Raw genomic sequence first — 72089 nt, 5'->3', positions numbered from 1 at the left:
GTGTTTTCACCTGGCGCCACCTGTGCCGCTCCGCAATGACGCCGACGCAGAGCAGATGCAACTTCTCACCGGCGCCATTATTGAAGCGTCGCACCGGCCGAGAGAGCCGCCCACGCCGCATCCCCGATCTTCATGTGGTTGTTCAATGTCCGAGCGGTATTTGCTGTACGAGACGGGACGGATTTCTATGACGCCCGTTTAATGTCCGATCGTCCGTATGTCGCCATTAAGCAGGCTCATCGGCTTAGGAACCAACTCTGGCGCCGCTCATTGACGAACCCGGGCGCTTGGCTTCACCGGAATCCGCTATTTAAAGGTGGCCACACCCGGCTAACTCTATAGTACAACACATCTGCTCCACATCTTCTTTCTTTGCTCCACATCCGCCATGACCGCGAGCGGGAATGCTCTGGGGGATAGTTTGTCCTCGGAGATGAAGCACGAGGTTGCTGCTCTTGCAGCCAGCTCGACCGAGGTCTCCGACAATGACCCTACGGGCTTCGACGACGATATGGCGCCTGGCCATGGAGCAGGCACAAGCGCACTACGACGACGTCATAGCGGAGGAGGAGCCGGCGCATATGTCGGTGTTCCGACAGACGCAGGAGGAACAGAGGTAGAACATGTTCCTCCTCAAGCAACACCGGCTTGCGGAGGGCCAAATATACGACAAGCGCGCAAGCAAGGCGGTCGTGGCCGCCATGGCCGCAGCGAACCTGAACTTAGTTGCAGAGCAGCAGGCGCTGTACGAGGCCACGCACGCTCAACGCATTGCTCGCAACACAGAGCCGACACAGCAGGACACGGACACGGCCGCCGGCTATGCGTCCTGCGCGCTGCCGTCCAACTTTCAAGGGCGGACGTGGTAGGTGAACAGCGACAGACCGCCCATGTTCATCATTGACCTCACGTCCACCGGCACAGGCGATATACAGGTCGCGGACCCTTTGAGGATGAGTAGGGCATAGGAGGTGGCAGGGCCTTGTGTCCCAAATGGGCCGGTCCGTCTCCCATGTTCTACTCTTCCTCGCCGGAGACTGCAACTTCACTTCTCTGGTGTTAAATCCCCGCCACTGTTATCATGGAGATGGCAGATGAAGGACGTGGTCGCTGATGCGAAATACAAAGGAAGTGGACGATAGCCGCCGCCGTAGGATAGTTTAGGGTTAGTTTTTCCCCTAAATGTTTGAAATGTGAAAATCCACTATTTGCATGAAGCTCATCCGGTTTATATGAAAATTCGCTGTGTTTGCATAGATTTCATCCGGTTAGTTGAAACGGTATTTCACAGCATTGGATGGCCGGTTTCCGCATCCGTGACGTACCGATCTCCCTGTTTGTGAATGGATGCCGAAGCAAATATGTGGGTCAACATTGTAGATGATAGCACTAACACGTCCATGACGTCCTAGCTAGAATCACTCCAGAACTTGACCGGCCACTACCAATAAACTTGTGTATGGATGTTGCATGCAACTAATAATTTTCTATCTACATGCACGGCTGCACGCCTATGTCTAGCACTAACAAACTAACTGACTTACCGATTTTTCTCTACTAATTTGTCCAGCCGCTTGATCCATCATGCGCTTGCTTGCCGTCGGCAGTGCTGCATCGCACAACACCACGACATCACACCTTGCACCGTTGCACGCCACATCATACGGCAGTTAACATCTCGCCCGGCCTACCTCCTTATGCTCTTGGAAACTTTAGAAGGAGAGGAACGCTAGGGTCTTTCGAAACGTCTCTGCGCCTTGGATGATTCTCATGGAAAAAATCATGATGAGGCGACGTTGTGGGCTTTGGCGGGTGCCAAAGGGCTGGGAGTAATTTTACATCGCGACTAATTGTTTTCTTCGCATTTGTACGGCCATTGATTGGCTGTGGTCCTCGGACCTTGTTACAACTCTCTCTTAATTAATGAAATGCCAAATTTTTTACCTTGTTTCAAAAAACAAACAAATATGCAAATACAAGTAGTAATCAAGATAAAGCTAACAGATATATAGTTCATCCAACAAATGGATCATGAACGAAGGTTACCGCCTAAGCTGCGTATCTGCCATGCGACGTTTCCTTTTAGTCTGCATATATAAGTTGTCCAAAGTCAAACTTTGTAAAGAAAATAAATTTTATACATGGAGTGAAAAAAGAAGGAAGGGAGTATCTCAAACAAGGCAAGGCAAATGGCCCGGCCAGTACGTGTTACGTACGTTTGGGACCTCCAGCAGATAATATATAAACTCACCCCAAGTGCCTGTCTGGCTGTCTCAACATTCATTCCACCCTCCATCACCTGGATCGTACCCTCCACGAACTAGCTCGAGATAGACCCCAGATTTTCCTTATCAAAAAGGAAAAACTCAGAAGCTCAGAAACCTAGCTAAAAGCTATGGCCATGGTTATCTCCTCCGGTGTTCAAGCTCCTTGCTCTCTCCTCATGGCAACCTTGATGCTGCTCATTGTCCAGGCGCAAAGCTTCACCAGGCACTACAATTTCAATGTATGTGTGCCACAGATTTACGCATGCGTTTCCGGCCGTAAGCTATCTTGCTTTCTCACGTCATGCTCATGCGTCTTCTTCCAAACCTTAACCCCGGTATATGCAGGTGCAAATGGCCAACGTGACGAGGCTGTGCGCCACCAAGAGCATCGTAACGGTGAACGGGGAGTACCCCGGCCCGGCGCTCGTGGCGAGGGAAGGCGGCCGCGTCGTTGTCCGCGTCACCAACCATGTCGCGCGCGCACAACATGACGCTGCACTGGCACGGCGTCCGGCAGCTGCGAAACGGCTGGGCCGACGGGCCGGCGTACATCACCTAGTGCCCGATCCGGACGGGCCAGACCTACGTCTACAACTTCACCTTCTCCGGGCAGCGTGGCACGCTGTGGTGGCACGCGCACATTTCGTGCCACCGTCTATGGCGTCATCGTCGTCCTTCCCAAGCACGGCGTGCCTTACCCGTTCGCCGCGCCGCACATGGAGGTTCCGGTCATCTTCGGTGAATGGTGGAGGGCGGACACGGAGGCGGTGCTCAGCCAGGCGCTCCAGACGGGCGGACCCCCGAATGTCTCCGACGCTTTTACGATAAATGGGCTTCCTGGGCCACTGTACAACTGCTCCGCCAAAGATACATGCTTTGTGGTTGGTTAATCAAGTGCCTCAAAATAGGAGGAAAAAGTGTTACCTTTTTGTTACTAAAATAATATAGTGCATATAGATTTGGGTAATACCATTTGGTTCCTGGGTGTATATACACCACATATGTGGGAAAAATAATAAATAAAATAAAAGTCAAAAAAGTTAGAACTTATTTTTAGAATAAACTTGACTTTCCTTCGCACCAGTGTGTAAACTTTCACGAACAAACAAACGTTGACTTCAGGGGAAAAATATCAAAAATTATTGCTATTGTAGGGTCACCATTCACACTATTTTGCTCAATTTTTTTGTTTTTTTCTAAAAGAAGTCAACGGGGGGTTTTACTTTTTGTGGAAAACTTTTTTACAAGTACAATTGAAGGTCAATTTTATTTAAAAATATTTTCAGAATTTTTGACTTTTTATTTAATTACTAAATATGTTTGCCATATAGGGTGTATATACACCCATAGACCAAAAGTCCACCTACATATAGAATTTTCCTAGGTCAAGTTTTATTAAGTTTGTAGAAAAAATATAAATATTTAAAATACCAAATAGACATGACATAAAAATGTATTTCATGATGAATCTAATGGTCTTGATTTGGCATTGTAGATGTTGACAGATTTTTCCACAAACTTGATCAAATTTTGACTTGAAACAAAACTGCCATGCACGCTCTCTTTCAGTTTTTAAATGCAATGACATGACATATGGTAATAAGAAGTAATCTACTAGTAGATCTTAATGACCCTACACCTTAACTGGGCTAGATTAAGCATGCTTTCTATTCTGCCTAGCCAATGTCATGGATTTGTAAAACGTGCAAACTAATATAGAGATGGCGTACATGATGACACACGCAGACACTTTCAGACTGAAGGTGGAACCCGGGAAACGTACATGCTGCGCCTCATCAATGCCGCGCTCGACGACGAGTTCTTCTTCTCCGTCCCCAATCACACACTAACCATCGTCGAGGTCGATGCCGTTTATGTCAAGCCTTTCACAGTCAAGACTCTGATCATCTCACCGGGCCAGACCGCCAATGTCCTCCTCACCACCAAGCCGTTGTACCCTAAGGCCAACTTCTACATGTTGGCCGCCTTCTACCTAGGGTACCAAAATCCTAGGGACCCCCTAAGGCCTAGCACCATCAACAACACCACCGCTGCTGGTATTCTCGAGTACCAGAATCCGGGCTCCCCCTCCGCGCCAAGCTCTGACGAAGACTTGCCACTGTTCAAGCCGACGCTTCCGCGGTTCAACGACACCGGCTTTGTCGCCAACTTCGCCTCCAAGCTCCGCAGCCTTGTCACGCCGCAGTACCCGGCGGCCGTGCAATGGTCGGTTGACAAGAAGTTCTTCTTCACGGTCGGCATGGGCACGTTCCCGTGCCCCATGGACACGGCGTGCCAAGGGCCCATCAATGGAACGCGGTTCGTGGCAGCCGTGAACAACGTCTCCTTTGTGCTCCCTTCCATGGCGCTCCTTCTTTTTTTTTGAGCATCAGTACAGACACAAGCGCTCATATACACGCGCATACACTCACCCCTATGAACGCATACACGCACATCCTACCCCTATGAGCACCTCCGAGAGACTGAGCCGGCATATCATCTTGAGATTTACGAAGTCACCGTAGGCGCCTCGTCGTCAACAGAAACGTCTCCTCCCACTGAAAGCGCATCGCCGGAAATCCTGAAATAAATCCAGGAATAATGCGAGCACCAGGATTTGAACCCTGGTGGGTTGGGGATACCACTGTCCACCTAACCACCAGGAATAATGGCGCTCCTTCAGTCGCACTACTTTGTCGGTATGTTGCAGGGCGTCTATGGGCCCGACTTTCCGGCCATTCGACGATCGACGCTCGCGATGCGCTCTTCTTCTCCCCCTCCAAAGCCCCGCGCGCGCCGGCGCCGGCGACCCGCACCCATGGACGCACGCGTCGGCACCCCGCTCACCCCATCCTATAGCCGCAACCCCCCGCCCCCGCCGCCGCCGCCACAAACCCTAGCCCAGGTGGCGTTGGCCTCGCCTCCGCCGGAGCTCCTCCGACCAGCGGCCTCGCGCGCGGCCTCTTCATGTCGTCGCGGATGACCTCGGCGGCGGGTGGCGTCGCGCTGGCGCCGGCCCGAGCCGCCGCCCCCTCCTCCTCAAAGCTCCCCAATGCGGCGCGGCCAAAGAAGGGCAAGACATTGGCGAAGAAAAATAAGGCGGCGGACGGCTCCGTCACCTCCAAGGCGAGGAGGAAGAAGCTTACGGGGCGTGCGACGGGCGCGGCGGCTGCCGAAGCACCGGCAAGCTCACTCGTTGAGCCGGCGGCCGGCGCGCACAACATGTTCGACGAAATGCCTCCAAGGTAAAAAAATTCTAACTTTTCATTTTTTGTTATTTTTTGAATGCATTCGTCACATATAGATAGCTTATTTGCATTGTGCGAAAAAATTTGTAGTCTCAATGATGATGCATACATGTTAACGATGGGTGTTGGCTCCAACAATTCGCATTGGTCTCAAACCAATGACATGCATTTTGAAGACCATGAGTTCGAGGTGGACGAGGAGGGTGAGGGCATTGTCGACGCACCGAAAGGAAGAGCGGGCAATTACACCAACGCCGATGACATCTTACTATGCAATACTTGGTTGCAAGTGTCGAGGGATCCATCCGTTGGAGGTGATCAAAGTAGAGATGCTTATTGGAACTGGATGAAGGAACACTTTGATGCTCGCAACGTGAGTGGAATTGACCGCTCCAACCGATCACTTAGGTCCCGGTGGTCGACAATCAACTCGGATTGTCAAAGGTGGGCGGCCTGTCAAAAGGCGGTTGACAAGTTGAACCCAAGTGGCACAAATGAGGACGATAGAGTAAGTGCCATTTCATCTTACATGTTGGTGCTAACTTGCTTTGTTTTGCTTGTTGTTGGTGCTAACTTGCTTTGTTTTTATGTAGTACAACATTGCACAAAACTTGTTCAAAGAAGAGGAGAGGAAAACCAAGAAGGGGAAGATCAAGAAAGGAAGGGTATTTACTTTGCCTCATTGCTATGAAGTGTTGAAGGATGATGAGAAATGGAAGAAGCGTGAAGATTTGGATGATTTGCATTTGAGCGACAAACAGAAGCGAATAATTAAGTTGGATGATGATGAGGAGGAGGATGATGCATCAAGTGATGACGGCAAGAGAAGCCCCACACCCAACTCGGTTTCATAATCGAAGCCAAAGCGACCGGATGGGTGCAAGAAAGACAAAACCGAAAAGAAGAAGAGTGTAAGTGCATCTAGTGCCACCCCTAGTTGGTTTTGGAGTATTGACGACAAACCTAGTTGAGGGACTAATGTGTTTGTGAGAATTGCAGGATAACACAGGTAGAAGTCCCTCATTGATTCGGTTTTCCTACCAGAGATGACCCCTAAAAATGTAAGAAGACATTGAAGTCAAAGGTGGTATATGAAGACATTCACATTGAAGACTATGACAAGATAAGACATCGCATGAAGACTATGGAGCGCGAAGACTTAGTTCTTTCGTCGTTCTTTTTCTTTTTTGTTGAGTCATAGGAACCACCATACTGTTAAGTGGGGTCCAAGTGAACCAGTCAGAATGACTGAAGTGATGCTTAACCAAAATCCTATGTCTTCGAGTGAAGACTATGAGAGCAAATCTTGTCCAGAGTTGGATAAGTCAGCTTTGCTTGTAGCTCAAGTAAAGTTGCCGTGTGTGTTTGAAATTTGACCGTTGGAACACGTGTCAGTTCCTTAGTGACCCAGGGTCATTTCAGACAAATCAGGTCGGGTTGCCTAGTGGCTATAAATAGCCCACCCCCTACAACCATAAACGGTTGGCTGCTCGGAGTTAGTACACGGCTTTTGTCGTTTGAGAGCAACCCACCTCGAAGCCTTTGAGAGAGAATTCCTTGCGAGGATAAATCCCTAAACACCCAGAGCCAAAGAGTGTTAGGCATCACTTAAGTCTTCCTGTTTGTGTGATCTGAAGACTTATTACACTTGAGGACTGTGAATCCTCCAGCCGGTTAGGCGTCGCGTTCTGAGCATCCAAGAGTAATTGTGGATCGCCGGTGAACAAAGTCTGTGAAGGTTTGGAAGTCTACCTTGAAGACTTACCAGAGTGATTGGGCGAGGACTGGGTGTCCTTAGCTCAAGGGGAATAAGGTGAAGACGAGGTCTTCTGAGTTGAATCTCAGCCTCCCTAACCAGACGTACAGTTGTCACAGCAACTGAAAGTGGTCCAACAAATCATTGTCTTCAATGAGTCACTGGTTTCATCCTTTCCTTCCCTTTACTTACTGTTGGTCCTTGTGAAGTCATTGTATGATTGCTTTATCTTTTGTCTTCACTGAGTGACTGCTTGTTCTGATTGGCTTCACAATATCTTCCTACCTGATCTTTACTGCCTAGCTGCTATTAGTCATTGTGCTTTCACTCCATTGAATACTTGACTCTGGTTTGCCTAGTGTAGTCTACCTTCCGCTGCATGGTAATAGGTTTATTTCTATCATTTGTCTTCGAAACTTCCATGTTTTGAAGACTTTTATAAAAAGTCGCCTATTCACTCCCCTCTAGTCGATCACTAGCACTTTCAATTGGTATCAGAGCTAGGTACTCCCTTGTTCTGTGTGATTCGGTTTAACCACATGGAGTTTTAGCTATATTGACTGCAGGGATAATCAAAGTCTCCGCTGCGTGCCCAGTCTTCAATGGAACTGAATATCCCTACTGGAAGAATAAGATGCGCATGCATCTTGAAGCCATTGATGTCGACCTATGGTATGTCGTCAAGAATGGCGTTCCCAAGGCTGGTGAAGGTGTCACCGCTGCTGATGTCAAGAAGTTCATTCAACTGGACTCCACTGCCAAGAACATCATCTGTGGTCATCTGACCAAAGGACAGTATGGCCGTGTGAGTGCTTTGGAAACATCTAAGCTAGTCTGGGACTGACTCTCCAAGGTCAACGAAGGCGTCTCAACCCAGAGAGATCAGAGAATCAGTGTCCTTCGCAACCTCTTCAACCGCTTCAAGAGAAATGACAATGAGAATGTTCAGCTCACGTTTGATCGACTCACTGACATCACAAATGAGCTTCAAGCCCTCGGCGCCACTGAGATCACCAAGCATGAAGTTGTCAAGACACTCTTGAGATCACTTGACAGCTCGTTTGACACCCTAGCCCTGATGATTCAAGAACGTCCTGACTTCAAAACACTCGATCCGTCTGACATACTTGAGAGGCTCAACACACACGAGTTTCAGCTTTCTAAGAAAAGAGACATCTACGGTCTCAACTATGGGCGAACTCGTGCCTTGAAGGCAAAAGCTGTCTCCTCATCTGAAGAAGAGTCTGACAGCAGTTCTGATGATCCTGAAGACATTGGAAAGGAGCTTGCTATGCTTGTGAAGAAGTTCCAGAAATTCACCAAGAAGAAAGGCTTCAGAAAGTCCGATGAAGTTTCTGCTCATGACTACAAGAAGAGAACATGCCACAAGTGCAAGAAACCTGGCCACTACATCTCTGAGTGTCCGCAGTGGGACAATGAGAACAAGAAGAAAAAGAAGAGCAAGGAGTATGATTCTGACGACAAGAATAAGAAGAAATACTCAAAGTCTTCTTTCAAGTCCTCCTCAAAGTCTTCATCACACAAGAAGAGCTCATCTGGCAAGGCACGTGCGTTTGTTGGCAAGGAAATGGATTCAGAGGAGGAGTCCGCTTCTGAGGAGGTGGAGGTGGAGTCTGAGGAGGAGTCCGATTCTGGCGTTGCGAGTCTGGCTACAGCATACGTTGCCAAGTCCATCTTCAACACTGAAGACAATGACTCCGTCACTGACACCGATGCAAATGACAAGGACTACTCCGCTCCTACCTACTGCTTCATGGCACGCGGTGCCAAGGTAAACACACGCACTACTCACTATCAAACTTCCAGTGAAGATGACTCTGATTGTGGTTCCAAACCCAGCTACAAAACACTTGCTAAAATTGCAACTAAACAACAGAAAGCTATGGAACATATTCAAAAACTGTTAGAAAAAGCGATGACCTGTTAGACGCTGAAATGACTCGATCTCAGTCCTTAATTGAAGACATAAAAAATCTTCACGTTAAGTATGAGGAACTTGAAAGTCGTCATGAAACGCTCTCAACAACTCATGAAAAGCTTTCCTATGATTATCTTCAAAGGAAGCAAGATCTTGAGAAATTGAGAGCGGCTCATGAAGATCTTCAAAAGAAAAATGAGTCACTTCGCGCCAAACAGATCAGTTCAGCTCAGGAAGGATTTGAACCACCATGTATTAAATGTATTGAGCATGACAACGCTACTTCTGTTGCTGGTTGTTCTACTGCTGCTACTATTGCAATATCTTCAACTGCTGATGTGCCAACTAACCCCTCTGCTGAGGATGCCACTGCTATTGCTGATGAGAATGCTAGGTTGAAGACATTGCTTGAAACAGGGATGTTCAAAAGCCTCAAAGGGCATCAGACACTATGTGATGTCCTCAAAAGGCAGATCCTGAACCGAAACCCTAGGGAAGAGGGTGTTGGGTTCGAAAGGAAAATGAATGCTGATGGATCTTACTGGAAACCTGAGCAGTACCCCAAAACCACATGGGTTGCTGCAAAGGGACCTTCAGTGGATCCATCCACCCTATCTGGCTTCACTTGTGCTAATCCCATTGTTATTGATGAATCCTTTGATGCAAACTATAAACTGTTTAAGAATCAGAAGGGTGAAGTGTTTGCTAGGTATATTGGTACTAACTGCAGGAATGGGCCGCCTATGAAGAAGGTCTGGGTGCCGAAAAGGTGTTTGGAGAATCTTTCTGTGAATGTCATCATGACACCACAGGTGAAGAAGACAAACCCCAGACCACAGATTTCATATGGTCCAAAGGCTTCATATAGACAGAGGACTCACCTGAGTCGCACTAACGCAAATGTTTTGCAGGGAAGCCATACTCAGGCCTGTGAATATGAGCGTGTTTCATCAAACCGCCATGTTCATAAGACCAAGACCTATTCTGCTTATTCTTATGAGTACTATTGTCCACCTGCAAGACTTTTTGCTAGGGCTCCAAAGCCAAAGTTCTCAGATGCTGCACTTAAACTCATTGCTTCGAAGCCACCCTTGAAGATGTGGGTGGCTAAGAAAGCTTAACTCTCTTTTGGAGGGAAAGGTCTCCAGCCGAAAACCAAAATCGTCTGAAGCTATTGTTGGGACCTTAAACATCTTGTAGGGCGCAAGATCAAATTCCCAAATGGTCTTATTATGTACTTTGTTCCTGAGTCGCTTGCGACTTGCCCTATCAGTCCTAATCTCGATCTAAGCTTTCATAATCCACTGGCTCGTCAAATGTTTTTGCTTCACAATTCTCTTCGTGAAGCCTATCCCCCTAACTGCACTGTAGGGTACGACACCAGCTGCTTCAGAATGGATTATTGATAGTGGGTGTACCAATCACATAACTGGCAAGCGAAGCCTTCTTATGGACTCAACCTTACGTCCGTCTGACAAAAGTCACATCACATTTGCTGACACTGGTAAAAGTAAGGTATTGGGTCTAGGTATAGTTGCAATCTCAAAGGATCAACACATGGATAAAGTCATGCTTGTTGAATCCCTTGGTTTCAACTTAATGTCTGTCTCAATGCTTTACGATTTAAACATGATTGTGATGTTTGGAAAATATCGTTGCTTTGTTCTAATGGAATCTGACAAGTCTCTAGTGTTTGAAGGGTATCGGAAAGATGATTTGTACGTGGTAGATTTCTCAGCAGGACCACAGCTTGCCGTATGTCTTCTAGCAAAAGCTTCAGAATGCTGGCTCTGGCATCGGAGGCTAGGGCATGCTGGCATGAGGAACTTGCACACTCTTGCAAGAAAGAAGTATGTCATAGGCATCGAGGGCGTCAAGTTCAAGAAGGATCACTTATGCGGTACCTGTGAAGCAGGAAAGATGACGAGGGCCAAGCATCTCTCGAAGACAATCATGACAACGACTCAACCCTTCGAACTGCTCCACATGGATCTTTTCGGTCTCACTCATTACTCAACTCTTACTACTACTGCTTGTCTCTATGGCTTTGTCACTGTTGATGATTATTCAAGATATACTTGGGTGCATATAATCCTCTACAAGACTGAAGTGCAGGATGTCTTCAGACGCTTCGCCAATCGAGCAATGAACAACTATGGCGTCAAGATAAAGCACATCAGAAGTGACAATGGCACTGAATTCAAGAACACTGACCTAGATACATATCTTGATACTTTGGGCATCACACATGAATTCTTAGCTCCGTACACGCCACAGCAGAATGGCGTCGTCGAATGCAAGAACAGAACACTTATTGAGATGGCTCGGACGATGCTTGATGAATACAAGACTCCAAGAAAATTCTGGCCTGAAGCCATTGATACTGCATGCCATATCATCAACCGTGTTTATCTTCACAAGCTTCTGAACAAGACTTCCTATGATCTCCTTACTGGCAAGAAGCCAAATGTCAGTTACTTCAGAGTATTTGGTGCCAGGTGCTGGATCAAGGATCCACATCACACTTCAAAATTTGCACCAAAAGCACATGAAGGTTTTATGCTTGGATATGGAAAGGATTCGCACTCCTACAGAGTCTTCAACCTCTTTCACTATAAAGTGGTTAAAACTGTGGACGTGCGGCTCGATGAGACTAACGGCTCGCAAAGAGAGCACCTGCCAAATGTGCTAGATGAAGTTTCATCCAGTGAATCAATCAAACTTATGGGAACTGGAGAAATCATACCTTCTGAAGCTCAGCCTGAAGAGGAACTTATCATCTCCGCACCTGATCAACCTGAAGACAATGATCAACCTGAAGACAATGCTCAGCCTGAAGACAATCCTTCTAATGATGACAATGATCAGCAAGAGCAAAATCTTCGTCCTGTACATCCTCGTGTTGCAAATGAAGTACAGATTGAGAGAATAATTGATAGCATCAATGCACCAGGTCCACTCACTCGTTCAAGAGCAACACAGCTAGCAAATTTCTGTGGGCACTTCGCATTTTTCTCAATATCTGAACCCAAGAAAGTTGATGAAGCCTTCATGGAACCTGAATGGATTCAAGCTATGCAAGAAGAGCTTCAACAGTTTGAGCTGAATAATGTATGGGAACTGGTTAAGCGTCCTGGTCCTCGCAAGCACAATATAATAGGCACCAAATGGATATATCGCAACAAGCAAGATGAGCATGGTCAAGTTGTCAGAAACAAAGCTCGTCTCGTTGCTCAAGGATATACTCAAATTGAAGGGATTGACTTCGATGAGACATTTGCTCCTGTGGCTAGACTTGAAGCCATACGCATACTGCTGGCCTATGCAAATTATCATAACATTTTTCTGCATCAAATGGATGTGAAGAGCACTTTTCTCAATGGCAAGATTGACGAAGAAGTGTATGTTGCACAACCGCCTGGCTTTGAAGATCCAAAACATCCTGATATGGTGTACAAACTCAACAAGGCACTGTATGGCCTCAAACAAGCCCCTAGGGCTTGGTATGACACACTCAAAGACTTCCTGAAGAGCAAAGGCTTCAAACCTGGTTCCCTCGACCCCACTCTCTTCACAAAGACATATGATGGTGAACTGTTTATGTGCCAAATATATGTGGATGACATTATCTTCGGCTGCACCAATTAGAAATACACTGACGAGTTTGGATATATGATGCAAGAGCAATACCAGATGTCCATGATGGGTGAGTTGAAGTTCTTCCTTGGTCTTCAAATACGTCAGCAACGCAACGACATCTTTATATCTCAAGAGAAATACCTCAAAGATTGCCTGAAGAAATTTGGAATGCAAGATTGCAAAGGCTACACGACGCCAATGCGAGCCAAACATCATCTGGGTCCCGACGACAATGGTAAAGAGTTCGATCAAAAGGTATACCGCTCCATGATTGGTTCCTTACTTTATTTATGTGCATCTAGGCCAGATATCATGCTTAGTGTTTGCATGTGTGCCCGGTTCCAAGCGGCACCAAAGGAATCGCATCACTTAGCTGTGAAGCGAATTCTCAGATATTTGGCTCACACCCCAACACTAGGATTATGGTATCCAAAGGGCTCAGAGTTTGATCTAGTTGGATTCTCGGATGCTGATTATGCTGGTGACAAGGTGGATCGCAAGTCTACATCAGGCACATGTCATTTTCTGGGACGATCACTTGTATGTTGGTCTTCAAAGAAGCAGAACTGTGTATCTCTCTCCACTGCTGAATCTGAATACATTGCTGTGCTCAGCTTCTATGGATGAAGCAAACACTCAAAGACTATGGCATTCACCTGAAGCAAGTACCACTCTACTGCGACAACGAAAGCGCCATCAAGATTGCCAACAACCCAGTTCAGCACTCGAAGACAAAGCACATTGAAATTCATCATCATTTTCTCAGAGATCATGTTGTGAAGGAAGATATTGATATCATACACGTCAACACTGAAGAGAAATTGGCAGATATCTTCACCAAGCCCTTGGATGAGAAGAGGTTTTGCAAGTTACGGTGTGAGCTAAATATCTTGGAATCCTCAAATGTCCTGTGATCAGGCACACATCCTAACACTTATGCACGTTGATGACTTAGATGTGCAACACACGAAGTAAAGTATATCTTCAATCAATGAAGACTTACATTCTGAGTGTGAATACATTAACGTGGAATTTGACTTTGGAGCGCCACGATAATTGTGCGCCGTGTCTGGGTCTAATACTTCTTATACGGTGGGTAACGCCACCACCAAATTCTTCTGTTTGAAGTGTTTTACCCATGGCGTTACATGTGCTATGTCTTCACATTTTGTTTGTCTTCATTTTCAACATGTCTTCACGATTATCTTCACTATATTGACTTGATTGTCTTCTGATATATATATACTAGTGTTCTGTCCTCTACAGCATTCACTTATAGCTACGTCTTCCTTGTTGAATCTTTTGAACTAAGTGAATGTGATCGGACCCTAATCTTTCTATGCTTTCTATCTCAAACTCTATCTGTCCAAATCATATGCATTCTATTGAAACTGTCGAATGTCTTCTCTGCGTCCTAGTCAGCAGAAGATACAGAGACAAATATTAAGTTTGTTTTCAATGCTAATTCCTTCACCTGAAACCCGGAGAAGTGGGAACGACCACCCGACAATCCAGGCGTGCGTGTGAACATGGAACAACCTCCGATATGTTGCATGATGGCCACGTGTCCTTCAGATGTGAATCGCCAGGGGCACCTGTGTAATAACACTGTGCCGTCCCTGTCCCTATAAATACACGCCTCACCACAGTCATTATCCTTTCTTCCACTCTCGCACAAACCCTAGCGCCACCGCTAGCCCTCGACGACGCCGGCGACGAAGCACTTAGCTGCCGCGACCTCACCGACGCCGTCTTCACGCCGGCCGCGGACATCGTCTTCTCCGCCGTCGCCGTAGGTGTCCTCTGTCGCCAAGTTAGGGCACGGACGATCGAACTGCTCGGCCTCCTCTCCCACTCCATCTAGCAGTTCTTCGTGTGGTAAATAAAACTTCCTTTTTACGGCCCCTTTGATCCTATAGATTCATCACTTTCTACCACAAGCAGTTTCTGTTCACACAAGTTGGATCTATTTCATATTGCATCTCATAATATGCCTAGTATGTTCACTTATGCTTCACAAAGTAGTTAGATTCCTCACTTGTACTTATTCGTGGATTCGTACAAATCTGGAACCAACTCTCTATCTATGAGTGAATGTCTTCGCACTATGAGGTCAATGTCTTCTAAACTGATTTATCTTCAAAATCTTCTGAGAATGCATATGACCTCTTCCCCTTCCCTCGCACCTTAATGCTGTCACAGGTACATGTCCGTGGGAGAATCTCTTGGTTCTCATAGTCTGCATTCGTTTGCAGAATTCTTACAGCATCACATTAACTCTCCCGAAGCCAGTTCCTGTTTGAGCAGAAAGCGGAAGCCTTTGAAGCCTCTAAACGTGTTGAAGCCCTTCAGTTTAAGCTTCATGGCACCAGAGAAACCTACAAGAAAGGGTGGCAGACAGCGTCATGGCAACACCTCAAGAGATTTGCCTCCTGACCTCTATGAGCTGTACAAGACATATCCAGAGGAGGACTACAATCAGCGAAAAACTCGAATCCAATGGATTCGAAGATATTGGGCAGAACAGTGGTTCAAGTACAGGTTTGTGACCCAGGAGTATGCTGAGAAGAATGCCATCAAACGACCATGGGGAGACATTCTATACAGAAATCTTCAATCCAAGTCCAGAGCTGAAGCCATTGAACAAGGCTTCTATCCTTGCATGGTCCGTGGACCGCAGCCTGCGGTTGCAGACTCATCTTCATTACTGTGGTGCCGCGATGATAATCTGTTCAAGCGCAACCTTCAGTTTGCCAGGAACTCGGCCAAAGAGAACAAGAAGTCACGAGGCTTAGACTTCAATCCAGACCCCTCTGCTCCTCGTGCTGATGGCACACGCGAAGCTGAACCCAATCTTGTTGGGCCCTTCTACAACCTGGAAGGTCTCATCATTCATATCATGGTTCAAGGGACAGCCATGGATGAGCCTGCAGATGACGCTGAATCTGATGAAGCACCTGCACCGCCGAAGCCAAAGAAACTAAAGAAGCCTAAAACTTCAAAGCCTGCTCCTGCACCAAAGGTCTTATAGGCGAAGCCTCTGTCCACTGCACCTCCTGAACACAGTGTGCAGTCTGAAGATTTGTCACGCATCTCCAAGCCCTCGAGAGTAAAGATGCCCTTGCAACCCACCAGCCAAGAACTGACTGATGCTGCTATTCTGCGCAACGACGCCATTGATCTGTCCAGCGATGAAGATTTTGCAGATGACGCTCTTAAGCAACTGATCAAGAGCAAAGAAGAAGCAGAAATTTTCAATGATTTGCCTCTCTTTGACGTAGCAATCCTTCACAACTTCATTGATTAGTGGTTTGAAACCCCCAATCTCAGCTTTGATGATCTGCAACTTCCAATTGGCCTCAGCGTCGCTTTCACTGGCGCCATTGCTTCTGAGCTAGCTCTAGCTCAGGGCATCGTTGAACTGAAGCAAAAGATCGACTATGAGAAAGCTTAGTTCAAGCAGCACATGGCAAAGCTCAGCATGCAAGATGTCAAGAACTTCAAGACTATGTTGCACGAGCTCAAGGAAGCCTTTCTCAAGAAACGCGAAGAAGCTAAAGGTTCTCGTGAGCGCATGAAGAGTCTGGCTGACAAGTGCGTGCAAGCCTACAATGAAGCTGAAAAACGCAAGGCTCTTGGGCGTCCTGGCATCGATCCCAGGATGGCTGCAAAGAAGAAGAAGAAGCCAGCTGTGGCCGAACCCGAAGCAACAAGGCAGGAAGCACATCCCATTGTCTTCCCAGCCAGTATGACAGGCTCGAAGCCTAAGGTCCCCATAGTGGCTTTAGAATTAAAGAAGACAAGGGTTGCCGAGGCTGAAGCCAGAAAGAGGAAACATCCTGAAGCTTCTGATGTCGCTCCCTCCAAGAAGAAGCGCAAAACCAAGAAAGATCGGGCTGCTCCCACAGAGCCCCTTATTGTTGAGCCCATCTCGGTTGCTCATCCTGCCTCTTCGCATTAAGAACGACGGATGGTAATTCATGAGCCTGCTTCCACAGAGGCTCCTGAAGCTGAAGACATTCCAGCAGCTGACCCCACCGCTGCTGAATACATTGGTCACCATGACAATGTTGAAGATGATGAAGTCCTTCCTCAGATCGAGCACCAATTGGTATCATCGCCTGTGCTTACACACAGCGAACTCATCAGCATTGGTCGTCCTCTGACGCCAACTGCTCAGGATGCATCGTGGGCTGATCACCCACAGAGACAAGACACTCCAAGCTCTCCCCAACCGCAAGCAACCCCATCAGTGCAAGAAGAGGATGACTTTGAGGCCCAACCAACTCCATCTTCACAGGCGTCGCCAGCGTTACGCAGGCTTCGCAAAGGACCAAGGCCCCAAGTCCCTCTTTCAAGCGTTTCAGAAGGAGAAGTGCACCACCAATCTGTTGCACGTCAGGTATTCCCCGAAGCCACTCCTACTATGAACATTTCCGAGTCTGAAGCTAAAGTTGCTGAAGACAATCCTGATGCATCAGCCGAAGAAAAACAAGCAGAAGAACGTGTCCCTACTTCCCCCATCACTGAAGAAGCTGTTCCTGAAGTGAACGTGTCAGTGCCCGACCCTCTAGCTCCTCAAGTGGAGGTTGAGAATCCTGAGGCTGCCACCACTAACACCACTGAAGCCAATGACGTGGTCATGGCTGAAGACACTGTGGAGCCTGCACCTAACACTGTGCCAGAGGCCAATGAAGCCAATGATGCACCTACAACAGATGTGCAGCCTGACGCCTCTGTTGATGCCACTGCTCCTGTTCCACCACCAAGGCCACATAATATTGAGCAAGCATACAACTATGGTCAGCTCATCACTGTCAAATGGCCTCTTCTTGTTCCTCCTCCTGCTGCTGGTCCCCAATTTGACTATCACGTCGAGCGCAGGCCTCAGGTTCATAAGCCAATGCCAAGGCTGCCTAGGTTTCCAGGCACTGCATCTACACCCGGATCATTCAATATCAATGGCTTCAAAGCACACAACACCTTCTTCAATAGCGCCAAGAACCCCTACTCAAAGGCAAGAATATCTTTTGATCGGTTCTGGAGCTATCAGCAGCGCAGTTATTACTCATGCATCTTGTACAATCAAGGTCGCATTTTCCCCATATGCGTCTTGACACTGAAGCCATAACTGGTCTGCCCTGTTTGGAAGAAGCGCTGGATTGCTTCAGAGAATCTGGTTTGTTGCAGTTCGTCACTGACAAGGAGCACTGGAACAAAGAATTGTTGCTCCAATTCTATGCCACTCTTCATATTCGTGGCTACAACAGGGATCCGAAGACTTGGGTTCTTGAGTGGATGACAGGCAATGTTCATCACGAAGCCAAAGCCTTTGATATCATTGAGCTCACTGGCCTGCCCACTCTAGGAGATCTTTATGAACCTGGTTGTCAGCTTCACAGTGCTGCTATGGAAAGCATTTTTCACAAGCTTGAACCCAACATGAGTCAGATGCTCAGCATGATGAAGCCTTTGCCTCCAGATGCTAAATATCCTAAGGAGTTCTTTGTTGAAGACCTCGAGTATCTGCCATGCACTATCTATCACATCATAAGGCGAACTCTCTGGCCCCAGGGGCGGACCCAGGAAAAAACTTGAGAGGGGACAAGAATATATGGCCATATACCAACAAAATAAACATCCGTATAAACTAAAACCATGGTATAATCACTTCATTAACCACATGGTTGCGAATTTCATTGAAAAGTGAAACAAAACTAAATATTTGAGACAAAAAGACTCGCATCATTTTGAAAATACCTTTGTTCCAAAGTTGCAAAAGAAAACACTAAAACATTGTTCTACCAATCTAACGAAGAACCTGCAAGATAAAAAATCATGGGAGACCAATAATATTGAAGGATGTCGGTATCAGAGAAGAGAAAGAGTTTTAGCACATTACATTATGTTTGCGCCCAAGGCCATCTATCACCGCTATCATATAATGCAACACAATGGAATTTCTTCTTATATTCTCGTGCTGGTCGGGATTGTAATATGCAATCGTTTTCCTTTTAAATAGAACTAAACACGTTCAAATCAATTAAATGCCAAAAAATTGTTCATTTTTTTGAAACAACCTTTCCACGGTGACTTTAAGTGCCAAAAGTAAAAACATTAAATGAATTGCCAAAGAATCATACATCATACATGAAGATCAAGTGTGCTAGGAAGTAGAAAATATTAGTAGATCATCCGAATTGAATTGCAGTTTTCATGTCCGGATTAGCCTATTTTACTCGTTTAGTAAAAAGTTGCATACTAAAATTTATATGTTTCAAACAATTGTTTCAACTAGCCTAACCACCCCAATCAGTAATAAGTTGGTGAGACTAACATGACTTTTAAGATAGCAATCATACAAAAGAAAAATGAAAATAGAAGCACTGACTTATACGGCTTACCTCGATGTCAATTAAAATTAGGGAATTGCACAATCCATCGCAGATTCAGAGATGGAGATGTGCTACATCGTTGTCGCGCAAGGCCAGGAGGGACGGACGGTGGCAAGCCGATGACTACGCGACCCCATGAGCGGCCAGGAGGGGCAGCTGCCAGGGCTTCCGCCTCGGGCGTGGCTGCGTGTACGCCGAGGCTCGAGCTATAGGCCAATGAAAATATGCGATCAAGTTAGGGATGCAATGAGTGGAATAGGCCAAGAAATCTTTGATCGAGTTTGGAAGGCAATGAGTCAAACGTGCACAGGTTGTGGGCTGCAGCAATTCTTATTCTTGGTGGGCTGTTTCATTAGAATTTTGAATCCATGGGCTCCTAAAATACAAGAGAAAATGGGCTGAGTGGGGGCAGGACGTTGCGCTAAGTGGGGGCACACAAGGTATACGCACGATCGTGTACGAGTGGACGAGAAAATCAAGTGGGGGCAGCTGCCCCCACAACCTCTCACGTGCGTCCGCCCATGTCTCGCCCATCAAAGGACATTCTCCACATGCAAAGCTGGAAGGTGCAATGAAGACTTTGGTCTTCCATATTCTTCACGGCAAAAGCTTCAATGCACAAGATTTCTTCATCCGCCAACTTGCTGCATCCGGATCTGATCTCTTTGGATTGAAGTTTTACGCCCCATGGATTATGCGTCTGATCAAACTACACTCAGCTGTCACCTATCAGCCCTCTGCTCGCAATCATCGGATTTTTCTGCCTGACGTCGACATGTCAGTTGAAGCCATCTATCCAGAGCCTGCCAAGGAGCCCCTTAGTCTTCAGAATGCTGATAAGCAAAGTTTCTCTCAACACATTGAAGGCGACCCAGCAGTCACTCGTGTTTATCCTCTGGCTGGTACTACCCGTGCACCTCATCGTGTTGGAAATATGCCCTAGAGGCAATAATAAATTAGTTATTATTATATTTCCTTGTTCATGATAATCGTTTATTATCCATGCTAGAATTGTATTGATAGGAAACTCACATACATGTGTGGATACATAGACAACACCATGTCCCTAGTAAGCCTCTAGTTGACTAGCTCGTTGATCAATAGATGGTTATGGTTTCTTGACCATGGACATTGGATGTCGTTGATAACGGGATCACATCATTAGGAGAATGATGTGATGGACAAGACCCAATCCTAAGCCTAGCACAAAGATCGTGTAGTTCGTATGCTAAAGCTTTTTCTAATGTCAAGTATCATTTCCTTAGACCATGAGATTGTGCAACTCCCGGATACCGTAGGAGTGCTTTGGGTGTGCCAAACGTCACAACGTAACTGGGTGGCTATAAAGGTACACTACAGGTATCTCCGAAAGTGTCTGTTGGGTTGGCACGAATCGAGACTGGGATTTGTCACTCCGTGTAAACGGAGAGGTATCTCTAGGCCCACTCGGTAGGACATCATCATAATGTGCACAATGTGATCAAGGAGTTGATCACTGGATGATGTGTTGTGGAACGAGTAAAGAGACTTGCCGGTAACGAGATTGAACAAGGTATCGGGATACCGACGATCAAATCTCGGGCAAGTATCGTACCGCTAGACAAAGGGAATTGTATACGGGATTGATTAAGTCCTTGACATCGTGGTTCATCCGATGAGATCATCGTGGAACATGTGGGAGCCAACATGGGTATCCAGATCCCGCTGTTGGTTATTGACCGGAGAGTCATCTCGGTCATGTCTGCATGTCTCCCGAACCCGTAGGGTCTACACACTTAAGGTTCGGTGACGCTAGGGTTATAGAGATATTAGTATGCGGTAACCCGAAAGTTGTTCGGAGTCCCGGATGAGATCCCGGACGTCACTAGGAGTTCCGGAATGGTCCGGAGGTAAAGAATTATATATAGGAAGTGCTATTTCGGCCATCGGGACAAGTTTCGGGGTCACCGGTATTGTACCGGGACCACCGGAAGGGTCCCGGGGGTCCACCGGGTGGGGGCACCTGCCCCGGGGGGCCACATGGGCTGTAGGGGTGTGCGCCTTGGCCTATATGGGCCAAGGTCACCAGCCCCAAGAGGCCCATGCGCCAAGAGATAAGGAAAGGAAGAGTCCTAAAGGGGGAAGGCACCTCCTAGGTGCCTTGGGGAGGAGGGACTCCTCCCTAGCCGCACCCTTCCTTGGAGGAAGGGCCAAGGCTGCGCCCCCCCCGACCATGGACATTGGATGTCGTTGATAACGGGATCACATCATTAGGAGAATGATGTGATGGACAAGACCCAATCCTAAGCCTAGCACAAAGATCGTGTAGTTCGTATGCTAAAGCTTTTTCTAATGTCAAGTATCATTTCCTTAGACCATGAGATTGTGCAACTCCCGGATACCGTAGGAGTGCTTTGGGTGTGCCAAACGTCACAACGTAACTGGGTGGCTATAAAGGTACACTACAGGTATCTCCGAAAGTGTCTGTTGGGTTGGCACGAATCGAGACTGGGATTTGTCACTCCGTGTAAACGGAGAGGTATCTCTAGGCCCACTCGGTAGGACATCATCATAATGTGCACAATGTGATCAAGGAGTTGATCACTGGATGATGTGTTGTGGAACGAGTAAAGAGACTTGCCGGTAACGAGATTGAACAAGGTATCGGGATACCGACGATCAAATCTCGGGCAAGTATCGTACCGCTAGACAAAGGGAATTGTATACGGGATTGATTAAGTCCTTGACATCGTGGTTCATCCGATGAGATCATCGTGGAACATGTGGGAGCCAACATGGGTATCCAGATCCCGCTGTTGGTTATTGACCGGAGAGTCATCTCGGTCATGTCTGCATGTCTCCCGAACCCGTAGGGTCTACACACTTAAGGGTTCGGTGACGCTAGGGTTATAGAGATATTAGTATGCGGTAACCCGAAAGTTGTTCGGAGTCCCGGATGAGATCCCGGACGTCACTAGGAGTTCCGGAATGGTCCGGAGGTAAAGAATTATATATAGGAAGTGCTATTTCGGCCATCGGGACAAGTTTCGGGGTCACCGGTATTGTACCGGGACCACCGGAAGGGTCCCGGGGTCCACCGGGTGGGGCCACCTGCCCCGGGGGGGCACATGGGCTGTAGGGGTGTGCGCCTTGGCCTATATGGGCCAAGGGCACCAGCCCCAAGAGGCCCATGCGCCAAGAGATAAGGAAAGGAAGAGTCCTAAAGGGGGAAGGCACCTCCTAGGTGCCTTGGGGAGGAGGGACTCCTCCCTAGCCGCACCCTTCCTTGGAGGAAGGGCCAAGGCTGCGCCCCCCCCCTCTCCCTTGGCCCTATATATAGTGGGGGGAAGGGAGGGCAGCCCCATCTAAGCCCTGGCGCCTCCCTCTCCCTCCCGTGACACATGTCCCTCCTCCCGCAGCGCTTGGCGAAGCCCTGTTGGAATCCCGCTACTTCCACCACCACGCTGTCGAGCTGCTGGATCTCCATTAACCTCTCCTCCCCCTTGCTGGATCATGAAGGAGGAGACGTCGCTGCTCCGTACGTGTGTTGAACGCGGAGGTGCCGTCCGTTCGGCGCTAGGATCATCGGTGATTTGGATCACGACGAGTACGACTCCATCAACCCCGTTCTCTTGAACGCTTCCGCGCGTGATCTACAAGGGTATGTAGATACACTCCTCCCTCGTTGCTAGATGACTCCATAGATTGATCTTGGTGACACGTAGGAAAATTTTGAATTATTGCTACATTCTCCAACAATGGCATCATGAGCTAGGTCTATGCGTAGTTTCTATGCACGAGTAGAACACAAAGTAGTTGTGGGCGTTGATTTTGTTCAATATGCTTACCGTTACTAGTCCAATCTTGATTCGGCGGCATTGTGGGATGAAGCGGCCCGGACCGACCTTACACGTACTCTTACATGAGACTGGTTCCGCCGACTGACATGCACTAGTTGCATAAGGTGGCTAGCGGGTGTCTGTCTCTCCCACTTTAGTCGGATCGGATTCAATGAAAAGGGTCCTTATGAAGGGTAAATAGCAATTGGCATATCACATTGTGGTTTTTGCGTAGGTAAGAAACGTTCTTGCTAGAAACCCATAGCAGCCACGTAAAACATGCAAAACAACAATTAGAGGACGTCTAACTTGTTTTTGCAGGGTATGCTATGTGATGTGATATGGCCAAAAGGATGTGATGAATGATATATGTGATGTATGAGATTGATCATGTTCTTGTAATAGGAATCACGACTTGCATGTCGATGAGTATGACAACCAGTAGGAGCCATAGGAGTTGTCTTAATTTATTTATGACCTGCGTGTCAACATAAACGTCATGTAATTACTTTACTTTATTGCTAACCGTTAGCTGTAGTAGTAGAAGTAATAGATGACGTGACAACTTCATGGAGACACGATGATGGAGATCATGATGATGGAGATCATGGTGTCATGCCGGTGACGTTGATGATCATGGAGCCCCGAAGATGGAGATCAAAAGGAGCAATATGATATTGGCCATATCATGCCACTATTTGATTGCATGTGATGTTTATCATGTTTTTTGCATCTTGTTTACTTAGAACGACGGTAGTAAATAAGATGATCCCTCGTTAAAATTTCAAGAAAGTGTCCCCCCTAACTGTGCACCGTTGCGACAGTTCGTTGTTTCGAAGCACCACGTGATGATCGGGTGTGATAGATTCTAACGTTCACATACAACGGGTGTAAGACAGATTTACACACGCGAAACACTTAGGTTGACTTGACGAGCCTAGCATGTGTACAGACATGGCCTCGGAACACAGAAGACCGAAAGGTCGAGCATGAGTCGTATGGTAGATACGATCAACATGAAGATGTTCACCAATGTTGACTAGTCCGTCTCACGTGATGATCGGACACGGCCTAGTTGACTCGGATCATGTAATCACTTAGATGACTAGAGGGATGTCTATCTGAGTGGGAGTTCATAAGATGAACTTGTTTATCCTGAACATAGTCAAAAGGATTTTGCAAATTATGTCGTAGCTCGCGCTTTAGTTCTACTGTTTAGATATGTTCCTAGAGAAAAATTAGTTGAAAGTTGATAGTAGCAATTATGCGGACTAGGTCCGTAAACTGAGGATTGTCCTCATTGCTTCATAGAAGGCTTATGTCCTTAATGCACCGCTCAGTGTGCTGAACCTCGAACGTCGTCTGTGGATGTTGCGAACATCTGACATACACATTTTGATAACTACGTGATAGTTCAGTTAAACGGCTTAGAGTTGAGGCACCGAAGACGTTTTTGAAACATCACGAAACATATGAGATGTTTTGAGGGCTGAAATTGGGATTTCAGGCTCGTGCCCACGCCAAGGGGTATAAGACCTCCGACGATTTTCTTAGCCTGCAAACTAAGGGAGAAAAGCTCAATTGTTGAGCTTGTGCTCAGATTGTCTGAGTACAACAATCATTTGAATCGAGTGGGAGTTGATCTTCCAGATGAGACAGTGATGTTTCTCCGAAGTAATTACCACCAAGCTGCTAGAGCTTCATGATGAACTATAATCGGGGACATATATGATGATCCTTGAAATATTCGCGATGTTTGACACCGCGAAAGTAGAAATCAAAAGGAGCATCAATTGTTGATGGTTGGTGAAACCACTAGTTTCAAGAAGGGCAAGGGCAAGAAGGGATACTTCATGAAACGGCAATTTAGCTGCTGCTCTAGTGAAGAAACCCAAAGTTGAACCCAAACCCGAGACTAAGTGCTTCTGTAATAAGGGGAACAGCCACTGGAGCAGAATTACCCTAGATACTTGGTAGATTAGAAGGCTGGCAAGGTCGATAGAAGTATATTGGATATACATTGTGTTGATGTGTACTTTACTAGTAATCCTAGTAGCACCAGGGTATTAGATACCGGTTCAGTTGCTAAGTGTTAGTAACTCGAAATAAAAGCTACGGAATAAACGGAGACTAGCTAAAGGTGAGCTGACGATATGTGTTGGAAGTGTTTCCAATGTTGATATGATCAAGCATCGCACGCTCCCTCTACCATCGAGATTGGTGTTAAACCTAAATAATGGTTATTTGGTGTTTGCGTTAAGCATAGACATGATTGGATTATGACTATCGCAATACGGTTATTCATTTAAGGAGAATAATCGTTACTCTGTTTATTTGAATAATACCTTCAATGGTCTTACGCCTAAAATGAATGGTTTATTGAATCTCGATCGTAGTGATACACATGTTCATGCCAAAAGATATAAGATAGTAATGATAGTACCACCTACTTGTGGCACTGCCACTTAAGTCATATCGGTATAAAACGCATGAAGAAGCTCCATGTTGATGGATCTTTGGGCTCACTCGTTTTTGAAAAGTTTGAGACATGCGAACCATGTCTATTGGTGTTTATGCATGAAGAAACTCCATGCAAATGGACCGTTTGGACTCACTTGATTTTTGAATCACTTGAGACATGCAAATCATACCACGTGGGCAAGATGACTGAAAGCCTCGGTTTCAGTAAAATGGAACTGGAAAGCAACTTGTTGGAAGTAATACATTTTGATGTGTGCAGTCCAATGAGTGCTGAGGCGTGTAGTGGATATCATTATGTTCTTACTTCACAGATGATTTAAGTAGATGTTGAGTATATTTACTTAATGAATCACGAGTCTGAATTATTGAAAGGTTCAAGTAATTTCAGTGTGAAGTTGAAAGATTGTCGTGACAAGAGGATAAAAGATCTATGATATGATCATAGAGATGAATATCTGAATTACGAGTTTGGCACAGAATTAAGACATTGTGGAAATCGTTTCACAACTAATACAGCCTGGAACACCATAGTGTGATGGTGTGTCCGTACATCATAACTGCACCCTATTGGATATGATGCATACCATGATGTCTCTTATCGAATTACCACGATAGTTTATGGGTTAAGCATTAGAGACAACCACATTCACTTTAAATAGGGCACCACGTAATTCCGATGAGATGACATCGTATGAACTATGGTTTAAAGAAACCTAAGCTGTCATTTCTTAAAAGTTTGGGGCTGCGACGCTTATGTGAAAAAGTTTCAGGCTGATAAGCTCGAACCCAAAGCAGATAAATGCATCTTCATAGGACACCCAAAACAGTTGGGTATACCTCCTGTCTTAGATCCGAAAGCAATAAGGGATTGTTTCTAGAATCGGGTCCTTTCTCGAGGAAAAGTTTCTCTTGAAAGAATTGAGTGGGAGGATGGTGGAGACTTGATGAGGTTATTAAACCGTCTCTTCAACTAGTGTGTGGCAGGGCACAGGAAGTTGTTCATGTGGCACCTACACCAATTGAAGTGGAAGCTTATGATAGTGATCATGAAATTTCAGATCAAGTCACTATCAAACCTCGTGGGATGACAAGGATGCGTACTACTTCAGAGTGGTACATAATCCTGTCTTGGAAGTCATGTTGCTAGACAACAATGAACCTGCGAGCTATGGAGAAGCGATGGTGGGCCCGGATTCCGATAAATGGCTCGAGGCCATAAAATCCGAGAGAGGATCCATGTATGAAAACAAAGTGTAGACTTTGGCAGAACTGCTCGATGGTAGTAAGGCTATTGAGTACAGATGGATTTTTAAAAGGAAGACGGACAATGATGGTAGGTATCACCATTAAGAAAGCTCGACTTGTCGTTAAGATGTTTTCCGACAAGTTCAAGGAGTTGACTGCGATGAGACTTTCTCACTCGTAGCGATGCTAAGAGTCTGTTGGAATTATATTAGCGATTACTGCATTATTTATGAAATCTTGCAGATAGGATGTCAAAACATTGTTTCCTCGACGTTTGTTGAGGAAAGGTTGTATGTGATACAAATCGGAAGGTTTTGTCAATCCTGAAAGACGCTAATAAGTATGCAAAGCTCTAGCAATCCGTCTAGGGACTGGAGTAAGCATCTCGGAGTTGGAATGTATGCTTTGATGATGATCAAAGATTTTGGGTTTATACAAAGTTTATGAGAAACTTGTATTTCCAAAGAAGTGAGTGGGAGCACTATAGAATTTCTGATAAATATATGTTGTTGACATATTGTTGATCAGAAATGACGTAGAATTTCTGGAAAGCATATAGGGTTATTTGGAAAGTGTTTTTCAATGGAAAGCCTGGATTAAGCTACTTGAACATTGAGCATCAAGATCTATAAGGATAGATCAAAATTCTTAATGGTACTTTCAAATGAGCACATACCTTGACATGATCTTGAAGGTGTTCAAGATGGACCAGTCAAAGAAGGAGTTCTTGCTTGAGTTGTAAGGTATCAAGTTAAGACTTAAAGCTCGACCACGGCAGAAGAAAGAGGAAGGACGAAGGTCGTCCCCTATGCTTTTGTCATAGGCTCTATACGGTATGCCATGCTGAGTACCGCACCTGATGTGTGCCTTGCCACACATCTGGCAAGAGGGTACAAAGGTAATCTAGGAGTAGATCACCAGATAGCGGTCTAAATTATCCTTAGAGGAATAAGGATATGTTTCTCGGTTATGGAGGTGATAAAGAGTTTGACGTAAAGAGTTACGTCGATGCAAGCTTAACACCTATCCGGATAGCTCTGAGTAGAGATACCGGATACATATAATGGAGCAACAATTTAGAATAGCTCCAAGTAGAACAGTTGTTTGGAATAGCTCCAAATGTAGCGTAGTAGTTGCATCTACAAGATGACATAGAAATTTGCGAAGTACATACGGATCTGAATGTTGTAGACCCGTTGACTAAAACCTCTCTCACAAGCAAAACATGATCAAACCCAGAACTCATTGAGTCTTAATCACATGATGATGTGAACTAGTTTAGTGACATTAGTAAACTCTTTGGATGTTGGTCACATGGCGATGTGACCTGTGAGTGTTAATCACATGACGATGTGAACTAGATTATTGACTCTAGTGTAAGTGGGAGACTGTTGGAAATATGCCCTAGAGGCAATAATAAATTAGTTATTATTATATTTCCTTGTTCATGATAATCGTTTATTATCCATGCTAGAATTGTATTGATAGGAAACTCAGATACATGTGTGGATACATAGACAACACCATGTCCCTAATAAGCCTCTAGTTGACTAGCTCGTTGATCAATAGATGGTTACGGTTTCCTGACCATGGACATTGGATGTCGTTGATAACGGGATCACATCATTAGGAGAATGATGTGATGGACAAGACCCAATCCTAAGCCTAGCACAAAGATCGTGTAGTTCGTATGCTAAAGCTTTTTCTAATGTCAAGTATCATTTCCTTAGACCATGAGATTGTGCAACTCCCAGATACCGTAGGAGTGCTTTGGGTGTGCCAAACGTCACAACGTAACTGGGTGGCTATAAAGGTACACTACGGGTATCTCCGAAAGTGTCTGTTGGGTTGGCACGAATCGAGACTGGGATTTGTCACTCCGTGTAAACGGAGAGGTATCTCTGGGCCCACTCGGTAGGACATCATCATAATGTGCACAATGTGATCAAGGAGTTGATCACGGGATGATGTGTTGCGGAACGAGTAAAGAGACTTGCCGGTAACGAGATTGAACAAGGTATCAGGATACCGACGATCGAATCTCGGGCAAGTATCGTACCGCTAGACAAAGGGAATTGTATACGGGATTGATTAAGTCCTTGACATCGTGGTTCATCCGATGAGATCATCGTGGAACATGTGGGAGCCAACATGGGTATCCAGATCCCGCTGTTGGTTATTGACCGGAGAGTCATCTCGGTCATGTCTGCATGTCTCCCGAACCCGTAGGGTCTACACACTTAAGGTTCGGTGACGCTAGGGTTATAGAGATATTAGTATGCGGTAACCCGAAAGTTGTTCGGAGTCCCGGATGAGATCCCGGACGTCACTAGGAGTTCCGGAATGGTCCGGAGGTAAAGAATTATATATAGGAAGTGCTATTTCGGCCATCGGGACAAGTTTCGGGGTCACCGGTATTGTACCGGGACCACCGGAAGGGTCCCGGGGGTCCACCGGGTGGGGGCACCTGCCCCGGGGGGCCACATGGGCTGTAGGGGTGTGCGCCTTGGCCTATATGGGCCAAGGTCACCAGCCCCAAGAGGCCCATGCGCCAAGAGATAAGGAAAGGAAGAGTCCTAAAGGGGGAAGGCACCTCCTAGGTGCCTTGGGGAGGAGGGACTCCTCCCTAGCCGCACCCTTCCTTGGAGGAAGGGCCAAGGCTGCGCCCCCCCCGACCATGGACATTGGATGTCGTTGATAACGGGATCACATCATTAGGAGAATGATGTGATGGACAAGACCCAATCCTAAGCCTAGCACAAAGATCGTGTAGTTCGTATGCTAAAGCTTTTTCTAATGTCAAGTATCATTTCCTTAGACCATGAGATTGTGCAACTCCCGGATACCGTAGGAGTGCTTTGGGTGTGCCAAACGTCACAACGTAACTGGGTGGCTATAAAGGTACACTACAGGTATCTCCGAAAGTGTCTGTTGGGTTGGCACGAATCGAGACTGGGATTTGTCACTCCGTGTAAACGGAGAGGTATCTCTAGGCCCACTCGGTAGGACATCATCATAATGTGCACAATGTGATCAAGGAGTTGATCACTGGATGATGTGTTGTGGAACGAGTAAAGAGACTTGCCGGTAACGAGATTGAACAAGGTATCGGGATACCGACGATCAAATCTCGGGCAAGTATCGTACCGCTAGACAAAGGGAATTGTATACGGGATTGATTAAGTCCTTGACATCGTGGTTCATCCGATGAGATCATCGTGGAACATGTGGGAGCCAACATGGGTATCCAGATCCCGCTGTTGGTTATTGACCGGAGAGTCATCTCGGTCATGTCTGCATGTCTCCCGAACCCGTAGGGTCTACACACTTAAGGTTCGGTGACGCTAGGGTTATAGAGATATTAGTATGCGGTAACCCGAAAGTTGTTCGGAGTCCCGGATGAGATCCCGGACGTCACGAGGAGTTCCGGAATGGTCCGGAGGTAAAGAATTATATATAGGAAGTGGCTATTTCGGCCATCGGGACAAGTTTCGGGGTCACCGGTATTGTACCGGGACCACCGGAAGGGTCCCGGGGGTCCACCGGGTGGGGGCACCTGCCCCGGGGGGCCACATGGGCTGTAGGGGTGTGCGCCTTGGCCTATATGGGCCAAGGTCACCAGCCCCAAGAGGCCCATGCGCCAAGAGATAAGGAAAGGAAGAGTCCTAAAGGGGGAAGGCACCTCCTAGGTGCCTTGGGGAGGAGGGACTCCTCCCTAGCCGCACCCTTCCTTGGAGGAAGGGCCAAGGCTGCGCCCCCCCCCCTCTCCCTTGGCCCTATATATAGTGGGGGGAAGGGAGGGCAGCCCCATCTAAGCCCTGGCGCCTCCCTCTCCCTCCCGTGACATATCTCCCTCCTCCCGCAGCGCTTGGCGAAGCCCTGTTGGAATCCCACTACTTCCACCACCACGCCGTCGAGCTGCTGGATCTCCATTAACCTCTCCTCCCCCTTGCTGGATCATGAAGGAGGAGACGTCGCTGCTCCGTACGTGTGTTGAACGCGGAGGTGTCGTCCGTTCGGCGCTAGGATCATTGGTGATTTGGATCACGACGAGTACGACTCCATCAACCCCGTTCTCTTGAACGCTTCCGCGCATGATCTACAAGGGTATGTAGATCCACTCCTCCCTCGTTGCTAGATGACTCCATAGATTGATCTTGGTGACACGTAGGAAAATTTTGAATTATTGCTACGTTCTCCATCACATCGTGCCCTCACTGAAGCCACTAAAAGCACCATTGCACAACGGCCCAAGAAGCAATCCCGTGTTCTCAATGACCGAGAGCTTCTGGTTGCCCTTCATCAGAAACAGGATGAGCATCATGACTGGCTGAAGCGCCAAATGCAAAGCCTCTTAGTGGACGTAAATAGGATTCGCAACTTACCACCAAGAATGCCTTTGTCGCCCATGAAACTTGTCGGCATACATGGAAAGGGCTGACACTTATGTGTTCTGAAGATGATCTTCAAGAGGATGGTTTCTCTGAACGCTTCAAGTTTGACTCAACACCTCCAAGAAGGACCTTGCTGCGGCGTACTCCGTCTCTTGAAGACTCTGAGTTCTCCTCCTCTGCTGCAATAGTGAATGCACGTGTCATCGATGATGATGACGATGCTACTTCACCACCTTCGGCGCGAATCACCACTGCACCGAGGTCGTCTGCACCGCCAACCAACTCCGACGACCCTGCTGCTTCGCCTGCACCTCATGGGAACGAGTAGGCGCTCTATGTCTTCAAACCTTTTTGGTCCTCACTGACAAAAGGGGGAGAAGCATATGAGTTGATAGTCTTCAAGCGGGTCCATATGGGTGGTTGCTTTACTTTTTTCTACTTTTGCCAAGTGCTTACAACTCTCGTTTTCGATACATTTGGTTCTTTGAGTTGTAACACTTAAACTCGATGGTCGTCTACTACTTATTTGCTATTCTATGATGCGATGATAAATTCCGCATGTGCGACGATAAATTCTGCACTTAGATCATTTTGCAGACGTCCATTTTTCATTATGCGTGTCATTATCTTCACATACTTTTCTTGCATGATGAATTGTCTTCATAAGTTGAAGAGGATCTCCACAAGTACAACCTGCCATATGCATTTGCATACCAAAAGCAAATAACTTATATGCACATCTTCAGGGGGAGCCTTTGCCACTTATGATGACAATCCCCTATCCTTTACAATTTCACATATTTTATTCCCCGTTGAAAACTTCAACTAGTTTGTCATCAATCACCAAAAAGGGGGAGATTGTAAGTGCATCTAATGCCACCCCTAGTTGGTTTTGGAGTATTGACGACAAACCTAGATGAGGGACTAATGTGTTTGTGAGAATTGCAGGATAACATAGGTAGAAGTCCCTCATTGATTCGGTTTTCCTACCGGAGATGACCCCTAAAAATGTAAGAAGATATTGAAGTCAAAGGTGGTATATGAAGACATTCACATTGAAGACTATGACAAGAGAAGACATCGCATGAAGACTATGGAGCGCGAAGACTTAGTTCTTTCGTCGTTCTTTTTCTTCTTTGTTGTGTCATAGGAACCACCGTACTGTTAAGTGGGGTCCAAGTGAACCAGTCAGAATGACTGAAGTGATGCTTAACCAAAATCCTATGTCTTTGAGTGAAGACTATGAGAGCAAATCTTGTCTAGAGTTGGATAAGTCAGCTTTGCTTGTAGCTCAAGTAAAGTTGTCGTGTGTGTTTGAAATCTGACCGTTGGAACATGTGTCAGTTCCTTAGTGACCCAGGGTCATTTCAGACAAATTAGGTCGGGTTGCCTAGTGGCTATAAATAGCCCACCCCCTACAACCATGAACGGTTGGCTGCTCAGAGTTAGTACACGGCTTTTGTCGTTTGAGAGCAACCCACCTCGAAGCCTTTGAGAGAGAATTCCTTGCAAGGATAAAGCCCTAAACACCCAGAGCCATAGAGTGTTAGGCATCACTTAAGTCTTCCTGTCTGTGTGATCTGAAGACTTATTACACTTGAGGACTGTGAATCCTCCAGCCGGTTAGGCGTCGCGTTCTGAGCATCCAAGAGTCATTGTGGATCGCCAGTGAATGAACTCTGTGAAGGTTTGGAAGTCTACCTTGAAGACTTACCAAAGTGATTGGGCGAGGACTGGGTGTCCTTAGCTCAAGGGGAATAAGGTGAAGACGAGGTCTTCTGAGTTGAATCTCAGCCTCCCTAAGTAGACGTACAGTTGTCACAGCAACTGGAACTGGTTCAACAAATCATTGTCTTCAACGAGTCACTAGTTTCATCCTTCCCTTCCCTTTACTTACTGTTGGTCCTTGTGAAGTCATTGTATGATTGCTTTATCTTTTGTCTTCACTGAGTGACTGCTTGTTCTGATTGGCTTCACAATATCTTCCTACCTGATCTTTACTGTTTAGCTGCTATTAGTCATTGTGCTTTCACTCCATTGAATACTTGACTATGGTTTGCCTAGTGTAGTCTACCTTCCGCTGCATGGTAATAGGTTTATTTCTATCGTTTGTCTTCGAAACTTCCATGTTTTGAAGACTTAAAAATCGCCTATTCACCCCCCCCCCTCTAGTCGATCACTAGCACTTTCAAAGAGGAAAGGAGATGATGAGCTCAAAAATGCTATGGAAGCTATTGTGAAGGCAAGAAAAGAAGCCAACGAGGTGAGGAAAATGGCAAGGACCCAAGATGCCGCGGCCGAGGAGAGAAGGTTGGCGGCCGAGGATAGGAGGGTGGCGGCCGAGGAGAGGAAGGTGAGCAATGAGGAGCGAACTAGGTTGTTGGAATGGGAGAAGCACTTGTTCTTCTTGGACACAACTAACCTCAATGCGGCGCAAAAGGAGTATGTCAATCTTGCCCAAGAAAAAGTCTTGATCCAAAAAAGAGCCATGGTTCGTACAATGGGTGGCGGTGGCCTCGGCGCAATGGGTGGCGGTGGCCTCGGCGCCATGGGTGGCGGTGGCCTTGGCGCCATGGGTGGCTTCGGAGGTACCGTGGGCGGTTTAGGTGCAATGGGAGGCATGCCTGGCTTTGGAGCACCCCCCGACGCTATGGCCACCATGGGAGGCATGAGTTTTGCTTCTCTCATGGGAGGCATGGGTGCACCTCCGGCCGCCATGAGCGGAATGTCTTTCGATGTGCCTCCTCGCACACATTCCCATGAAGATACCATTGAATATCTTGCCAACACCATCGGAGCTTCACGTGATGCGGTGCGGGATGAGGAGAGGGAGGAAGATTCATCTTCGTAGGAGAAAGATTCATCTTCGGAGGCGGAAGAATCGTCTTCCGAAGATGAGGACGAGGACGAAGACGAGGACGAGGACGAGGAATGATGTGTCTTTCATTTGTGTATTGAACTTGATTTGCATTTTGAACTTGGTTGGATGAACTTGTGGGTATGATTTTAAACTTGTGGGCATGAACTCCATCAACTTGTTTGTGTGAAATTTTTATTGTGTTGGAAAATGTTTATCATTTTGTGTTGAAAATGCCATATGCAATGCACCGGCGAGTCGCGTGCTGCTGGAGCGGCGCGCGCGCTGCATTTTAGCGCGGCTGCTGGAGCCAGCGCTGCGCGCCGCGCCAAACCAGGCGATGCGCGCGCGGCATATCTGTCTTTTGCGCGCGGCGCGACCGGCGCCTGTTGGAGATGCTCTAACAAATTATTCAAAGTATCTTTACCATCTTCTACATTCCATAATCATGTCAATGGCACCGGTATAACACATCCTCCAGATTTGTAGTGTTCGAAGGGAGTAAACACCAAAATTATAACATGTTAACAATCATCAGGTTGCATATATTGTACTATTTTCCCTTCATGATTTTTCCCTAATGATTTCTCATAAAAGGTTTTAAATGATACTCGCACTTATATTATGGGACGGAGGGCATATGTCATATTAGTTTTTCCTTATATTTTTTCCGCTGGATTTTAAAGGAGTTTTCAGTGGCATATGAGCATATCAGATCGCATTATTTACCCTTATGAGTATCCTATCAAATTTTCTAATAATTTTTTGAATGAAGCAATATATTTTAAGATCATAAAGTAATATTTTCAAGATTTTTCCCATTGGGGTTTATAAAGGAAAATAAGCAGAGCATATTTATTGTTCTCTACACTAATCAATGAGTTTTCTCCCTTCTCAAAGGTTTTCACATTTGAGCTACCAAGGAGATAATAATCATTATATGTTGCATCACTTTTTTCTTATTATTTTTTCACTGGGTTTAAAGAAGTTTTAGCAACGTGTCCATGCAATTCTCCCAAAAAAAAATCCCACAGGGCTTTTGGAGGAGAATCTCGAGACTATACAAAGGATTTCTTAAAATGAAAGATGAATATACAAGAAGCTTTTAATAATGGATTATTCAAGAAGTGGTGTTATACAAGGAGAAGTGTTCTATAATGTACAGATGCATCCCTTCTTTCTCTCTCACAATATGTAACCGGCATCTCTCTGAGGCGTCCCCTCGGCTTGTATATACGTATATACCTTTGCATCAATGAAATCCAAACACAATTCTGTCTACTACTTTTCATTCTTCATAATAAGAACGAATTGTTTGGATTCTCCATTGACGCGGATGTGGATGTGGAGGTTGGGCCCGAATGCTCCATTTTATGGTTATTATTATCTCCGAGACCCAGTCCTGAAAAAAGAAAATTCCATCAGTGATCATCGCCCCTGTTGGTAGAATCTCCATTGAGGCATATCCATCTCCCCCATAAATATATATACGTGGCACACTCAATTTGTCGATGTCAGTTGTCGGACCACAATGGAGAATTGACATGTGGCTAGAAACCAAGTGACATTAATAGAGTCAAGGAGGAGCGAACATGAAGAGAAAAACAAGCGAAAATGAATTTGTATTTGTGGATGGAGAATGAAACGTTGGGCTAGCTAGGAGGAAGAAAACCGGGGTGTGCTGGTTGAAAACAACATGTTTGATTGGTGGGAGAAAACTGTGGTGTGTAGGTTGACACTTACAACAATTCGTGGTGGGGGAGAAAATTATGATGTGATGGCCGGAAATAGCACATTCACTTGTGGTCAGCATGTATGTGCCTTTTGTGTTTTGTGTAGAGAATATCTTTTTTGAGTGTTGCCGTATATGTCACGTGGCATGGCAATGCACGGGCTTCTAACTAATACTAACGGTTAAGCTTGGGTGCACGACACAAGCTAGCTAGAATGGTTGCAGAAATGGTGGTCGAGCCGTTGAACTCGCCCGTGCTCACCACCGTCCTCGCCTTCCTTCTCGTGGTGATCACCCTCCTCGTCTCCACCAGGCGCAGCAGCAGTGCGCTGCGGCTGCCCCCGTCGCCGCGGGGCCTGCCGGTCGTCGGCCACCTCCACCTGCTCGGGAGCCTGCCGCACCGGAGCCTCCGGTCGCTGGCCGCGTCCCACGGCCCGGTCATGCACCTGCGGCTCGGCCGCGTGGCCGCCGTCGTGGCCTCCTCCGCGGCCGCGGCGGAGGAGGCCATGAAGACCCGCGACCTGGACTTCGCCGGCCGCCCCAGGCTCCTCATGGTCGACCGCTTCTACTACGGCACCGGCGGCATCGGCTTCGCGCCCTACGGCGACCACTGGCGCCAGGCGCGCCGCGTCTGCGCCGCCCACATGCTCAGCGCGCGCCGCGTCGCGTCCCTGGGCCGCGTCCGGGCGCAGGAGGCCGCCGCGCTCGTCGGCCGGGTCCGCCGGGCTGGTTCCGGCGTCGTGAACCTGAGCGACAACCTCGTCGTCTACTCCAACGCGGTCATCTCCCGCTGCACGCTCGGCGACGCGGACTGCGGGGTGGAAGGCGGCGGCGCGAGGCTGAGGAAGGCGTTCGGCGAGATGGAGGAGCTCCTCGGAACGGTGCCCATGGGGGAGACGGTGCCGTGGCTGGGATGGGTGGACACGGTGACGGGACTGGAGCGGAGGGCGAGACGAGTCTTCCAGGAGATGGACGGGCTGCTGGAGCGGGTCATCACCGACCACCGCCAGCGACGCCGTGTTGCCACCGCCACCAGGGACGAGGAAGACTTCGTGGACGTGATGCTGGACGCCGACGAGCTGGGCACGGACAGCATCAAGTCCATCATCTTGGACGTGCTCGCCGCCGCCACGGACTCGACCTTCGCGCTCCTCGAGTGGGCGATGGCGGAGCTCATCAACCACCCGCACGAGATGCGCAAGCTCCAGGCCGAGGTCCGCGCGGCCGTCTCCCCCGGCGCCGGCGCGGTCGTCACGGAGGCCCATCTCCCGCACCTGCCCTACCTGAAGGCCGTGATCAACGAGACCCTGCGGCTCCACCCGCCGTCGCCGCTGCTGCTGCCGCGGGAGACGCTGGAGGACACCCGGCTGCTGGGCCACGACGTGCCGGCGGGCACCCGGGTCCTGATCAACGCCTGGGCCATCGGCCGCGACCCGGCGACGTGGGGGCCCCGCGCCGAGGAGTTCGCGCCGGAGAGGTTCGTCGGGTACGGCGGCCTCGGCGGTGCCGGGCAGGACTTCTCGTTCCTGCCCTTCGGCGCCGGGAGAAGGGGCTGCCCCGGGGTGGAGTTCGCCATGCTGTCCAACGAGCTGGCGCTGGCGAGCCTCGTGCATGGCTTCGACTGGGAGCTTCCCGGCGGGAGGGCGCCGCCGGTGGACATGAGCGAGCTGTACGGCCTCTCCGTGTGCCTCAAGGCGCCGCTGCTTCTGGCCGCCAAGCCGTGGTCGTCCATGGATATGGATGGCGTTGAGTGAGCTAGGATCGACGGTGCTTCTTTTCTCTACATATATGTCCATGAGAAGTGTTAAAGTGGGAATGTTTTTTTCTTGATTTTTTTTAAAATGGAGGCAAAATATTTTCTTCAACTATTTTAATTAAGATTTAAAAGAGTGTACAAATAATTACAAGTTGATCAAGCTGCACATTAACACGACATGAGGGCGTCGATTTTAGTCTTGTATGCGTGATGGCACTAAGATAAGGTGTGAAGACCATTGCATGCATTCTGCTCATTGCGAATTGCCGACAAGGGATATGATCCCCTTCTTTCTAAAGCCGTTGAACGGTTACCATGGAACACCGCCAATCCATGTCCGAACTGAAGTTGCATCAATGCTCGATACGGATCTCGACATGCCGCATTTGGGTCTCCATTGGGCAGAGTTGACATAAGCCACAATTCAACCATCTTACTCTTTGCAATTGGCCAGCCATCAAATCTGTGTTTGTACCGTGTTTCAAAAAAAAACGAACCATAAATTCTTTGTGGTGTAACCTGACAAAGTCCTAAAATTGACCTAATTCAAAAGTCTAGAATGATGTACGCACCCTTCAGGGAGTTGGATGGCTTCAGAAATTTCTCGAATTGTAATCTAGGTATGTGGTGTGTCCTGCATCTGTTTTGCTACAACTTTGTATCCATACACTGAGGATAAAAAGACTTCCGAGTTGTGTCACTCGATCTCTTTGGGTGCTCGTGCTGATAGGTTCCGAATTGCTGGCCAGCAATTTTAAAAAACTCAACAGTACTCTTATTAGTTTTCCTTTATATTCCCTCCCTTTCTATATATAAGCCTTTCAAAGATTTCAATAGGGACTATACATATGAATATATATATGTAGACGTATTTTAGATTATAGATTCACTTATTTTGCTTCATATGTAGTCCATATTGAAATCTCTTTTGTCTATTGGAACCTCTAAAAGGTCTTATAATTAGGTCATATTGGAATCTCTAAAAGGCCTTATAATGAGGAACGAAGGGAGTAATACTAATAAAAAAATCAATGTGTGTAATTTATTGTTGCTATCATTTTGTGTTTGGTTGTTTGTTCCATTAAAAATAAAAGGCATACACTGAAGTTTGGTTGTCCACAACTAAAGGGAGTATAATAATAACAATACTAGAACGTTGCACGGCACTTCACAGCTAAATTCAGGCATAGGCCAAAAGGTAGCAGGTTCAGTCAGGCAGGCAGCTAACTATCATACAGATCAAGAGGGAGAGAGGTTCTAGGAACCCTAGAGAAGTCACCTATTACAGACAAGTAATCGTCAACACTGCCGAAGGAAAACCCGATTCTAACCCAGAAGCCGTGGCATTGAGGAGCTCCTCGTTTGTCGCTTATCTGTTGCAGGCGTCTGCGGGGGGGCGGCCGGGGGGACCTTGCGACGCTTCTTGCGCTGCTCTGTCTTCTCTGCGGTAGACTCGACATCCTTCTCCGAGCACCTGTCCTCGGAAACTTCCATCTTCTGACCTTCAGAGGTGCTGGCAAGAAGAGGCCTTTTAGCATGGCAGGGTTTGTCCTCAAAAATTGCTTCATTCGGTTTGTCCTCGCAAACTCCCATCTTCTGATCTTCAGAGATGCTATCAGCAAGAGGCCTTTTAGCATCACAGGGTGTCTCCTCGCAAACTGCTTCATTCGGTTCGTCCTCGCAAACTGTTTCATTCTTCACGCACAAGGCGCTATCAACGTCAGGCATCTCAGCATCAGAATGGTTAGTGTCAACTTCACAAGGAACTGTCTCGCCAGCTCCTGGTCCTACGTTACCGTGTGCATCCACACTGTCCACATGAGCTTCATCACTCCCATTTGTACTGTCACCTGCCACGATGGTGCTAGTCTCTCCCTCTTTCAGCTCATGCGGAACAGCGCTGTCGCTGATAGCACAGCTGTCAATGTTTCCCTCTTTGGACTCGGGTGAAATATGCTGCTCACCATCACTGATCTTATCAGCAACTGCGCAAGTTTCCTCCGTGCCAACTTCGATATCATCTTCTACCTTGAGATCCACTTCGATATCATCTTCCACATTGAGATCCACAGAAGTATCTTCATGTTTCGCGTCCTCAGATTCGACAGCAATTATTGCGGGAGAATGCTCAGCAACATCATTATTCAAATCACATACCACGGGTAAAGACTGCTCAGCAACATCATTGTTCAAATCGCATACCATGAGTGGAGACGTGTCCTCAAAAACATCACCCTTGGCCTCCTCATCTTCAACAATGTTTCTTTCTGAAGAATGCTCACAAGTATTCCCTTCTACATCACCAGCCACTACAGATCCCATGGCATCAGGGAAATCACATCTGCCATTGTCAGCTTCGTCTTTGGTGCTTGCTGGATCAGATGCAATGTCAACTTCCCTGGCATCAGACATCATGACAGGATGCATATCTTCATCACAGCAATCATCCAGAACTTCATTTATGTTTGTTTCTAAGCTATGTTCTTTGTAGGCCATTGCCTCAGAGTTATCAGAGAATGAGCCACACTTGGAATCCATAATATCATGCATCGTAACTTCTGTGTAGCTAGAAATTGTCCGGTTATTGTGCGAACAATCCAGCATGGATTCCACAAAATTGTCCTGACCTTTTACCACAGAACCATCATCCTTCAACGCTTCAGCATCTTCTGGGGCGCATGATCTCAGGTCAGGTTTATTATCATAATCCGCAGGAAGTGGCTCATTTTCAACAGCCTGGCTTGGCATGCAGATGGCAAAATCATTGTCGGGTGGACAAACCTAACAAAAATAATGAACAACAGGTAAAAAAATGACCTTAGAAAACAAGTTCAACAAGTTAACTACTATCGATCAATTGAAATAGTAAGAGTACTAGCCACTAACTAAAATTATACCTGTGTGTCCTGTACAGCAAATGTTGTAACCCCTTCAGTCTCTAAAATGCATCCAGGAACAGGTAGAACATTTCCAGAATCATTAAAGCAGATGGATGTGGATTGTTGCTGTGTTCCAGCAATTTGGCAAAGTGAGTCAGATTCACCAGCAGAGCACCCCTGAGCAAGGAACTCTCTAGCTGCTTCAGGCTCAGCATTTTCTCTTCCTAGATAACTTTCATCAAACTGCTCGCTACCACAGGTTAGTTCTGGAAAAGTTTGAGAAGGTACTGTCACTAGCTCCTGGATTAACTTCCGGATCAATGAACGCTTCAGAGAAGCTTCAGCGGGTTCAAACCAACCATCACTGAGCTGAAAAGTACATCAAGCATTAATATGGGGTTAACAAAATATCCAAAATGAGATGTGTGAAGATTACTTGAGCAGAGAGGCATCAACTAAAACTTCAGTCTCCTGCTAAAAAGATGTACTAAAAAGGCTATAAAGAACCTACCACTCTAACTGGGAGGATGGAAAGGTGGGATCAAAACTCAAGAGCGCTCACATCCTACCGATCCCCATATTTTAATTAGGAAAGTGGTTCCCCAAGCTCCCAACCACAAACAATTTCATAAGGCAGCAAACAGCCCATCCATGTTTTAAAGCTTTAACTTTGATAACCCCGCAACTGTACTTTTGACCTGGTGCAAAATGCCACTGTACTTCAAACTTTGATTATTCTCCAACGACTTCAATGTTCAATTGGACTTACAACTTATGCTTTATAATGGATAGCATGAGTCTACGTTTATTTCCTTGATTGATTTACATGGACCGCCATAGTGGCAGAAAATATGAACCCTAACGCCAGCAAGTACCATGCACCAATTCTTAACACATAGCAAGTTGCTAAAATGCAAATGGAGATGGTCAGGCCACAAATAACTGTGGTAAATTGACTAAGGTGAAGCTACAAGTGAGTGGCTACAATCTCGGAAAAGTAGGAACAGGTGCTGTGCAGTTCCCTCCGACTTTTCATCAACAAACTTCTAACAGACGCATGCACATCTGAATTATACTCCCTCCCTTCCTAAATATAAGTCTTTGGAGACATTTCACTATGGACCACATACGGAGCAAATGATTGAATCTACACTCTAAAATGCATCTATATGCATCCGTATGTGGTCCATAGTAAAATCTCTACAAAGACTTATATTTAGGAACAGAGGCAGTAGAATCTATGATAGTTTCTCCATTAGTGATTATGTACTAAAATATCCACACTTTGCATGGTGTTCACTATAACACCAAAATTAGCATCTACTGAAGAAAAATAAACCAAATTATATAAACAGAACAGAAAAGAAGTAGGCTGCTAATGAAATAGAGAGCTGGGGGCCCAAACATAACAACATCAACATTTAAGAAAAATAATTAATCAGAACTCACAAAGGTTGAGGATACTGATATCTTCATAGGGTTGAAGCTACTGGGATAATCCATCAGAAAGCGTTCCACATAATGGAGAAGGAACAGGCCACAGTCAAATGAGTTATCTTGCTGAGGGAGCTGGACGGACAAATAGAACAAATCTATATCACAATAGAAAATAGATATTGACAAATGAAATAAAAGAATTTCTTAGTTTTGTAGGCATGTATACGATATTAAAAGAAATTTCTTCGTTCTGTAGGCATGTTACGATATACATTTGCAACCTTGCAGGTTATTTCAACAATGAAGGCAAAGATCAGCTGAAAGTATTTTTCATAGAATGGAAAATTGTTGGACTGGCTAACTCAACAAGTCAAACAAACTAGCTCATAGAGATAATTAACAGAAGCTCCTAACCCATTAGACAAGCAATCCCTGGACTGCAATTTCAGTTAAAACAGAGAGCCTGCAAATAGTATCTTTATTGCCTATTGCATGTTCATGGGCCATTTATTTTTTGTGCGGGCATTTTTTTTCGTTGCATGGGTCGGAGGGTGTGTGTTTATGGGCCATGTATTTGCACTGAATTCGCTATTTGGTTGGCCATAGATTAGCAAGGATAAGGAAAAACTTAAATGCACACGCGACAAAAGCTCGTCAAAAAATTGGCAACAGGCCAAGACTGGGCATTTTGACAGGATTTTGGCAAACATTTTCTTGTAAATTTTAGCTTTAAAACTTAAACCCTGATGGATAAAAGATTTTATTAATAATTTCAAACCTTAACATTTTTATCGAGTTAACACTTAAGCTAAATACCTTCGACAGATATCCACACTAGTTACCATCTATACCTCTCCATGAATGGTGAGTGCAAGTGGCAATGCAATTTAAAAACAGCTCCTTGTTTTATTGATCACTGATGAAAGGAAATAACAAGGGGTAGGGTTACTCTCAGTGCTTGCCCTCTTCACAGCATCAACATTAAATGGTTCTCAGAACTAGTGTAAGTCAGAAATTGGCATAAAAAATAGAAGTACTCAACAACAATTTTACAGAAACACATGAGACTTCATACTAAAAGCTGATGTCAACAAACCTCAAGGGAGACGAATCTCAGATTTAAGAATTTGTCTGAAATATCTAATGCTGATTCAGGGTGCCTTTCCTTCCACTCTTCCCATAGATAACTGCACCAGAAAGAGTTAAACTCAGCAGATATTGGTCACCAAGTGATAAGATAAATTGGAGCAATTAAGTGCAAAAAAGCAACATTGACGGTTTACACTTTTCAGTTATTATATACTTGCAAATTAGATGTATCAATCAGGCATTGATGTTGTCTACAAGTGACGCATTCGACCATTACCTACACCAAAATATATTAATAATAATATAAATATTTAATGTGCTTCTGACTATAGTGTCAGTTTTTTATCTGAAAAACCTAAAGACCATAAGTGGTCAAAGTTTTGAAAATATGATAGCTCATCCTAAAATAAACTAATTTGCACAAAAGCAGCACAAGATCTCACTCTTCCAGAAATGAGTTTACCTTTGAATAATGTCTTTCAGTCCACTGTGATTTCCTTTAAGAGAATCCATATGTAATATACATGGAACTTTACCATGCTTTTTTGCTTCACCATCTGAAGCAAAACAACGGGAAAGTAAAACACTATTCCATAAAAATGTTAAAAGTACCGACTTCAATTTATGTTCCCACCGTCAGATGTTTCCACTTCTCCAGGATAACAAATAACAATCAAGCTCCAATGCAAGCTGCAATGCAGAAACATACTTAACAGTGCACAGAAGTTATCATTTTAACAATAAAAAGAAGTGAACAAGTTCCTTGCCTGAAGTTCACTGGAATAAATAGAAAATCCTTCGCAAATATGTTTATTTTTCGGGTCCACTTGCGGACACGTAAAAAAGCTGATCTACCCTCTGGAGCTCTCCCTTGATCTTTGTCAAGATCTGCCAGCTTGCGAAAAAAGAAGCTATTAAAGAAATGGTACTTGCTCTTCTCGGTGGTCTTCATTCTTGTGCTTAAGTATCTGCAAATAATAAATAAACGCATAGTTGTAATTACAAATGAGTAAAATGCACTCCAGAGAAATGTGAAGTTAACAGGCACATACTGAAGTATGGTAACTAAACACATCAGAAATAGAAATTCATCTTTCAATGATATTTAAATCGATAATGAAATCAGATTTTGTTCAAAGCCAACAACTATGTAGTTGTCCATGAGAACTGTATGGCATTGTTATTCACAAAAAATACTGCCATGCAATGCATGAAACAAGCAGAGCCATGTGGTTACTGTAGCTTTCACAGGATTGTGGGATACATTTGTTTCACAGGTAATTGATTTGGTAAGTAACGTTCAAAACAATAAAGAAGATTTCATATCATAAACAACTTAAGAAAACATAAATACAGAACTGCATCTGCATGTAGCAAAGCAGGTGATCTGATCTACAAATATAACAATGGCAATTACAAATATTACAATAGCAATTGCGACAGCACAAAAAGTGTAATTGGACAGCACCATTTAACAACTAAGGCTATAAAATAAAGGATGATTGTGCAGACACCAATGAAAGGTTCAACCTACTTGATATAAAAGTCAATTATTGTGTCGTTGACAAATGTTTCAGGTAGAAGCAAATCAACATCTCTGCTGCTAATAGAAACAGCATCCGGATCTCCTTTAGGATAGATAACATCTTCAAAGTCGTCAATGCTGAAACGATTAACACGAATAACGAAACAACTTTAAGCATAGCAAGAACGAAATATAGATCATGGTAGACATTCATAAGGTTATAAATAGCTCGCAATATTAGCATTATTGGTTTTTTGGATCCTAATCGCTAAACCATACTTAGCTAGCTAGTGACAGCCCCACTATTCCATCAAAGTACCTTTTGCCAAAACTACAAGCTAAATTTCATAATGAACTTCATTAAAGGCCTCAATACATCTATTGAGGGCATAGATTATGAGAACCTATCAAAAAAGTAGTCTCTTTTTTAACCCTTTTTAACAACTATATTTCTTAGTGATTATTACCCCCTTAGTCAAACTTGTGTGTGTTTGACCAAGATTATAGAATAAAATATCAGCATCTACAATACAAAATAAATAAAATATGAAAATACTTATAATGATGGATCTAATGATACAAATTTGGTAATGTGCCTATTGATATTTTTTCTTAAAAATTTGGTCAAACATGCATATGTTTGACTTTTGAAAAAACTAATACACTTATATTTTGGAACGGAGGGAGCATTTACTATTTAGTCTGACAAAAATTGTGTTCCTATCATGATAATGTGTCAAAACTTGCTTCCATGATTCGTGTAGTGTAAATATTAATTATTTTCTATTAAAATAACAAAAGATTATACATAATAGCTATGCTTTAAGTAGCTTAGCCAGGACCTTGCCGTCAAAACTGAGATCTAAAAACTTGGGAGATTACAGAAGACATTAGAACATAATAGGTGAAACTAGTACAATGGATAAAAACATGCATCGCAATAACATCGCTTCTACTCCCTCCGTCCCATAGTGTCAAAAACGCTGTTATATTATGGGACTGAGGGAGTTCATGACACAAGCTAATTGTAGTGCCATATGCTCATGAATGCTTCTAGATAGTTCAGATAGTTCATAGAGGCAAAAAACAAAAATTAAAAACAGATGCAGAGAATACATGACAGAAGTGCAACATACCCAGAAAAGTACTGTTTCGGGAAAAATAAACTTGGGTCAGTGCTCCGGTTCTCCAACGCAAAATCCTCTCTGACAGCGGCATGCCATCGCGTAAGAACATTGTTATAGAAACAACAACATAACCAAAGACTGTACATATATGTTTTGTAACTCGGAGCAAACTGCACATTAGAAGTGTAAAAAGATACAGATATAGCAAAACTGTCCAACCACGAAATCAGGCAAATACTCCCTCCGTTCCAAAATAGGTGACTCAACTTTGTACTTACGTTAGTACAAAGTTAGTACAAAGTTGAGTCACCTATTTTGGAACGGAGGGAGTATGTGACAAGTCCAACAGGATAAGAACTTTTCCGCCAAAATCATGTATAATGTCCTGATCCATCCATCACAACCTATGTCCACCTTTAATATTTGATATCCATATTCAAACCCCAGACAAACAGAAAACCAAACCCTTAGCTGAAATAACCCAACTTACCAGCATTTGCAGCATGTCTAATTTCGTGAGTTCTTGAGTAAAAGAATAACACATTACAATATAACTGTTTCATATAGTGATTTAAAGTGCATGGTCTATTCTCTACAATATGAATAAAATCATATATTATTAACACTTGACAGTGATATCTGATATCAGTATCAGGCAAAAATATATTTGTTTTCTCTATATCTGGTGGTTATGGCTTATTAAATATGAGAACAAAGTTCTGAACTCAACCTACAAGTTAGTCTTCCTAAAATATGGGAAGTATCTGGTATGGCCAAGCATTTTTCACTGGCATATGTTTAACAGCCCAATTTACATGGTTCAATAATCAGCATTAGTATTTGCATGATCCTTATCTGTGGCTCGATAGGAGGGGGAAATAACAAAAAATAATGTGGCTAATGTAATGATGCATTGGCATGAACCTAGTAACTCTTCTATGCTGTGGTCAGAAATGTTATTTAACTGAAATCAACACATACATGAATAAATGGTCAGAATAAAGCATAACATCAGCTCAAAGCTTACGATGGAGTGTTGTTCCAGATGTCACGATATCTTGATGCCATATGACAGATCTTCTCTTGTTTTCGTGGCCACTGTGGATCTGTAAGAATAAACTCCACTCTAATAGGATCTATAGAGTACAAAAAAGACAAAATTAGTTCGATATACGCAAACGCCAAAGGATATCGAAACCTCACAATATTAACATTCAATTCATGTTAACTTATTAAATTATTCATGCATGCATTTGTGAACAGGTCACGCCGACAGAGAGGAGAGGTGGAACTTCAGGCACAGCGTCTCAAGTGGCAGGAAATTATTCATGCACCAGTCTTCCCAGCAACATTTACCTTCCTATTCAAAAGTACTATGCGCATGCAATCAAGCCTTTGGTTGGTACAGTCAAATAAATGTCTGCGCTATTTGTATAGTCTTACTATTGCATGACACATTTTCTGCCGAGGACAAAAAGGAAATTAGTAAGGAGCTCTTCAAGTGTTTTGTGTATTCAGATACTTTTGTCAAGCAGTGGACCGAAAATAATCAAACAAATAAACTGTTGTTTGGTTGATGCTATTTAACTTTTCAGAAAAACAAAAGACATGCAATACTGATAAATTCTAAATTAACAACAAAACACACCCCATAAACCAACACAGCTATATTTCATGCCATGCCATGCATCATACATTAGCCGAGATGTCATCTCTCACTGGAACATAGGGAAAGCATACTAAATCTGGGATACAACAAAAAGACGGGAATGCCCAACGTAATTACCTGAACTTTCGGTCTCTGCACTGGGTCTAATAAGAAGTGTTACAGAGGCAGATATAACCTGGTTAAAAGGGTAACTGATATTGAGCTATACAAATTAGAACAGAAAGTAGCAAACAAAAAGTAAAGAGAATTACATACACTCTGAGTCCATTGACTATTAATGGAAATGATGTCACAAACATCCCAACATAGAGCTATCGTTTTATCATCTTCATATGGATCACAATCCGAATGTTCAATTTTGAACCCATCTGGTGAAAAAATTACGTGAGGCTGAAAATGCAGGGCCGTGTCGCACATCACAAAGTCAGGTTTAAGCACAACCGTCCCTTCTTTATCAACCTACAAATACAGAAAACAAATAGAAATGATAAAAATACCCAACTACATACTCCAAGATGACATTTGAATCATGTTAGTAGGCCAATAGCTGGCTGTAACCTAACAAATGTAAGTTTTACAGATATGAACTATCAGTTCTATTCATTTCGATCATTTCTCCTAAATTTCTAGCTTGCTGAAGAATCCAAACTGTATTCAATAATACGAATTACTCCAAGTGGTCTACAAGGCAAGGAGGATACATACCATTTCACCCAAAGCATTGTACATATTTTCCAAATTTGGTTCCATGTAACCTGAAATTGCACAAAAATATATTAGCAGACTCCCATAAAAAAAAGCACGAGCATTGGCTATGGGTACCATTTTACAGGGTATACCGTAATTAGTGGTGGATGAAGTTTCAGGACTAGATGACAAGTTTTCTTCATCGGAATCAGAATATGTTCCCTGATGCCAACCCAAACGAGAAACCAAAAAAGATTAATACATGGAAATGGAATAAATAGTTGCATCAAAAGACAAATATTAACAGTATCTATATCTGGCTGAACCTCAAGGTGCTGCGTACTGCCATGTCTAACTTCCTTCACGGCCTGAATTCCTGACATCATCCTTGTATCTTCATATCCATCTAAGCAAGCATAGGAATTGCCAGAACCACTGTGCATGGCTGTAGTTGCCATAACCACATCAAATTCGGTTTTGTGGGATAGATCCTGATTCATTTCAGGAAATTCAGTTGCATATGTTTCTTCACCAACATGAGTATCATGCAAGCCAGTGAATTCCAAACCAGAGATATCAGTCTGATTCATCTGCAACCTGTGAATTACAACACAGTGGAAGAGGGTATAGAAGCAATTAGATATTATTTGACCGACAATCATAGATTACTCATTGATATGCAATAAACATACAACAACAAAATAAGTAAGGCCTTGTCATCTTCATTATTATGATTGACCACTGAAAGATTGAATGAAAAGAACTGGATGCACAGGCCAAGAAAAACAAGCATCAATAATAGTATCTAATTTGTAATGAATGTGAAACATCAGCACTATATCAAGAGTTGTAAATTCTCAAAACCACAACACTGAAGTGGGTGCACAGGAGCAGCTTACTTTCGTTCTATAACATTAACACATTATGCTCTAATGTTATTAAAGTACCGTCAAAATATATGGAATCTAATAGGAACACTCTGCAGCATTTGAGCAAACAGAATACAAGTTACAACCTTAGTGAACATTCTCGTATGAGTTTGTATTGCTAGCTTAATTTGCTTAGCGGGGCTAGATAAATGGATGACGACGGGTGCTAGTTGCAGTTACCTGTGGTATATTTGAGCCAACAGAATTTGTCTTGCAATCTTAATAAAATAGTCTCTCAAATTGCTTAGCTAGGCCAGATTCACCTAGCTCATTTGAGCTATAGCTCATAGAAGCAAGGCTCATCGTTTGGTGGCATGGAATCTAAAAACGTAAAACACACAGCACACCTTGAAAAATAACTCAGCTTCTTTGAATCTATGTTTGTTGGATGCATGGGGAAAGAAAATCTGCAGAGATGAACTGGGACAGGAATAGTCAAATACGACCCCGCAACTGCTGTTGCATGCCCTTGATAGACAGAGGCCAAGACAAGGGCACATCTCCAGATATCGATGACTCCATGATTTTCTTTTCTGTTTTGCCAGTGCAAAAGAGCATCCCATGTAGCCACCCCATTACGATTCGCTTCTGATTTTGGCGTTTGCATGCGTCTGCAATACGAGAAGTCGAGAACATCACACCCGCATGAACCGCACCCTCCTGTTCCGCGTCTCTTCGCCACGGGCGTTGCAGCAACGCCCACGCAGCTCGGTAGCTGCCGGCCAGAACCAAATCAATGCGGCCAGACTGCCAGAGGACAGAGCCAGACTCGCAAGGCACAGCCTAGGCCAATCAAAGCCACAGCCGGCAACTAAATGACCAGTACAGTCACCAGGCCCATCAACACCACAAGCAGGAGCACTAACACGGTAATTTTTTCTAACCATCTTTGCGTCAATTGTTCGTTCTTCAATTTTGCCCCATGATTATGAACTTGTAGCCAATAGACGGTAGACCAAACCCCGATTCAATCTAATTAGGGTAAACTATATTCAGCTAGGAAATTTTCCATATTTTACGTGTAATTTGCTTTTATCTAAAGTAGTTTATTAAACCTCTGTGTCTGACAATGTATTTTGGAAATTGGAAATGCAAGACATCTTTTTTTCAAGTAATTTCGTCCTTTGTTTCATCAATACAAATATATAATGGGCATTTTTGTATTTATACGTGGTCTTCTATTCCGTCCGACAATCTATGATAGAAGTAAAGGGGCACACATTTATTTAGTAAACCGTTACTTGAAAAAAAAAATACGGCACATGTTAAAATGGTGAATCGGGGTGGCATTACCTCTAGCTCTGCCCCTGTATCTATCTACCCTACCCCAACTCGCTTGGGACGAAAGAAAAATCAAATCTTACCAAAGGGTAAGAAATGCAATCTGGACAATTGCATACACATAGATAGAACAGTGCCTATATTCATACAACACTTTCTTCTACCATTCTTGAAAGTACGCATACCAATCTATTTTCTGCTACAGGAACGCACACTCATCTATATATCATGTATCCGGAAAACACGACCAGCCATAGAAATTTCGTCACGAGCGTTAATAAAAAAAACATTAATTTCCGGTTCAGCAATCGGCCACAATTTTCGAGAGGATGGGGAAGTTACAACAGGACGGAAGATCGGATATACCTGATTCAAGTCGCGGAGGGGGCGACGGGGCGGATGGAGGCGGCGGCGGTGTCCTCCTTTGACCTTCGATCGGGGAGGAGGGGGTAGGGTTTGAGGACGGGGACGTCCCGCTGGCGGCGGTCAACGAGGGCGAGCCGGGGACAGGGCGGCGGCGACGGATCTCGTGGTTCTAGGGTTTCCGCCGAGGGAGGGCCCGCCGGGCGTGGGTGGGGAAAGAGAGAGGTCACGGAGAGCGTGGCCGGGCGGCGCTGGTCCGCCGGAGGGGGTCGGGGGAGAGGCGGAGGCTACCGGGGCGGCATGGGGAGATCGGTCGCCCTGGTGGCGGTGGGGCGGAGGAGGAGAGGAGAGGCGGATGGCGTCGGGGAGATGGAGGTCGGACGAGAGACGACTCGGCTGTGCCCCCAGTGGCAATTGCGGGGTAATTATACCGCAAAGTAGTAACTACTCTCCAATTGCCTTTGATCACAAGGAAAAAGTTTTCCGGAGGAGGGTTTTATCACAAGGAATTGGTGAGGGGGAATGCCTTTTACTTCCACGGTAGGTACTCTAATGACGTGGGGTGAAAAACCGATGAGCGGTTTTAAGGGCATGTCGCTCTGTATTTAAACCATTATTGTTGTTCTGTTTTGAGATATGTGCATTTAGTATTTTTGAAGATTTATTTATTATTTATGTATGTGATACGTAACAAATGTAAAGATATGGCGGTTGATACTCTAGCAGCGCATCTCTAGACGTTAATGAGTGCGGATCGGGACAGAATCCTTCGGACGGGTATTTATTTCATATATCCGTTTCTTCGTGCTGAAATAAATATCTTGGATATGGGTTTCTATGTTGATGTGAGGCTGGCTCGCCATGTTGTGCATGTCCCACAATTAAGGGGGAGTCACGTGACACGATAGGAAGCGCATCTTTTTTCTTCCTCGTTGGATGAGCGGGAGCCCCCCAAAAACTCGGTCTCCACAAACATCCCTCCCTCTATTTCCCATGTGTTTTGAATCAAGTCAAACGAGTGTTGAATTAGCACATGAGAAGTTGGTTTATCATCATTTTATCTATGGGGTTAGCGCATCTTCGGATGGATCAAACAACTACTCACATACCAAGTTAGAGATACATCCGAGATGGGATAAGGAAAGACGAACGAGAAAGGATGGTTATGGTGGAGGACGGCTGGAGCACTGCAATGAATGAGGTAGATGGAATGGGCCTCGAATGGTTCAGAAGGTACATACAGAAATACAAAAATTAATACCATACACTACTCACGGAAGAATGTGAGTTTGACATCAACTTCAGTCAGTTCCTAAATTTGAGCCTTTAAAATGGGTGTAGCGTGACAAGCGGATTAATGAATACCAAGTGTACAACCACCCCCCCCCCCAAATACATAAACCATTACTATCGCTTTTCTTTTGGAATATGATCATCTAGAACTTTTGGAGATTTTTGCATGTAATACATAATAATTGCGAAGATTTGTCGACTGATACGCTGACAACGCATCTCTAAACATTAATGAGTACATGCCAGAACAAAATCCATCGTCCAGATATTTATTTCTGATATCAATGTCTTCTTTTTTTGAGCAAATATCAGCGTCTCCCTACAATGTCCAGTGGCAATTGCAGGGTAATTATACCACAAGTAACAACTACAACTGCCTACTCTATAATGCATTTGATCAGAAGGTTTTTCCCTTTCTTGATGAGGGTTTTATTACAAGGAATTAGTGACAAGGGATGGATATTTTAGAGTTACTCATGCGAGTTCTCTCAATTTTTAGTCGTCGTGATGTGTAGAGTGAAAAGGCGATGAATGGTTTTTAAGGATGTGCTTTTTATATTTAGACCATTATTATTGTTCTGTTCGAAGACAGGTGCATCTAGTACTTTAAAAGATTTATGTTTGTGAGATGTAACAAATGTAACACACCTCTAGATATAATGAACGCAGATCGCAATAGAATTCTTTGGACAAATATTTATTTCCTATATCTATTTCTTCGTGCTGAAATCAATACCCCGCGTATGAGTTTCCATATCGATGTGAGGTTAGCTTGGCATGTTGTGCATGTCCCCTATGAGGGGGGAGGTCACGTGACACGATGAGAAGACAACTCAAGCCGGCTCGTAAAATTGAGCCTTTATAATATGTGTAGAGTGAGCGAACGAATGACCACCGAGTGTACATCTCCCCACGCCTAAAAACATCACTAATGCTCTATTTTGGGATATGATCATTTAATACTTTTTCATATTTTTGCATGTAATATGTAATAAATATAAAGATATGTCGACTGGCACCCTAGCAACGCATCTCTAAACGTTAACCGCCATAGCGAAGGAGATGAGTGTGAAACAACGGTGGAGCATCCCGACTGGACGAGCAAGGAGCCTCCCTGGAAAATCAATCCCCATTACATCCATACATCAATTGTCCAAGTATTTATGGATCCAGACGACCAAGTGTTAAACTAGCACAGGAAAATGATATGCCTTCATTTATCCATGGTGATTAGCGCATCTCCGACTATATCAAACAACTACTTCCAAATCAAGCTGGGGATATAATTGTGTGAAGGATAAGCAAATGGAGATGAAGAAGAACGTTCGTGGAGGAGACTGGCCGGAGCACTATAGCCAATGTGGTAGGTGGACATTTGTAGTGAATGAGGTAGATGGGAAGGGCAATTGGGACTTAGGGGTGTCGAGTAGACTAGAGCTGTGTGGGCCATGTCATGGATTCCTAAATTTTGAGTTATTATAACGGGCATAGAGTAAAAAGTGGATGAATGGTTCTGGAGGGCAGAAACTGTCTGTATCTAAACTATTCTTATTGTTTTGTGGGATATATGCATTCAATACTTTTGATGAAGACTTATGTCTGTGATACGTAACAAATGTAAAGATGCACATTAATACTCTGGCAGCATATCTCTAGATGTTAATGAGTGCAAATTGGAACATGATTCTTCGATCAAATATTACTTCCTATATCAGTGTCCTCGTGTTGAAATCAATAGACCACGTACAAGTTTCCATATCGAAGTGAGGTTAGCTCGACATGTATGTCTATCCCACAGCGAAGGGGAAGCCATGTTACACAAGGGAGATCGCAATGTGCTTCTTACTGGCTAGATGAGCAAGGAGCATCCCCCAAAACTCGATCTACACTGGATCTCTCCCTCCATTTCCTAGGTATTTTGAATCCATTCGAGTGAGTGTTAAATTAGCATAGGGGAATTGATTTGTCGTTCTTTTTATCGGTGGTGATTAGTGCATCTTCAAATGGATCAAATAACTTGAAAGATCGTGGATATCGCCTAGAGGGGGGAATGAATAGGCGCTTTAAAATAATTACGATTTAGGCTTGAACAAATGCGGAATAAACCTAACGGTTAATTTGCCAAGCATAAAACCTAAAACAACTAGGCTAACCTATGTGCACCAACAACTTATGCTAAGCAAGATAAGCAACTATGTGATAGCAAGATATATGACAAAGAACAATATGGCTATCATAAAGTAAAGTGCATAAGTAAAGGGCTCGGGTAAGAGATAACCGAGGCACGCGGAGACGACGATGTATCCCCAAGTTCACACCCTTGCGGATGCTAATCTCCGTTTGAAGCGGTGTGGAGGCACAATGCTCCCCAAGAAGCCACTAGGGCCACCATAATCTCCTCACGCCCTCGCACAATGCAAGATGCCGTGATTCCACTAAGGGACCCTTGAGGGCGGTCACCGAACCCGTACAAATGGCAACCCTTGGGGGCGATCACCGAACCCGTACACTTTGACAACCCTTGGGGGCGGTCACCGGTACCCGTCAAATTGCTCGGGGCGATCTCCACAACCTAATTGGAGACCCCGACGCTTGCCCGAAGCTTTGCACCACAATGATTGAGCTCCGAACACCAACAACCGTCTAGGGCGCCCAAGCACCCAAGAGGAACAAGCTCAAGGGTACCAAGCACCCAAGAGTAATAAGCTTCTCAACTTGTAACTTCCACGTATCACGTGGAGAACTCAAAACGATGCACCAAATGCAATGGCAAGGACACACGGAGTGCCCAAGTCCTTCTCTCTCAAATCCCACCGAAGCAACTAATGCTAGGGAGAAAAATGAGAGAAAGAACAAGAAGGAGAACACCAAGAACTCCAAGATCTAGTTCCAAGGGGTTCCCCTCACATAGAGGAGAAAGTGATTGGTGGAAATGTGGATCTAGATCTCCTCTCTCTTTTCCCTCAAAAACTAGCAAGAATCCATGGAGGGATTGAGAGTTAGCAAGCACGAAGAAGATCAACAATGGGGGAAGAACACGAGCTCAAAGGGGTAAGATTCAATGGGGAAGAAGCCCCCCTTTTATAGGAGGGGGGAAATCCAACCGTTATGTGCTCAGCCCGCACACGAGCGGTACTACCGCTCCTGGTCCCGGTACAACCGGAACTCACAGTATATGTGCAGAACCCTACCAGGCGGTATAACCGAGCGACCAGGCGGTAGCACCGGTTGAGAAGAACAACCGGACCAACCGTCCAGCCACCGCTCAACCACCGCATAGGAACAGAAGGGAGTCACCCCTGAGTGCGGTAGTCGAGCGGTATCGGTCCGGTGCAACCGCATGGCCTTGAGCGCTCGGGCGGCTAAGTCCTGAGCGGTAGAACCGCTCCGGACACCGGTGGTACCGGTACGACCGGACCAACCGGGCCACCACCGCCCGAGTACCGCATCAAAACAGAGGCTTGACCGGTACTTGGGCGGTGCCTGGCCGGAACAACCGCCCAAGTCTTTGCTGAGCAAGTTGGCGGTACCACCGCCCGGAAGCAGCGGTACAACGGCTGAGAGCTCCAAGCGGTACTACCGCTGGGGCACGCGGTACTACTGCTGGGACCAGACAAAAACCACTTCCAAGAAAACAAGAACTGCCATAACTTCTGCATATGAGCTCCGAATTGAGCAAACTCAAGCTTGTTGGAAACAAGACGGCGAGAAAGAAGAGGCAGGGGAGGTATGCCTAACAAATAAAGGAGTGAAACCTCCAATCGAGAAGAACCGGCAAAACCTCCAACATCGAAAACATCATAGAAGATGCATGCGAACTCCGTTTTCGATGAACTCAAGCTTGTCATCAAGATGACCATAAGCTCTAAGACTCACAAAAGGAACCAAACAAGAACCAAGAAAGATGATGCAAGGATGCAATGATTTGAGCTCTCGACGAATGATACGATCAAGCTACTCCCTAGAGAGCCCCCCTTGATAGTACGACAATCGATCCTACAACCCGGTCTCCCAACTACCACTATGAGACCAGTAAAATAGAAAACCTATCAAGGGCAAACCTTTGCCTTGCACATAGTCCACTTGAGCTAGATGATGACGATCTTGACTTCCTCAAGTTGGACCACCTTTCTTGATTATGTTGGCTCGATGAAGACTAGTTGATTGCTCCCCCATACTCCACTATGGGTGAGCCACTCTTCGAGTTGCTCCACTTGAACTTGCACACTGCAAACTTGATGACGATCACCACTTGATGTCATCCTCCATGGGTTGTATGACATCTTCCTCTTGACGCAAGACCATGGAAGCATACCTAACCCCACAAAGAACTCTCACATAGACCATGGGTTAGTACAAAAAGCGTAATGGACAATGCTTACCATACCATGGGATCACTTGATCCCTCTCGGTACTTCTTCTATACTTTGTGAGTTGATCAACTTGATTCACTCTTGACTTAGTCTTGATCAACATTGACTCTTTCCAACTCTCATCATTTGGATGATGTCTTGAAGGTAAACATGAATGATCACACAATCTTCTTCTTCAAGACATGCTTGCAATAAGCTCAATTCACACATGACCAATATTTGGATAATTCCTTGAAAAGCACTTTGGCCATCTCAACTCACACATGACCAATCTTTGGATAATTCCTTGAAAAGCACTTTGGCCATCTCATAAACTCCTTGAAACCAACACATGGACTTCAAGACAATCCTATGGACAAAACCTTCAAATATAACTCAAGGCAACCATTAGTCCATAGAGATTGTCATCAATTACCAAAACCAAACATGGGGGCACCGCATGTTCTTTCAATCTCCCCCATTTTGGTAATTGATGACAATCACTTTCAAGAGAGTTTATACAAGGAATTATGCATCAACATGCAATGCAACAACCAATAATGCATGCGTACAAGATGCGTATGCTTAGGAACAACCAAAGCCAGAAGAGACAACTCTCTAAACTTCTCCACAAAACTCTCTGAAACTTCTCCCCATTGGCATCGATTGCCAAAATGGCTAAAAGCTTAGACGGCCAATATAAAATGTGTTCCTCCATAAATTGTGTATTTCTCAACAAGAGAGTGGAATGCAATACACACATCCAACGGTAAATACTTGGAGGAAGACAAACTATATTGAGGCCCAAAGATTGCAAAAGGAAGATATGCCACAAAGACATAACAAAGAGAGAAACAAGCAATCAAGCAATCAAAAGATACCAATTTAAGCAAGCCATCAAAAGATACCAATTGAACCAACTAGGCCAATGATCCTACGAGCCACATGAATAAAGGATATTATGATAAGAGCGGAGCAGTGTTCTAAAGTTAGCATAAGGAGTCAATTTGTCATCATTTATCCATGGTTTTTTTTAGAAATGGAGGAGGACCCGGCCTCAGCATCTCGGACGATGCATGCACCACTTTATTAATTATTCAACAAGACCTTACAAAGGCATACAATAGTAAGACTGAAGCCACCGTCTAGGCAACAAAAGTGTCGCTACTCCTATCCAATTGATGAAGGGATGCTGATAGTCTGGGCCTAATACCAAACAGACCTCGCAGCCAAACCTAACATCTAAGACCTAAGGTCCCAACCAGGACGCCTGCGGTATGGGCACCCACCAGTCCGGCGTGCTCCTCAACCAGGACGCCTGCCAGGTATGAGGCCGCTGCAGCCACCTGCCACCAATCCATCTTCAGAGCTGTACTGCTGCATGAACGTTGCCCGGTCTAGCTGCCGCCGACGCCACCACGATGCCAGACAACGACGACCTCCTGCGTGAGTCCATCATCGCACATTCAGACGCCTAATCTCCAGAGCGCCATGCCATCGAGATCTGACACCATCGATGTGTGATGAAGCACCGTTCCTCCTCTTGTCACCTCCAGCCATCACTTGCTCCAAAATGATGCCCCATGAGGGAAAGCGCTACTAAGAACGTCATCATCGTCCGATCCGGGAGACCCAGATCTAGAGTTTCCCCCGGAGCATCCCGAGCCTGATGACGCCAATGCAACAAGCATGCCTCGACAAGGAAACGACATCAAAGACGCCATCATCGTTCGCCATGACCGTAGTCGGCGCGATTTTCATCGGCAGTTGCGCCACCAGGCGTACGGCACCGACCTCGCTGGTTCTTTCGACCGTAGCAAACTGCAAAACGACGCCCTGAAGAGGGGCTACGGCGCAAGAGCACCGCCATCGCTCGATCCCATGGAGATCTAGGGTTTTTCCCGAGTTGCCGGGTTGTCAAGGACCAGACAAAGATGTCCGGCGTGCGCACTCGCCATCGCGCGACCGTGACCGGAGACCAAGCTCACGCCTGAGCCTAGATCCGGCCGCGCCGCCGTCGTCCCTGGTGACCGGGGCGCCCCAGATCTTGAAGCCGCCTGCCATGGGGAATGGGATCGCCGGAGCGCCGCCAGCCCCCGTCGTGATGTCTGGCCGCACGCCACGCTCCGGCCCGGGGGCGCCGGCCCGCGCCAGCTCCTCACAAGCGGGAGGGCACCTAGTCCCCGCCGCCGCCGGCGACGGCAAGGCTTTGCCTGGCCGCGCCCTTGAGCGGCGGCGAGGGAGGAGAGGACAAGAGAGGGAGTCGGGGGCGACGGGATCTGGGGGCCTCCCCCAGCCCGCCGCACGGGGGCGACTTGGGAGGGACGGGACGGGGGCGGCAGCGAAAAGAAAAATCTGAAGACTCGAGAGATATCAGGTACCCGTCTGAACCCGGCCGGTCCATGCATCCTCATTTATCCATGGTGATTAACGCATCTCTGAATGGACCGAATCAGTACTTGCAAGCCAGGTAGAATTGTGCCGAGGAGAAGGAAAATGATACTACAAGGAAGAATGACTGTGGTGGAGGACAATTGGAGCACTACAGTCAAGGAGGTAAGTTGGTATTTGTAGTGAATGGGGTAGATTTTTTTAGAGTGAATGAGGTAGATGAGAAAGGCAGTTGGGACTTAGTGTCTAGCAGACCAGAGCTATGGCGGGCACTGAATGGTTTAAAATGTGCATCAAATGCACTCATAATTGCGACTTACAAAAAGATGACGAACAAACTTCTGAAAATCCACACTGCAAATTCAAAAAGATCAAAGAAGGGAAAACTTGCTAAAGTGAAAAAAAAATTGTCATGACGAAAAATGAGCATGCTGGCCTGCCCACAAGTTAGCCATGCCAGCTTTTTCGTTGAGCGCAAATGATTTAAGGAGTGGGGAGGGAATCAAGGAGGCCAGTTTTCATCACACCGCTCGCTGTTCTCTGGCATGGGGAGTCGAGAAATCTATTTCGTTTCAGATTTATTTAAATCTTAAAAAATATGATTTCCAAAATTTAGGACTCGATGGAGCCCTGATGTCAAGAATCCTCACTCGTAAAAGAACTACTTTTTAGGAAGTCAGTACTATCCCCTATGCTTCCATAACCCCCAAAATATTTTGGGGATGTCCACAAAAACACTTGACACCTGACACTTGCCCCTAAAATTGATCAGAATTTGCCTTTTCTCTGTCCCCTCCGGACCGGAGGGTTTTGGGGCAGGCCACCCACCCGAGCGCTCGGAAGAGAAGACTATCCCAAGGCACCTCAAACAAACAGGAACACGCCTCTATGGTAGAACCCGTCGGGGATGTTAGAAGGGAGAGAGAGGATTGATAGAATAGTTGTTGTATTGCTTGAGCTTCGTGGGTATATATATAGGAATACAATGATCTACCTGAAGTATAAGATAAGCCAGAACAAATCCTAGTCTATCCCGTCTTTTCTAATAATCACGATACTCAACAGGGGAGGCCTGAGAGGCGGTGGTTCGAGGCTGGTGTTTGAAGGGGGGAGGCCTGAGAGGCGGTGGTTCGAGGCTGGTGTTTGAAGGGGGGAGGCCTGAGAGGCGGTGGTTCGAGGCTGGTGTTTGAAGGGCGTCTGGACAATGCCTGTGTCAGGGTTATTGGAGGTGCCCTTTTCTTCCCAGGCTCGACCTTCATGCAGTACATCAATCTATGGGATGCACTTGCTGCCTTGGAGTATGGCCTGCAGCAGCAGGACACTTTCTCTTGGATGTGGAGTAAATCTGGTGCGTATTCTGGTAGTTCTACCTATATTATGCCGTGTCAGGGATCAACGCAGTCTGGAGCACCACGGCTTCGGAGAGCTTGGATGCCACTGAATTGCAAGATGTTCGTTTGGCTGGCCCCAAGCACCGAATATGGTCTGCAGGATAATACGATACCCTTCTTCCTCTGCCTGCAAGAACAAGACAATGCTGATCATATGCTCATCAAGTGTGTTTATGCAAGATATGTTTGGTGGGCCCGCTCGTCGAGAGTCCGACTCGCTGTTCATGCTCACCTGTTGGGGCCTATGGAAGCGCGCAATGCTCGGGTCTTCACAAATGTCACTCAGCAGGGCAACATGGCAACGAACAGGCGTTCTCCTAGTCCGACCAATAGTGGCTGATTTCAAGATCGAAACTGCTGGGCAGCACGACAGCTGCACGATGCTCGATCCAGCCGTCTGGTCATATGAGAAGCTTCTTTGCAATTTTGGTGTGGTGTTGGCCATAGCAATCAACCTGTCATCGCCTCTTGGCCTACCTTGTAGAAACTTTCTCTTCTTCTATAAAAATTTAGTACGCTTAAACGTACTCTAGAAAAACAGGAACAGCCACAGGAAATGCACTCGAGGCCATCATCAGGCTAGAAGCATATTTTGGGGGGAGAGTAGAAGCAATTAGTTTCAACCCATATAAGGTCTGCAGCACGCGCTGTTACCTACTACTACTATCTAGTCTAGGTTAAAAATCCTGCTACACCGGGACCAGGAATGCGACGACTCGACATGACGAAACTGGAGTTGCAGCCGAATCTCCAGCATCAGGGAAGAAATTGCTTCTCTTACAAACTGCAAAAGAAACAAACATATTTGACATGTCAGAATTTATACGGATAGATCAGAACTGTATACAAGGGCGTTTAATTCAGTACTGTAACTGCTGATCGAGTCTTAAGGGGGCAGCTTTTAATTTATACGAGCGCATCTAAGATGTCGATTGATTAGTTTGGGCGTTTGGCTGCCGAGAAGTCTCAAAGTTCGTTCGTACGTAAACTGCAGCTTCCCGTGTACTTTCATGGCTAGCATAAGTAAAAAGCAACAAAATAAGGTGCCAGTTTCACATGTCAGGCCCGAAATCTCAAGCCAATAGGGGAATGGGAGAAACGACCAGTGCATTTCAGGAGAACATCCAGCTCCAGTGCAAGAAACACAGTTATGTTTGCTCATAACTCGTAAGCGGGCGGGTTTGTAATTTCATCCACAAACTGAGTTTGGCCAATTATGAAATCGGTGACTCGGCAAACGGTAAAGGGATATTTAATTCAGGTATTCCGTAACCTAGGCAAACAACGGTATAAGAACAATGTACCTGCCCCGATCAATCATTGTATCAGAATTCAGAAGCACACAGCTTCATTAGTGTTCGTCCTCATCGTCAGAAGTTTTGTCATTCCCATAACCTGAACTTGCCCTAATTACGTAAACCTGCACCATTTACATCGAAGAAGTCAGATAATGTGCACTGTTAGCAGTAAGATAAAATGACCCCCCCATGATCAGGCCTCGAAAGAACCCTTTCCACTAACTGAAGGCATCTGGTACTGATATTGAGAAATTGGATCGTTTCCTGCAAACTGTGTGCAGAATTGGCAGTCCAAACAGGCCTAACTTCTTATCTTTCAATATGTAGACACAACTCCCTAGTTTCAACCATGGATAAAGCATGTAACCTGCTTTATAATTTAAATCTAGGACATGCCAAAAACATTGAAGTTTGATACTACACAATGACTTGGTCTAGTTTGGTTATTATGGAGCCATAACAGGTTTTTCCCATGTAGTAGTATACAGCCACATTGGAACAAGTTATATATATTATGCGCTCGAACAGTCGAACTGAATGTGGAGTTCCTGGTAGTAAAAGCAGAGCGATTTTATCCATGGAATGGTGAAGATGCTGAATCTGACCTTGAACTTTGTCCTCTCTGTGAGTTGGAAAACCAAGCAATCGCCGTCGGCGAGGTCATGGTGGGCGGCGAACCCTCTCCACCCCTTCCTGAGGAAGTGGTGTCTGGCATTGTACAGCATGTGGAACTCGTCATCCGCCTCGTCCACCAAGACGACCGCCTCGTCGTGCGCCGGGAGATACTCGATGAAGTGCTTGGGGATTGTCTGTCACGTCACGATGCATACATATAAGATATAACCCACCGAATCAACATCCAATCCGATCCAAGAACCACATCCAGATGCAGTGCAAGTTTTCCGGCTATAATACCATCACGGCTGCCCTGCTGGCGCAGTCGTGGGTCACGGGCTTGACGAAGGCGGGCCAGCGGATGCCGTGAATCCGGCGCTGGAGCTCCTCCGCCTTTTGTTTGGCGGCGGCGACGGCGGCGGCCCTCTGGTAGTCGCGCTGCGGCGCGCCCTTGAGGTAGTTGGGCTGCTCCGGGAGGCCGGCGACGCGGCCGGACCGCCGGAGCTCGCCGGGCCCCGGGGCCTTGCGCTTCTGCGGCACCAGTTATCTCCACTACTATTAAACAATTCAACAAGAACTTTCTTAGATGCACCCCACAATTACCCCCACAACACCAGACAACTCATTCACCACCGCACGATTAGTCCCACAGATCTGAATCTACCAGTCCCACGTCCTTCGACAATCACGCAATTCTGATCGCAGATAAGGAAGGAATCTGCCTCCCCTCGCCCAGGAGCATCTCTGCCTTGCGTCACCATAGCGCCAACACCGTCTTCCTGCACGGCGACCTCGCGCCACTCCACCGGGCAGTCGCCTCCCTGCACGATCGATGTAGCGGGCGCCCAGGAGGCTGCCCTGCCCCCTCGCAGCGTCGCACAAGTCCGCCAGATCGCCCCTGCCCAGGAACCCGCCGGGCACCCGCGCGGCCGCCCCCGCCCTGCACGGCCTCTGGACCAGCTGTAATTCTTTCCTGCACTCAAGATTAGAATTTTCAGAATAGTTATACTCCACTGTCTATCTTTACAGAACAGGAAATCAAACATTAGGACATTAGGCATACCATTCAGATTGTAAAAGTGCACACCATTCTAGCATACTAGGGCAGAGGAATGGTACATCGCGCCAGTCTTTCCTAATTATTGATTGCACAGCAGAATTATTCGTTTTCCATCTCTAATTACTGATTTCTATGTGGAAAATGGTTAGTATTTGCCTACTGTAAATCTTCTAACTGACTGGAGCATGCAACCTGTTGTACAACTCTGTTCACACACAATATATCAACAAAAAGGACAGTTTAGTATTTTTAACACAAACGTCGGTATTTACCTTCCCGAGCCAGTATTGTCACATGGTCAGCTATATGTTGCATTGTCAAGGGGAGTGTCCTGAGAGATGACACGGATTTTGGTTAAGCCAAACAAGGAGGTTGATAAATCCGGAAAAAGCACAAAGAACATTGTCTACAGAGATGTTTTGGGGAGATGGGTCAGGTGCGTTATTCCATTATTTATTTGCACATAATAATATATTATTTTATCTTTAACTACTCCTAGGTCTAACATTATTTGTTTTTCATTTGCAGGTTTTATCGAAGGAGAAGAAGAAGCGGAAGAGGAGGTAAGGTGGATGAACACAAGAGTATCTTATTCGATCCAGCAAAAGGTGAGAGCTTTGCTCTCCTTCTCCATCTGACCCCCCTCTCACATGGGGTATGCACATGCTATGTAATGATCAGATGGGGTACACATATATAATGATGAATGGCTAGGCCCTTTTTCAGATAATATGAGCAACATATATGCAACCGTGTTCTTGTGCTAATGTTTTGAGCTGCTGCGCATCTTTTTGAGCTATCATGCAAAATATTTATCTATTGTTTGGAGAATGTGCTGTTGTGCTCATGTTTTCAAATATTTCAAGGAGCTTCAGGATGTCAGGTGAGAAACCGTGCAAAGAAAAAAGGTTGAACAAAAAAGAACTTATGGAAGAGGCAAAGGACAAACTGAGTATCGACGTACTCCATGATAGAGAGGAGAAAGAAAGGAGTCGGCACATGAAGAGAGGCACCCAAAGTTAAAATGTTGTAGTATTAATAACGTCAAGAATCTATCATGGTTATTGGTTATAGTTCAGCATCAGCTAAGATTGTGCACATTTGGATTACATGGTTTCATGTTTGAGCTGACTTTCTTCTTGTTAATGTCAAGCGTTATTACTTATTACTACTATATTGGCTTTTTTGTTAATGTCAAGCGTTATTACTTATTACTACTATCTGAACATACGCCCAGTACATAAGTTTGCTTTACCAGCAAAATTTAAGTTGGCTGAGATCATTGTCACAGAGCTATAGTATATCCTGTGTACAGGAGCAGCAACTTCATTCACAAACACCTTCTCTTGAAAATCGTGATTAAAATTCACAAGTGATACCTTTTTTCTTTCTGGTATTGTAGCACCAAAGCAAACTCACCTTGATCATATCCTTAACGAATCGAAGACTCTTTCTCCTCGAGAGAAATCCTTGACCTCCATTTTCTTCTATCTCGCCTGTTGGTCCTCATTCAACATCTGAGTTATCAGCCAAATCGCGTTTTCAGGATCCAAAACATAGAACACGGCCACTGAGATTCTCTCTTTCTCAGAATTGGTTACAACCCTATGTACTGGCCCTTTAAATATCCCGTTGGTCATTATCTGCCCCAATAAAAATAACCCGAGGTTCAGAGATGGCTACCTCCATTGTCGCATAAATATGGGAGGAATTTACTTAAGGTTCAGAGATGGCTACCTCCATTGTAACACCAACGTTGATCAGCAAGGTGTAGTTAGACACAGTTGGAACATTGTACCACGTTCCATCTCTGAGAAACTGCAGTCCAGCGACATCTTTGTCCATTAGAAGAACCGTAAGAGCATAGACATCAAAGTGAGGCTTGATGCCCAATTACAAGATCAAACCTTGGACACGGAGGATAGTAGTTGAATCTAGCATAAGTGAGAGCCCTGTCGCTAAACTGGTGAACTAGGCTATGTTCATCAAGCTCCAACAGCTTGGCCATTGCACGAAGGATGTCGTATTTGATTCTCTTGCTCCTCGATGTGTACTCATGCAGGTCATCCCTGCAAATACCACCAAGGTAGTTCAGTTAACCCAAGTATGGTATATGGACGATGGTTTCTTTCATATAAGTAATTATTTATGAAGTTTTTCCAGGCCAAGCTAGATTACTAGCTTGTATCAAATATTGCAAAATTTTCTTTTACAAGTTAGCAGCATGGCCAAGGGAAGAATGTATTAAGAGCAGACTCCAGACAGACGGGTTTACCTCTTTCGATTCAAACTTGTTGCTCCCATCCCCTTTCGGCACCTCCTTCTCGTATCTGAACCATTAAGGGACGCGTCATCAACACGGGCACCAACAAAGAGGATGGAAGGAAAATCATAGGCTTGGAAGAAAGCTTACTCTTTTTTACCAAACGATTAACAGCCTCCTGCAAGTTGGCGAGCAGGCTGCAGGGACCTACAGTGTCTTGGACCTTCCCGGCCCCGTTGGCTGCTGCGATGCACCAGACACAACTAGGCGGCAACTGCGGTGGCGAAGGCAGTGCCGCACGGAACACGCCATGGCCCCTGAGCAGCTAATCCTATGGGCCGAACATTTCACACAGTGAGGCTATATAGCGATTTGACGGGGAGGAGCAGGCGGCGGGCGAGGAGAAGCATAGGGAGGGTCCCGAGCAGCAGCAAAGCACGCGGAGGTCTTCATGGTCATCCTAATCAAGATGGAAATCAAGACGGGGTCAGAGAGCAGAGCATCCGGATCGAGGGGACTCAGGGGAGAGTAAGAGTTGGAACCTGACCTTGATGGCGTCCCGAGCAGGGGGGAGGGAAGTTCGTGGCGGCGAGCAACGTGCATCGGCAGGAGGGAGGGCCCCGGCGTCGCCGGCGAGCATGCCGAGCTCGAGCGCCCCGGCATCGCCAGGAGGATGTAGACCCCAGCGTCACCGGATAGGTCCGCCGGTAGTGCTGACGAAGGGGAGGGGCTTGTGCGTCCGCCGGCGTTGCTGAAGAAGGGGAGGGGCGGCCACCAGATAGCTCCGACCATGGATGGGGATCGCGTTGTAGATAAGGAACGAGGGAGTCAGGGGGAGAATGGGGAAGAGAGACTGAAAGAAGTGTGAGGGGCGGTGGAAGGTTGACTGATTTTTTTATCTCTATACTATACGTGGTATAATAAGACAGTGATCCCCTCAGTGATGGTGAGTGAGTGCGGCATTGTCCAAACCAAAAAATATACTCCTATCTTCTAAGAAAAACCATTATACTCTCTATTCCTAAATACAAGTCTTTTAGATATTCTAATATGGACCACATCACTCTAAAATACGCCTATATTTATCCATATGTAGCCCATATTTCTAAAATGACTTATATTTAGCAACGGAAGAAATATTTCTTAGGGCATGTCTGGTTCACCTGCGTGGGTGAGATTTTTGTTTTCGTCACGTTTTGTTACAGTCATGATCATTTGATGATTTTAAATTTAAAAAATATAAATCTCTATAAAAATGATAAACTTTATTGAGTATATCTAAGTTTTGCAATTATGCAGGTCATCTTATGGTCCGTAGATGGTAAATTTTATGGAGTACTTCACATGGGATATTTTGTCTAACACTCTTACACATGTATTTTTCACTGTGCATCATTATACTTATTGAATGTATGATTCACCATAAACCCCCTGAGAATTTCAAAACATCCTATCCATCACCAGAAGTTGAGCTCATCTAGCAGTCATTTATCCTTTCATCATATGTCAATCCAACAAACGATGACTTGACAGATGAACTTTGCTTGTTCATTGGTATGGTTGTCTCAACTTTTTATCCATATCAATACCTACTTAAAACCATGGTCGGCAACCTAAATAGTGCGCTTGAAGCTCCAAAACCTGCATTCAAGGTCGATATCTCTAAAGAGAAAATTCCTTATTTGACACTGTCTTAAAATCTGGTTTCTTATTTGACACTGGAAAAGTTTTTCTTCCCTATTTGACACTAGTCCTAAATTTTATTCCCTATACGACACTTTCGTCCATTTTAAGCCTAAATGACACCTGAAAAGACGATTTTGCCCCCATGCGGTATGTGTGTGCTGTTGCTTGTGTGGATGCACGCGCACATGTGTGCTGCTGCTGCATGTGTGTGTGCATGTGTGCCGCTGCGTGTGTACGTGCGCGTGTGTGTGCTGTTGCATGCCTATGTGCTGCCTGCGTGTGTGCTGTTGCTGCTGCGTGTGTGCGCGCGTGCATGTGTGTTGCTGTGTGTGTGTGTGTGCGCGTGTGTGCACGTGCGCGTGCGTGTTGTTGCGTGTGTATGCGCGTGCGTGCGTGTGTGTGTTGGTCAATGTGTATGTGTTGCTGCGTGTGTGCTCCTGCCCTCGCACTGGTGCTGCGTGTGTGCGTTATTGCCCCCCACACACATACCATATGAGGGGCAAAAGAGTCTTTTTAGATGTCATTTAGGCTCAAAATGAACGGAAATGTCATATAGGGAATAAAATTTAGAACTTGTGTCAAACAGGGAAGAAATTTTTTTTCAGTGTCAAATAAGGAAGCAAATTTTAAGATAGTGTCAAATAAGGAATTTTCTCATCTCTAAATGGGAATGCACAGTTCATGTTTCTCCAACAAACTCACACTGGCATGAATCTTTATAATGCATTACAATATTTATCTATTCATTCAAAGCACATCATGTCTTTATTTCATACATGCAGTGCCCAGTCGCGTTATTTGGTTTTTAATTTCATGTAGTCATTGTGCGATGAAAAACTATATTTTCCCATACCGTGAGTGTTTACACCAAGCTTATAGTATACACATTGCACATGCAACTTGTTATAACAAAATGTTGTATAATGCATATGTAGGATGGTTTTCAACCGAGAAAGCAATTTTTGGTGCATATTCTAAAGTGTGAAGAGAATGAAGCTCAAAACAATATCCCATCCATTGAACGAAGCATCATAGATCACATCTATAGATGGACCTTCATTGCTTCAAAAGACGATGGACCTTCAAGAGATGCTTAGTTCTGGTTTTAAATATATTTTTTGTAACAATTATAATACAATTATTATGTGACCGTTAATTTTATGCGGAGACATATTTCTGAATCATGTGTTACACGCGCGCTCATAATCATTGGGCATTAGACACATTTAAATGGCTCGGTAAAAAATTCACTAAAATAAAAATTAGATTTATAATAGATATTTTTACTATAGATTATATACGTGTGTTGGATCACAAATATGCCACACTTTTAAAAATACAATTTGAGTGACATCATAACATTTTTTAGCCATTCGAATTTTTTTGTAAAATTTATTTTAGTATTATACCATGTGAACTCATTTTGTTTCAGCACGTGCATGCTTACTATATAAGTAGGGGAGAAAAAGGAGATGGAAGACCGGAGGCAAGGAAGAAGGGGAGGATCTGACGGACCGGCCTGGGCTTGGGGTTGGGCTTGGGCCTGGCGGCGGCCTCGCGGACGGCGGCGGAGAGATGGTGCAGGCGGAGCTCCTCCAGCTTCCGGCGGTTCTCCTCCATCTGCCTCCGGCGCTGCTCCTCGTACGAGTTGGATTCCGCCATTGCCTTTTCGATTCTGCTTCCTCTTCCTCTTCTTGGGTGTGTGTTTTCCAGCCGCTTTGCGCCCGCGAGGTAGTTGGGCTGCTCCGGGAGGCTGGCGACGCGGCCGGACCGCCGGAGCTCGCCGGGGGGCGGGGCCTTGGGCTTCTGCGACACGGAAGCAGCGGACCAGTCATATATACGGGAGAAAAAGGAGATGGAAGACCGGAGCCAAGTACTAAGAAGAAGGGAGAGGAACTGACGGACCGGCCTGGGCTTGGGGTTGGGCTTGGGCCTGGCGGCGGCCTCGCGGACGGCGGCGGAGAGGTGGTGCAGGCGGAGCTCCTCCACCTTCCGGCGGTTCTCCTCAATCTGCCTCCGGCGCTGCTCCTCGTACGAGTTCGATTCCGCCATTTCCCCTTCCTGACTCTGCTTGCTTGCCTCCTTCTGGACTCTGCTCGTCAATTCAATCCCACCCCTCAGCTTTCGCGGTTATTGCGACTCCAAAGTCCAAACACGAAAATGCCCACAGGAAGCCCATTTTCAAAATACCACCATTTTCCACAGTGCAAAAATAAAATAAAATTAAAAAATTGTAGTGTGCATACAGAGGAACATATATAACACGATTGAGGAAATTTTCATACTCCCTCCTTCCATCTATATAGGGCCTAATGTGTTTTTCAAGACAACCTTTGACTATTGATAAGATTAATACTAGCACATGAGATGTATACTATGAAAATTATATTATTGGAAGCTCCTTTGACATACAAAATTGAAGTTATGCTTTGTGTAAGTTGTATGTCATATATTATTGCTCTAACATTTGGTTAAAGTTAGCCTCGAAAAACGCATTAGGACCTATATAGATGGAAGGAGGGAGTAACAATATACTTTCACATGCGGCATAGAAAAAAAAGGACAAATACATGCATGAAAATGGGATAATTTTTTGTTTGTTGTTGGTCCGGATTCTTTTAGCTTGCAAGTCAACCTACTTTTTAACGACAATTTACAGATTTGTCAGGTATATTCATAGGAATGTTTTTTTTATTTCTTGAAACCTAAAAATATCATTTTTGATTTACTTTCTTGGAAATAGGGCTACATGTAGCCCGTCCTACTCAACTTCATTTCCAAACAAACAACCATATTGGCCCGGTTTGTTAGAGCAAAGATAATATAGTAGAGCCAATTCCCGAAAATTTGGAGGAGAGAACGAGCGCGTGCGCTCCTGGTATCTTCGACCATCGATTTAGCTATGGGGATGCGTTCAGCAGAAAGTAATAAATGCGTTGTCGGTGTACGTGCGCGGCATACGGGGAAGTACAGTTTCCAGTACGTACAGGATGGAGGGGGGAGTAGACGGAGCACGTCGGTCTGGGACTTGGGGTCGGTTATGTGCCAAAGAGTACCAGTGGATTTGGATTTGCATCGCCCAGTCGGTCTAGGAATTGGATTTGCATCGCCCAGTTTTACCACCTCTAAAGCATGTGTATAAAGATTCGAATGTCTGAAAGTTATGGAGTTAGCTGAAATCCTGTCTTTTTGAAGGTGTGCCAAGTGAACTGGAAGAACATCTCTTGCATCTATTGTCCACCTTTTGAGTATATGCCTTGCTGGAATTCCGTCTATCCCCAAGAAATCAAGAACCTGCAATAAATTGTGTAATTGGTCAGTGCATTTTTCCTTTGCAACTAAGTATGCTATCTAACATTGTTGTAAGTATATGAAGATTATGTATTGGTATCTTAACTGAATGACAGCATAGCAATCCGGTATGTTCAAAGTTACCGCACTCACATGAGAGTTTCTGACTCTCAGACAGGAAATGCACTATGTACAACACTCTGCACCACTTGTCATGCCTCTCTGGATTGTAGCGGTGTACATAGTATTTTGAACCTTTTTCGACTTCTTCTACCCAGTACTGCCTTGCTTCATACAAGATTTCACCAAATTTCTCAAACATTGCTCGAGTGTAGATTTTGCTAGCATGGAACTCCAATGGCGTGTTGACCTTCATAGCTGCTGATGTCTGTACATACAAATTTTTGTTGTTACTATGTATCATAATTTCTCATGTTGGAATAAAAAAAGAAAATTAAAGGCGGTGATGCTGTAACTCACTATTTTTGTTCGTCTTCATAATTTTCATTTGCTTCTCGGTCGAAAAGAAGTCTCATGTATTGCCGAACGAATAAGTGCATGGGGCAGCTTGCTGGCACGTATCCCTTGAGCATGTGGTTTGCGCTTTCACTTCGCTGTGTGCTTGTCATCTTTGCACAAAATTTGCCCCTGAAGTATGGTTTTGCCCACTTCTCACGTACTTCATATATGCTTGCCATGTACTGGTTTTTTTGTAAACTGTATTTATCAAGCAGCTCTCCCCATGCATTTTCAAATTCATCTTCTGTCAACATGTGGTTGACAATTTTATGGAATTCTGCTCTGAAGTTGCTTCGCTTTGTGTAATATGTACCAAGTTTCTCTTTTGCCTTCTTAAGTATGTGCCACTTGCACCACCGGTGTGTGGTTTCGGGCATTGTTTTCTCTATTGCCAGCTCCATAGCCCTGCATTGATCTATTCAGACAAAGAGGTAGATGTTACTTATTGTATGATTTGGTCTTCCAGCAGTAATGACATGATTACCAATCAGTAAGTACCGTTTTCTGGCTGTTGTACCTCTTAAGTATATCTACCATGCCAGCATTTGTATGTGCTTATGGAGTACTATAAGAGGGATTAAATTTTGATAGTTTTTGGTGCATTTACCTGTAAGTATGGTCTGGGGATGCTTGCCGCCTATCATGCGGATGAATTCATTGAACACCCACTCGAAAGTTTCTGATGTCTCATCCCTGACAAGAACACCACCAAAGATAATGCTTTGGAAGTGGTTGTTTACTCCAACAAAAAGTCCGAACGGCATATCATACATATTTGTTCTATATGTTGTGTCAAATGTTATTGCATCTCCAAAATAGTGGTACTGCATCCTGCTTGCACCTGTTGACCAAAGTAAATTCCTTATCCGGCTATCACTGTCAGGTTGAACTCTGTAATACAAGCCAACATCTTTTGAACCCAATTCTGCAAAGACATCCATAGTTTTTCGGACATCATCGTCTGCTTGGTCTCGGCTGATTTCACCACAGAGTCCCCTCAAAGCCCTTTTTGTGAAAGGCAGATTATTCATTGATCCAAAGAAACTACCAAGTATGTTATGAACTTTCCCAATGCTAATATTGTTTTCTCTAAGCTGCTTCACAAGGTCTCTTGTATATAGATCAATATGCTTATGTGAAGGCCGGTATACCTTTTCGCCACACTTATCTGTCAAAGCGTGGTTGTGCGATGGCTGGTGCTCACTTATATACCAGCCATTGTCATTGAATCGAAGCAAACGAATCATTGCAGGGCACTCACAGCGGCAGGTCCGTGTATTCCCTCTCTTTGGTTTGCCCTGAAAATCCAAAAAAGTATCATACACTGTGTTAGTGGATATCCAGAAAATCGTGGCAACAATCTGTAGCTGAATTCATTTTGTACTTACTGAACATCCACAAAGTATTTCCTGCATAC

General features: G+C 45.3%; 3 protein-coding genes and 1 pseudogene across 11 annotated transcripts; 2 read left to right on the top strand and 2 right to left on the bottom strand.

The window, feature by feature from the left end:
• Positions 1–2285: 2285 nt before the first annotated feature.
• LOC125554936 lies at positions 2286–5250 on the top strand (annotated as a pseudogene).
• A 30748-nt stretch (positions 5251–35998) lies between these two features.
• On the top strand, positions 35999–37770 carry LOC125553026 ((+)-menthofuran synthase-like). Its single transcript, XM_048716765.1, has one exon. The coding sequence runs from the start codon at positions 35999–36001 to the stop codon at positions 37523–37525; it is 1527 nt and encodes a 508-aa protein (XP_048572722.1). The 3' UTR covers positions 37526–37770.
• Positions 37771–38659: 889 nt separating this feature from the next.
• Positions 38660–50921, bottom strand: LOC125553025 (probable ubiquitin-like-specific protease 2A). Its single transcript, XM_048716764.1, has 16 exons — positions 50517–50921; positions 48267–48537; positions 48093–48162; positions 47959–48008; positions 47509–47712; positions 47371–47428; positions 46612–46720; positions 45594–45662; positions 44467–44595; positions 43700–43900; positions 43567–43622; positions 43396–43489; positions 42940–43030; positions 41856–41975; positions 40425–40775; positions 38660–40308 (listed from the first exon to the last, which is right to left on the bottom strand). Exons 2-16 carry the CDS (start codon positions 48528–48530, stop codon positions 38854–38856), a joined length of 3321 nt encoding a protein of 1106 aa, XP_048572721.1. The 5' UTR covers positions 48531–48537; positions 50517–50921; the 3' UTR covers positions 38660–38853.
• A 9443-nt stretch (positions 50922–60364) lies between these two features.
• On the bottom strand, positions 60365–70538 carry LOC125553022 (B3 domain-containing protein Os06g0194400-like). Of its 9 annotated transcripts, XR_007303885.1 has the most exons (10): positions 65724–68371; positions 65327–65636; positions 65189–65243; positions 64821–64982; positions 64651–64731; positions 64333–64556; positions 63186–63244; positions 62917–62988; positions 62154–62826; positions 62031–62047 (listed from the first exon to the last, which is right to left on the bottom strand). XR_007303885.1 is itself a non-coding variant. In XM_048716758.1 (8 exons), the coding sequence occupies exons 2-7, from the start codon at positions 69936–69938 to the stop codon at positions 61292–61294; spliced, it is 1071 nt and encodes a 356-aa protein (XP_048572715.1). In that variant the 5' UTR covers positions 69939–70156; positions 70260–70538; the 3' UTR covers positions 60365–60724; positions 61245–61291. The 9 variants fall into 9 exon arrangements, 4 of the variants coding, with proteins under 4 accessions (XP_048572715.1, XP_048572716.1, XP_048572718.1 ...); XR_007303887.1 differs by lacking the exon at positions 62917–62988 and having other exon boundaries at positions 62030–62047; positions 64333–64430; XR_007303884.1 differs by lacking the exon at positions 62917–62988.
• Between the last annotated feature and the right edge of the window lie 1551 nt (positions 70539–72089).

Source organism: Triticum urartu, chromosome 4, assembly GCF_003073215.2.
Source record: "Triticum urartu cultivar G1812 chromosome 4, Tu2.1, whole genome shotgun sequence".
NCBI classification, from domain to species: Eukaryota; Viridiplantae; Streptophyta; class Magnoliopsida; order Poales; family Poaceae; genus Triticum; species Triticum urartu.
This window is presented reverse-complemented; position numbering and strand designations above follow the sequence as displayed.

Excerpts from the sequence above, each read along its gene's own strand:
- LOC125553026 (XM_048716765.1), top strand. The coding sequence starts at position 35,999 with ATGGTGGTCGAGCCGTTGAACTCGCCCGTGCTCACCACCGTCCTCGCC.
- LOC125553025 (XM_048716764.1), bottom strand. The coding sequence starts at position 48,530 with ATGAATCAGACTGATATCTCTGGTTTGGAATTCACTGGCTTGCATGAT. Across the intron at positions 47,713-47,958 it reads ACAATGCTTTGGGTGAAATG|GTTGATAAAGAAGGGACGGT; the intron begins GTATGTATCCTC and ends CTGTATTTGTAG. Across the intron at positions 47,429-47,508 it reads ATAGTCAATGGACTCAGAGT|GTTATATCTGCCTCTGTAAC; the intron begins GTATGTAATTCT and ends CCTTTTAACCAG.
- LOC125553022 (XM_048716758.1), bottom strand. The coding sequence starts at position 69,938 with ATGCAAATCCAAATCCACTGGTACTCTTTGGCACATAACCGACCCCAA. Across the intron at positions 62,385-68,377 it reads CCAACCCCAAGCCCAGGCCG|AAGCGCAAGGCCCCGGGGCC; the intron begins GTCCGTCAGATC and ends CTGGTGCCGCAG. Across the intron at positions 61,361-61,843 it reads CAGAGAGGACAAAGTTCAAG|GTTTACGTAATTAGGGCAAG; the intron begins GTCAGATTCAGC and ends TAAATGGTGCAG.